Source organism: Oryctolagus cuniculus, chromosome 13 (assembly GCF_051225735.1).
Source record: "Oryctolagus cuniculus isolate XC-2025 breed Fujian yellow rabbit chromosome 13, ASM5122573v1, whole genome shotgun sequence".
Taxonomy (NCBI): domain Eukaryota; kingdom Metazoa; phylum Chordata; class Mammalia; order Lagomorpha; family Leporidae; genus Oryctolagus; species Oryctolagus cuniculus.
This window is the reverse complement of record NC_142879.1, coordinates 74,750,374-74,822,462: the sequence shown is the minus strand read 5'-3', so window position 1 is coordinate 74,822,462 and position 72,089 is coordinate 74,750,374.

The window sequence follows — 72,089 nt, the reverse complement described above, 5'->3', positions numbered from 1 at the left end:
AAAAAGTATACAAAATGTTCTTAATTTTAAATCATAAAAAAGAGAAATTTATGTCATTCCCTTTATAAAGCATTGTAGTAATGTCCTCTGAAATGAAATGTGCGTTATTTGTTAATGACTTTATATAGTTGCCTAATGGTCACAGATTTGTACTGGGCTGTAGGTTTTAGTTCTTCCTTGATAAATTTGAGATGAACTAGGATCATGTCTACATCAGCAAGCCAGAGTTATCTAATAAATTAGGTACAAATTGTGGCTGCTGGGTTGTCTAAATTGACTTCCTAGACTGTCCAGATGATTGCTCAAGCCTCTGAATTATTGACAGTTTAGATTTGAGTTTATGATAATAGATATTTTATTACCTATTTCTGAGAGATTAGAGTCTTAACTTTATTTCCTAGATATGCATCAGATATTATCTTACTCAATGGCCTTAGTCAAATTCTGACCAACTTGAACTGATCACAAGTTAAAGAAATGATGAAAATATTAGGAAAAGGGACTATTTTTATTATCTCCTAAAGTAGTACAGAAATATGAACACAGTTTTCTCATGGATGCTTTTCAAAGTATTCAGCCAATGTAGTATCGACCTCTTTTATACTGTGAACTATTGGGAAACTACTATTTACATTATACATCAATAAAAATACCTTCTCATATTGATGAGTCATTCTCATTCAATAATCATTGTTTCTAGGCTCAATATCTCATTACACTAAATTTTAAAAAATCTGGGAGAAACAGAGTACTCAAAAAAACTGGAAAGGCATTGTGTTTTATTCATGTGTATAATATTTAATTCACATTAACACTCTTTACATTTGTCTAGATACAGCCTTGTAACTTTCACAAGTGCAGAAATGTATGAGCTTTTCCTTTCTCCTCCATCTTTCTACAAGTCTTTCTGTGCTTTAGACTTCTAGGTGACCAATTAATACTAGTCACCATATCAGTCATTTGCTGCCAAAATTTAGTATTGCAAGTTGCTGCAAAATGACTCCCACCCATCTCTCTTAATATAAGGCTAAAGCATGATGTTTAAATGCTCCAAGGTTTTGATTGCTAAAAGACTTTTTGCCAAAATAAAATCTGTTTTGATCTTCAATCAATTAGTGGAGGAGCCAGCCTCCACCTACAGTTCATCACCTTCAGTTGGAAGCCAGCTCTCACCAGAAGTCCCCATGGAGGCTCTGGAAGAAAATCTGCCTCTTCCTGTTTGTATACCAGATGCAGAATGCCAAGTAAAAAGACAGGAATTGCCATCTGAGCCTTCCTCCCAAAGAAATCAATGAGCTTTATTTCTGATTTAAAAGTTGCTTCCCTGAAGACTGTTCAGAATGTGTAGTTAATTATCACAATTCTCAAGGCAGTTCTTTCTTGACTGATTTCTAACAGACAGGTTTGGTTGAACTTAGGCAAGGTAAAGAAAATAATATAAACAAATGCTCCTTTCTTTTATTTCCAAACACCATAAGAAACCCATTCTGCTAATTTTAGCTATGCAAATGCTTCAGCTTGTTTTCTGAGAAGCTGAAGTAAATATTCTTCCTGTAAGATTTTTCTTTCTTCATTTGATTTTGGGAAGCAATCATTTATATTTTGGCTAATTACACATGGAACATCCAAACATCATGCTTTAGAATTCCTTGCATAGTTCAAAAGGATTTCTTTTACCAGACAGTTCCAGAAGAAGCTAATTGTTTCTCTTAAGTCTTAGGGGTTTTGTAAGAATTGAGGATACTTTATATTTTTTCCTGTTTTTGAGATATTCACTATTTTATTGGTGTGCTTATTATCCACTGTGATTCTATTCCCTGGAGAGACCAGCACCAAACTGGTTTGGTTTGGGAATATTATCAGTTGTTAATAATGTGTTTAAGTTTTCTCACATGATTTAAGAAGGTAATTATAACATATCATTTCAGGGTAATAAAAACGTACAATACACATTAAGTCGGGTTTTATTCAAGCCTTTAGCAGCCTTGAATTTCTTCCAGGTCTTTTTAGGGGAAATTTTCACCCCCAGGGATTGGAGAACTTGGCATAGAACACCCATTAAGTGTGACGAGGGCTTGATTCCCAGTACACAGCCCTTCAAATGAGACCTTGCCCTTCAAAAATTCTCTTTGATTTTACTTTAGTTGATTGAAAAAAAAAGTCTTAGCTTTTCATCTTTGTCCTTAATTTATGGTTGGAAAAGACATGGAAAATTTGTGCCTCATAGATATTTGATATTAATCAATTATGTTAGCCTTATACCATGTTACTAAGTTTTCCTACAACTTGTGTTGAGATACAGCAAAACTTATTGGTGTATAAAGATCCATTATGAGTTAAACAGTATTATGATGCACTTTTGTTTTAGCAACTTAACAAATTATCCTGGGTCTTCCACTTAGGAATTCTCCCAGGTCTTCCATGTCTCCTGCCTCATGAGAGGTGAAGTTCATTTCCCTTCTCAGAGGTTAAAGGTGATACAACGTGCTAAAATTCTCTGAAACATGAGAACTAAAGTTTGTTGGGACTAAAAAGGAAAAATGACAAACCTAAGGGCCGGAATTATTACTCTGGCCTGAGAGAGAAACCTGAGTAGCCAGAGGCATTTTAATTTGTCACCTAAAAAAGAACCGTAAAGGAAGGTCAGCATATAGGAGATTAGGATCCCGGTGACAAAATGGACTTAATCCACAATTTTGCCTATAGTTGGCTTTAGGAATTATTTTACATTCTGATTCAAGAATGTGTTTTGTGCCTGCTACCATGCTAGGTACCTTAACTTATTATATACTTTGTATACACACACACACACACACACACACACCCCAATAATAATATTGGCATGGGTATTCTCATTTTAGAGTTTAGAAATCAATCACTGTTGTGTGCTGTTGGACACCCACATGTTAAGCTACTTGGCCTAGTATTCCACCTGACTTTCAACTGTCAGAAGTCTCTTACTTTTTATCTGTCCTGTGGTTTACCAGATTTGAAGGTAGTTCAAGGACTGGCTAGTTCATCTGAGTAAGGAACTACTCAAGCCCAGGATTCATGGCAAGCTGCTCTCCCAGGTTTATGGAAACTTTCAAGGGTGGATAAAGTCTTATCCGAGCATGCTCCATATTGCATCACCATTAATGGACCTCTGAAACACGTTCCACCTTGGATTTTGCTCCTGAGGGCAATCAGACTCACTGGGCTAAAGGATTGCAGGGTATCCAGTTCGAGGAAGAATGAGAACAGAGCCAGAGTTGTTCTGACCAGTTTCTTCCTATTTGGGGATGTTGCATTCTTAGCACATTTACAGTTATACTGAGAACTACAAGGAGAATGGGATTAAGGGGCTGGATTGCCAGTCATCCAAGGTCTTGCACTGCATTTACCAGTCCAGGAATTGAGCCTCTGGCCCTAAAACAGTCCTTTAAAATCTGGGTACCATCTCTGAGGTGGCTGACATGAGCTCTCAGCTTGCAGTGCCATACTTCTATATATGACAGAGTAACTGGTTTTTTGAGCAGATATAAACAGAAAGGTAATGAAGAAATGAGGCATAGATCCAATCTGATATAATGATTGTCATATCTTGAAAAATGGTCATATATCCACGAAGCCTAGGTACAAACCCCTGTACAGTTGCCTTGTACCTCCCTGTCTCCCTGAATGTTCCAAAATATTGTGGGATCTGTTGACCAAAGTGCTACTAGGAGCCAGTGCAACCAATACAGGTTTCTGTTGTAAATTCAGAAAGCACTTTTCAAACAGAGGTCTCTCTAGGGTCCCTCAATATTTTCCCTGAAGATCTCTACTTATTTTTTCCAGTTTTATTGGGGGATCATAGACAAATAAAAATTATATGTATTTATGATATTCAATGTGATGTTCTGATATATACGTGTATTATATTATCTAGCAAATTCAGATATCCGTTACCTCACTCAGTTATTTTTGTGTGTATATTAGAGGGGGTACATTTAAGATCCACTCTCAGAAAATTGCAGGTATATGGTAGAATCTTAATTAACTGTGTTCACTGTGCAGTATATTAGATTTTCAGAACACACTCATTCTGAATAACTGAAATTTGTATTCTTTGGCCAATATCTCCCCACTTCCTCTATGCCCCATAACTGCCCATTCTATTTCTTATAAAGCTGTCTGTGAAAGGAATGTAAAAAACAATGGTGCACTTAATATCTTTTATAGGAGACCCTGGAAGCAACATCATCATTGGAATATCTACTCTTCTCTATGTTGTGAGAACAAAACAAATCTGCTTTTGTTTAAGTTGCTTAAAAAATATGTGCATTTATGTTATTTGTTTCCGTCTAGTTTGGGAGAATTTCATTCAACATACGCATCATTTATGGTGACTGATGGATCTACGGCAAAGGCCCGTATTGGAGAGATTAGAAGCAAAGAAGCACTGAATATCCCTGTAGGTCTGTAAATGCCCCCAAGTCATACTTACTGGCCCTGAAAATCAGTTACCTAAACATTCTGAAGCTGTTTCCTCATTTCCAAAGTGGAAAATTGTACTCAGGTTCTTAACAGAGCCATCACAAGGGACAAAGAAGGTGATAATGAAAGTGTCTTGTAAAGGGTAAAACTGAACACAAAAGTAGGGGAAAGTGTTCATTGGCTGTGCAGCACAGAGTCCATAAATCACTAAAATTTTTAATTCACTTACATTTTTAAAGATTTATTTATTTATTTGAAAGGCAGAGTTAAAGAGAGGCAGAGAGAGAGAGAGAGAGAGAGAGAGAGAGAGAGAGAGATATCCTCCATCCGATGATTCACTCCCCAGATGCCTGCAATGCTGGAGCTGAGCCAATGCAAAGCCAGGAGCCAGGAGCCTCCTTTGGTTCTCCCACAATGGTACAGGGGCCCAAGCACTTGGGCTACCTTCCACTGCTTTCCCAGGCCATAACAGAGAGCTGGGTTGGAAGTGGAGTAGCTTGGACTCAAACCAGAGCTATATGGGATGCCAGAATTGCAGGCGGCGGCTTTATCCCCTATGCCACAGCACTGGCCCCACTGCAATTAAATTAGACATGACAACAGAGGCACCATAGATGAATGTGTTGCCCTGATTCATACAACTATATAGAGATATGTAAACCCTATTCTATAATTCAGTCATGTCATGTTTATTTCTATGACATGCTGAGGTAAATTACGTAACCCCCTGCAAAATTTTTTAGAGAGTGAAGATTTTTCTCATTAGAACATTAGAACTTTGGATAATCTGGATCCAAACTACTTCCTATTCCTTTAACAATGTCCCTATTCCAGTCCCTGTTAGTGGCTAAATAGGAAATATCAGAAGGGTGCGAGGTCCAAAGAGCATCACAGGTGGAAGAAATAACTCAAATGAAGAAATGCGAGTGAAGTTTATGCAATGTGCTCAGTTATTTGTGTGTCATGTGAAAGGGATTGTCATCCCATTAAGCCAGAGAGGAAGGCAAGGTTGAATGGCGTGCTGAAGGGACTAGGAGGCTTGAGAAGATTTTAAGCCTGGAGTCACGCAGTGCATCGGGTTCCCTTGGCAACACCAAGGTGAAGGATTTTGAGAGTGACCAAAGATAGGAAGATCAGTGAGGAATCCCTCATCAGAATTCAGACAGGAGTTTGAGGCCCTGAGTGGTGTCCTCAGTTGCCTGAGTGGAAGATGAGATGGAGTCGAGGACTATTTATCAAGTCGGCGAAGATAGAAATGTGACTGATGTGATGTAGGTGGTAAGGGAAAAAGACGCCGAGATTTTTGGATTTTTGGATGTCATAAAAAGGAATACAGGAGGAAGAAAAGATTCGGGAGGACTCTTTACTTTGGAATTGTGTTCTGTGGAGTTCTGGTAGGCTATCTCAGTGAAGTTCCACGCGTATATGATTCTGGTATTGAGAAAGAGGTCAAGAGGTTGAGAATGGAAAATCAATTTGGAAATCACTGATTCATGGATGAGCATCTAAAGAATGACAGCGGGTGGCACTGTCCCTTGAGAACCTAGAAGGTTGGAACTCTGAAAACTGATGCTGGTTTTAAAAGAAGTCTGAGAGAGACAATCAGGAGAGGTCCAAGGCAAAGTCTGGGGTCTTTGCTAGCCTATCAAAGAGCCTAAATTGGGCGAATACTGTTTTGAAAGGCAAACTTGAAACCCAGACTCAGGTTTAGTAAGTCAAAGTCTCTTAGAAAATGGCTTAGTTCGCTGAATTTCAAGCAGTTATAAACCAAGGTTTCATTTGTTCTTACAACATTCCAGCTGGTTGCAGGCAAGAACTTCTAGCTTTTGATACGAGAAGAGATTTCTAAAAAGTTGCAAACGTGGAGAGATTCTTTTGGACGATTTCATGGTCCCAGCCGACTCAAGGATAGCTGCAGGAGTAAGCTTGCTCTTTGCTTCCCCCACATGCCAAGGGCTGCCACCCTTACTCTGAGCTCATTCGAGGTGACAGATTTCTCCTCCCGTCAGCAGAAGATGGGAATCATTTGGACAAAGCATGCAAAAGTATGGAGCCTGTAGCTCTGCCAATAAAAGGCATAAAGAGACAGAGTACCCATGAGTGTGTTGTAGAGTCAGCGTCACTTACTTGCACTGTGATCTGGGGCAGTCATGTAATCTCTCTGAGCCTCAATTTCCACATCCATAAAAGGGGAGAATAGTAATTCTCTCATTGTTTTCTTGAGAGGACTGAATGACATCAAATATGTACAGTGTCTAGCTTCTGGAAAGCCCGTAATAATATGATTAACTACTAATAATGCTTGTACTAAGAAACTTAGAGGAACCAGAGACTCATAAATGCCCAACAAGTAGCTCACTGAGATAGCTGAAGGCTCTGAAATCTTTTTACATCCTCAGATTCCCAGTGGAGGGTCTGATCTGGGCTAAAATGATTACGATATTTTTCATCCTGAAACTTATTTTCCTGCAAAATATTTCTCTAGGAAGATGAGAGCCTTTGTAATGTTCAACCTCTAAAAATCAATTATTCCTGAGTTATTTTTTTTCATTCATGAAAAGCATCAAATTAATTCCTGCTGAATTTTCTTTTCTATGATCAACAAGGAGGGCAGCTGGTAGAGGAAACGATATTCTAACAACACTGTGAATTGCCGTCTGAGTTCTAATTGTCTTAATTCTCTATAATTCCATTCTGAGAACCAGCATCTTTTTCTACATTCTTAAAGATCTCAGCTTCTTAATATATGCATGAATGATAATACACTAATATGCAATTCAAGTTGCAGCATTTACATGTTATAATTCTACATGGGAAAAAGCCTTAAAATCCAGAAGCCCTGGTCCCAAGTATTTTTCATTTCTACAATACATAAAGATACAAAACCTCCTAACAGAGCTGGGATCATGACAGCCTGCTTCATTCATTATATGCAATATCTCCACCCTAGCCTTTAGATTTCCTGTGCACCTTAGGAAATTGTGTGGAGATAGATGTGAACCAGCGTCTGGAAGTAAATACTGCCATAGTCCATTACCTGAGTTGCTATCTCCCCAGTAGCTTCCCCTACCTTCTTTCTTTCTTTCCTTCTTTTTATTTTTTTTTCTAAAACAGTACATCTTTGGAAATTGAGAATATGCAGTGAACAGAACTCATAAATCAAATCATTATCATTAATAATCAAAGTGAGACGTTGTAAGAAATAGCAAATTAATCACCAATGGCAGGTGAAGCTACTTCCAGTTTGTGCTTCTGCATACTAAAGAGAGCAGAATTTTCTCCAGTGGGTTTTGGGTTTTTTTATTTATATTTTTAGTAATCACTGCGTGTTTTGGTTTACTGAGAACTACACACAAATTCAACTTTTCATACCACTAATAGGCTGACATTACTTTATGAATATTAATTTTCAGAACCACTTTTTTCCACAAACAAGATATATTATGATTTAATGTACTTCAGTAATACTAATTTTGTATATGTTAAATTGAAGGTGTTTTTTTCTAGAGTTAAAAATAATAGAGTATTATAAATTTAGATTTATTTATTTATGTCTTGGTTCTTGCTTATTTGAAAGTCTATAACCTTAGTTTTAAATGCCCTTTTGTGTGTGAAAATAGGAGGAAAGCCTAAATACAATGTCTTCTACTATTATCGATTTCATAAACATAATAATTCATGAATTTTGAGAACTCATTATTTTTCTGGGAAAAAAATTATCCCCCAGTGTCATGTTTGCCTTCATAGCTTTCCTGTGAAGTAAGAACTGCTTTAATACAGAGAAAGTACATCAAAAACAATTCAATTTCTGCCCGTGTCACATAGGAATTCTGAGTTCAAAATTAATATAGACTAATATTTCCTGACCCTGAATTAGACATATTGTTGGAATTTTCAATTCTTACTCACTTTTAGAAGACCATGTAATGAATACAAAATTAGAGAAAACAAATACTAACTTTGGAATTATATTATCATTTCTGTATTAAAATAAAATTCACTGCATGATATAAAAGGTGCAGAAATATTCAGGGTAAGCTCCATATTTAAAGGGAAAGGCAAGTAAAATATGTGTGGATTAGGAAGAAATAAAAAGCAAAGTGTACTTAAGAATTGGAAAGTACAATGTGGTAGTAAACTCTGTATTTTCTTGGTCTGGGTTTTCTTTGGCATAACTAGGGGATTGAGGTTGTCATGGTCTTGTAATGGAATCATTTTTCCTTTCTATGACCATTATCAATTACCTTAAACTCAATTCAGTAATTCCCATTGATATTCTAGGAGTTTAAATAGAAAGAAAGCAGCATTAAGGTCCAAAGGGGATTTTTGACATGTAGAATTCTCAAAATCTTTTCAGTAGATTTCTGAATTATTCAGGAGTGTCAATGTCTATTTATTTCATATCCTTTCTATATGGCAGCATCTCTGCTATAAAAGCAAAATTAAAGTGAGTCTATGATGTCTATTACATTGAAGACAGACTAGGAAAGTGGTTTAAAAATAGGTAAATGCATTTTCTTTCTTTAATATTACACATGTTGGCTACTCTTTCTTGTCTGTTATTTGATTTTTTTTTTCCGTTTCTGTCTGTTGTATGAGTTGTCATTCTCCTCGAATTTCTTTCTCTACTCATCTTCCGGAGGGAGAGCTGTAATTTGACGTGATGAGATGGTTTCCTGGGCCTGATGAGCTATCCCCTGGGGCACCCAGTCCAGCTTTTGAGCACACTGACACCCTTAAAGTCTGAAGGGAGGAAATCCCAAACCTCTGAGGAGGTAGAGAACAGGTATGTCAGATGATGTGAAAGCTTTCTATTTGAATGGCTTATCATATAGCTTCACTGTGAGAACGTCGTTTACTCCTTTTGGGAAGTGCAAGTAAATAACTATGAACTTTAGAAAAAAGAAAGTAAAGTAGAAAGCATGGCATGAATTTATCTTTTGTTTTGATTTTGAAATATTTGAAACAACATATTAGAAGGTGCAATATACCCCTTTTTTATTGTGTCCAGAATGTTCCATAGGTGAGACAGGGCTACCCTCTGTTCCATAATGTCTCTCTTATTGATACTCAAAGCGTCACATTTATACTGACTTAAACATGAAGAGTTTGTCATACAACTTGAAATCCAAAGAAAATCATGTTCTCATTGTTGATACAGGATCCAAAAAGTTCTAACACCTAAGAATCACATAGGTGTTTTTTTTTTTTTTTTTGTAATTCCTGATTTGTGAACAAGTAAACAAGTCACTAAGAAATTACTAAATAACATTGCAAACCACAGGGAAGCAAGAAACCAAACAGATTTCCCAGCACAATCCTTTGACTAAGACAAATTTTCTTTTCCTTTTCTATTCCTTTCTTTTTTTCTCTGCTCCTTTTCCTGTTCCTGTTTCATGCATTTCCTTGAGTTTTGTTTTCTGTAACTCGCACAGTGCCGCTGGAGAAAGTTAGCCTTTTGTGGTTTAATTCTTGTAATTTAACTGCATGAATGTAAAAAGTGCCTGAGTAATAATGCACGTAGGGTTATTCAATAACACCAGGAATGTAAAGCGATTTCATATCTCCTTGAATCAGGAACATTAATTAATCATATGATGAGAATGCAACGTTTTATTTACCAGTGCAAGAGGCTGCCAAGATCTTTCTGACTTTAATAATTGCACATGCTGTTGAGGGAGGAAAAATTAATTTAGTTATTAAATTGGAGGGTGCTTTTTTTCTATCATGGTGAAGCTGGAAAGTAGCCAACCCATAATGTTAATGTTACGAGTTAGGATGTGGATTACTTTTGTTAAAAGCTTTTCTCACCTTTATTTAAAGGAAAGAAAGAGGAAAAGTGTTGGGAATGGTACTCCAAGCTTGTTTCTCATGAATGCAGATATTGAAATCAAGTTTCTGTTGTTTTTCTGTCCTGAGATACCAACAGATGACCATGGAATAGCCCATGCAAGGATGGAGGATGGCACATGCTCAAGGTGCAAGCACTGAGTTGAGGAAGTACCTTTTGCTGTGCATTAGCTGCACCAGTTGGAAAGGAACAGAACAAGTGCAACGTTGCAGGGACTGAAGGTCTCATTGTGGGGAGGGGCACGTGGCAAAGGGAAATGGGGGTGATTCTCTGTGAGTTTCTTGACTCGTCTTTGACTCAGTTGGATTTGTAGCACTTTTCTAAACATAAACACTACACCATGTATGCTCTCTGTATCATCTTTTATCTCCTGCTCCACTTCTTGAGGGTGGACATAGGTCCTTACCAATCTTTGCATTCGGAGTGTTAAATAATGTCACCTGACACATTGGTTATCAATTACGCATTGTCTTTATTCAGCAGGGAAACAACATAGATGCAGAGGTGTGGCTACCAGTCCCAAGAATTTATTGACTGCAGTTTATCCTTTATCAAGCCAAAGCCAATCAATGCTTTCATGTGTCAAGTGTATTATGTCTCTGATATTGCATGTTCCAATATTATATGCTTATTTTCTGTGGTCCATTTAAAGTACAAGGTCTTTCCAGGTACTTAAAAGTTTGAAGAATTTTATAGAAAGAGAAGATTAGAGATGACATTGGAACAGAAGGGAGAACTATGTATCCCTCGGTATATAATTTCTTATAAAAATTTTGAATTTTACTATTACATGCAATTTCCAAATTTTCTTTATATTTAGCAATTGCTGAATTAGCCAAATTTGAGGTGACTGTTAAACGTATATGCTAATAATCCATATTGAGCTAATAGATATGTGATGAGTTGAATAAATATTCTTAATAATTTGTAAACATTTTGCATGGAGTCTTGCATGTCTTCAGAGCATCTGTGGGGATGATTTTCCGAAGTCAACACATCTTATTTTGCGAGATCTCTGCATTTAGCCATGTTGCCTTATTTTGCTACATGTGTAACACCATGTCATTCCAGATTTCTTTCCAGCTCCCCAATCCATCAGAATCTCTATCTTCACCTCCTGATGAACTATGAAAGAATTAAAAGAACATAAGCATCTACCAGCAGTCGAAATACTTACAGGTTCCATCTCTAGGCATGTACTTGTGTTTTAAGAGAGAGAGAAAATGAAGCTCATTGTCTTTTTGAAGGGGAGCCCTGGGTGTTGGCAATATTAAGCACTTAATATATAAATAACTTTTAAAATTTCAGTCCCTGGGGGCAATAATTAAAGGCAGTGCTTCAAAACAAGTTTATTGGACTTACTTGTGTGAGAAAAGAATAACTGCTTTGAGCTTGCTGGGTACTATTATATTCATTAAAAAACTGACGGCCACAGTTCTGCTATACTGACCAACTGCTAGATCCTGAAATAGAAAAGAAAACCCAAAAATCCTTTAGGGGCAACTGATTATTGCAATTGTGTGAGTCTCTCAATAAGTGACACTAGAACCATTGGATATTTATATGCAAAAAAGTAAATTTCATTCTATCCCTTATACCATTTATGAAAAGTGGTTCAAAAATTTTGTGGAAAATGTAAAAGATAAGCTTATTCTAATGCAAAAAATGTAGAAATCCATGCATAGTTTTCATAACATGTATTTCCATGAATGTTTGAGGACCTCTCAGGTATTTCCTATGAATTTATAAACTCTATAGAAAAAGAGGCTCAAAAAAGGCCATATTTCATTAGCCCTTTATCAACCAATGGTATTATGGTGGAGTTAAAGAAATATTTAAGTGTATAGCAGCAGCAGCATCGATTTTTGGCAAAACCAGAAGATAGGGATTATTGTGTGAAGGATATCTGGAAGTTGGAGAGTTTAGGAGGGGTGAACAAAAGTGTTAACTGAAATTTAACAGCACTGATGAACCATTTTGCAAATGTGGTAACTATTTTGGTTGTTGTGGTGGCATCATTATTTGCTGTCGGTCAAGACCCAAAAGGACATAATCACGCTTGGGAAGGGGGCAGATCAATATTAGGCATTTTAAGTAATTTAGCAACATCAGAATATATCACACAAAATGACCTTTATAATATTTGAAACAAATACTTTATCAAGCAAGTTGAATTTGCTCAAGCTAAATACTTGGAATCAAATAGTTTTAAACTTCAGTTATTCCCAAAGTTGACTGTATCTGGAACATTGGGAATAATGATCAATTTGCTATGATTAATCACCCAGAAGCCAAGCCAATTACAAGGTACAGGAACTGAAGCTTCCTCTACTACTTAAATGGAAGACTTCAGTCTTTGGAGGTTATTTATGTGTAGGTTACACACCATTCTGGCAAATTAAGTGCATCTTAGAAGCGAGAAATTAGGGAGGAAATCTGTTGCTCAGGTTAGTTGTACTGACAGCAGTAACAAGTGATTCAAGGAAAAAGAAATAATTACTAAAGCAAACAACCACTAAAAAATGAAGTCTTCCGGACCTTATAAAAAATGCTAAATTCTGTGCAATATGTGTGTTGTTAGAAGATCAAAAGGGAGTGTAGCTGGCACTGTGGCATAGCCAGTTAAGTCACTGCCTGGGATGACAACATCTCAGAGGAAGAAGAGGAAGTTTTCATAATTGGCTTGGCTCCTGGGCGATCAGCTATAACTAATTTATCTTTATTACCAATGTTCCAGATATCAATGAGATGCCAGCATTTGGGTGCTGTTTGAGTCCCCACTTGGGAAGATGACATGGGAGACTCCAACAGAGTTCCTGGCTCCTGGCTTCAGCCTGGTCAGCACCTGGCTGTTGTGGTCGTTTGGGGAGTGAACCAACTGATGGAAGATCTCTCGTTCTGAGTCTATCCCCCTCTCTCTGGGTTTATCCCTCTCTCTCTCTCTCTCTCTCTCTCTCTCTCTCTCTCTGTAAGTCTGATTTTTAAATAAATAAATAAATAAATAAAAGATGAAGGGGCCAGAGCTATGGTGTAGCAGGTAAAGCCCCTGCTGGCATTCCATATGGGAGCTGGTTAAAGTCCCCGCTTCTCTACTTCTGTTCTAACTCCTGCTAATGTGACTGGGAAGGCAGCGGATGATGGTCTGAATGCTTGGGCCCCTGCCACCCACGTGGGAGACCTGGAAGAAGCTCCTGGCTCCTAGTTTCCATCTGATTCAGCTGCAGCAGTTGTGGCTATTTGAGGAGTGAGCCAGCAGACAGAAAAATCTTTCTCTCTGTCTCTCCTCTCTGTGTAACTCTGTCTTTCAAGTAAAGTAAATAAACTTATTTTTTTTTCTTTTTCTTTTATTTAATGAATATAAATTTCCAAAGTACGATTTATGGGTTACAATGGCTTCCCCCCCATACCGTCCCTCCCACCCACAGCCCTCCCCTTTCCCACTCCCTCTCCCCTTCCATTCACATCAAGATTCATTTTCGATTATCTTAATATACAGAAGATCAGCTTAGTATACATTAAGTAAGGATTTCAACAGAATAAACTTATTTTTTAACAAAAAAAGATCAAACAATGTATAATATATTTTTAAATATATAATTTAAATGCTTTTCTTAAATATTGTCTAAAGGAAAAAACTATCGATTAAAAATTGTTGTCCTGTAAGATTATTTTCTGATAGTTTTAGATAGCCAGTATTTTTTACTTAATACCATTTAAGTTTTCATACAGTCCATTGTTTCCTAAGGTAAAGATATATTCTATTTAAAAATACTTAGTTATTTACTTAGGTAAATAACTTCAAATATAATGTGAATTCTTTTGCAAGTAACTTTGTTAAAATCACTTTTGATTTTATATTTTTATAATTATTTTAGTATTTTTATGGAATGTTTAAATTCTGAAAGCATTGAGTCAATTATTCTAAATTTAATATATGTAATGACTTAATCAATGTAATCAATAAACCTATTAAGTGTCTTTTCAAAAGTTTTTTTTTTTAATTTATTTGAAAGGCAGAGACAGAAACAGAGAAAAACAGAGACAGAATTAGACAGATGGACAGAGATCTTCCATTTGCTGGATCACTCTTGAAATGCTTACAACATCTGGGACTAGACCAGGCTGAAGCCTGGAGCTCGAAATTCTATCCACGTCTCCCATATGAGGGACAGGAACCCTAGGACTTGAGCCATCACTCCTGCCTTCCAAAGTACAGAAAAAGCTGAAATCAGTCAGGACTCTAACCCAGCCATTTTAACATGGGAATGCAGGTGCTCCAAGCCTGTCTCTATCATTGAACCAATTGCTACTCCTTAAACAACTTAAAGGTACAAAGCAATATATCAGGCACTGGGACTAAGTTGAGTTGATGTAATATCCCATCTTCTGATAAAATATTCATTATCCTGATTTAAATTCAGGACTCATACATGAAATGAAATTGAGGAGAAATGAGTGGTTCAAGCATGTAGCAGGTAGTATCTGATGGAGTCCCCAATAGACTCAGTGATGAGCTCAACACGGAACCTCTCACTTCAGTCCATGTTGCTGCCATTTCTGTGTAAGTTCCATTTAAAATTTATGAATAAAGAGAAAAGCACACAACTGGAAATCAAGAGACTTCATAGGTTTTTTGACCTGCAATCTGAAATACAGGAATCTAAGTCGACATTGTGGTGGTGTGGCAAGTAAAGCAGCTGCCTGTTACACTGACACTGGCATCCCACAGGGGGAGCCGGTTGGTACCCTGGCTGCTCCACTTCCAATCCAGCTGCCTGCTAATAGCTAGGAAAAGCAACAGAAAATGGCCCAAATGTATGGACTCCTGCTGCCCACATGGGAGACTTGATGAAGCTCCTGGTTCCTGGCTTTGGCCTGGCCTCAGGCTGGCTGTTGTGGCCATCTGGGGAGTGAACCAGCAGACAGAAGGTCTCCCTCCCTCTCTCTCTCTCTTTCTCTCTCTATCTCCCTCTCTCTCTGTTAACTCTGACTTTCAAATAAATAAGTAAATCTTTGAAAATAAAATACAAGAATCTGATTTTGTACATCAAGAGATTTAAGTCAGATGAGCCCTTGTATGCTGAATATGTATATTCTATTGACTTTGTTTCAAACACATTTATAAACCAAGTCCAAGTTGGAAGAGAGTATTTGGAGACCTTCTTTCCTAGCTTATGCATACTATCTTTAACAAGGATATGCTACTACTTTGTATGACTAAAGTCAGGAGCTCTGAGTGCATTCAGAGTTTTCCTTTTGGTCAGGACCTGTGGACATGGAAGTCATTATATTTATCATCATGCACAAGATCTTTGTTCCAATATATGACATGGATAAATGCGTACTCTAAAAATGTTTGCAAAGTTGCTACTCCTATGCTTGTAATACCTGCTTCTTTAAGATGGAAATGAAGCACTTAAAATAATGGCAAATTTCTTGAAAGAAATTTAGCATATAACCTATACTACTATACTTGAAGGCAAAGCCTCATGATCTCAACATTTTCCCCTTCCTTCCCCTCCTGGCCTTTTTTCCTCTTCCCTTCTCCTCCTTTCTCCTTTCTTTTTGTGTTTCTTCTTTCACTGTAGGTGTTCAATAAATATCTCCTCAATTGCAAGAAAAGGATCTAGGTGTCAATAGAGAGAATGTAATGGAATATCAACCTATATGTGTAGTCATAGACAAAGAAAAAATTTTTAAAAATTAAATTGATTTTTGTCAAGAAAGTTATACACAAAATGAATAGTGATCAAATTCCATTTCATAATTGCTAGTGATCTGGCAAAATAAATAAGTCCTGTTGGAAGCACCTTTTATAAATTGCTAAGCATTAAGAAATTGCTTCCCAGATATTGGGGTGCAGATCAAAATTACTAACCCATTAGAAGTGTCTTCTGATAGGCAGATTACTATCTCTGGCTCTGCTGCCAGTATTAGTCTGGCCCAGTATCCAATCAATGCCAGGCTATCCTCTGAGGAGAGCACCGGGGTGCGGCTAGAACAGTGTAGGTTCACTCATAACCCCTTTGTGCTATTTTCCCAAGATCCAACTGTGCAGTTTCTCACCAGTGATTCCAGGTTCTGAATACTTTATGAGAGTTCAGTTTCTACACTATGTCATGTGTGAGAATTTAAATATCACATTCTCTGTTCAGCTGTTAATGCTGGGGTTCATATTTAGATTTATATAATAGTGGAATGCTTAGTTCTGCAATGTCAAGAATTTAAGAATTTTAAAAATAGATTGTTGAAAATTGGATTGGTTAATAAAAATTGGTTTAAAATATCTACCTGCTTCATATTTCAGGAAAATTTGGATATGAAGAATTTCCAAAATTATATCCAGTTATTTCTTCCAAATATCAAATCTCAAAATTCTGGAAACTTTGGTTTAGTAAACAGGCCTCAAGCAAAATATCAGAACTGGAAAAAGTTCTAAACTACACACAATTTATGTGAACATAGGACTATAGGGTTGCCTTCCTCTGACTGGATATTCTAATATAAATTCATAGGATAAATGCTATTCAAATGATGTGAGAGACAAAGGGAAATAAGAAGTTTCCAAGCAGCATTTTATCACCGGTCAGAGTAGTATTATAAATTTCTAAATTTATTACAGAAATATAGTTAATACAAAATTATTCAAAATAATATATTTGTAAAACAAACTCAAAAGATACTGTCAGAGGGGGATCTTATGTGGATAAATACTGATTTAGTAAGTAGGATGAACTATTTTGCAATTAGACAAGAAGCACTCCCTGCAGTTAGCTACCCTGTACATGTCACTTAAACTTTCTGATTCACCTCCCTCATCTGTAAAACAGGATGAGTGTATTACACAGGATTCTTGGGAGTATTAGTTTTTATGGGCCATGAAAAACAGATCTTCCTTGAACTCTCTTTGCAACTTGACCAAAACACTTCCACTTCTGTGAAGTCATCGAGTCTTTGTCTAAATTGTTTAATCTTAGAAATAGTGACGGGAAAAGTGTCCTTTGTAATTCTCTGAATAAATTTTACTTCTGTCTCTTCTAAAATGGTTTATTTTGTTTATTTGAAGGGCAAAGTGACAGAGAAAGAGAGAGGAAGAGTTACAGATACAGAGATCTTCCATCCCCTTGTTCACTCCACAAATGACCATAGTTGTTGAGGCTAGGCCATGCAGAAGCCAGAACCATGGACTCCATTTAGGTCTTCCACATGGGCGGCAGGGGCCCAGAGATTTGAACCATTCTCTGCTGGCACGCCTGGCACATTAACAGAGAATTGGATTGGTGGTGGAGCAACTGGGACTTGAACCGGCATAGCCATAAGGGTTCTTAACCAGCTGCACTACAATGACATTCCTCTAAATTTTATTTTTCTGTTCATAACTGGTGGATTGTGGAAAGTTTCAATACACTCTGTCTCTCAATGTTTTACTTGGTTTCTATTTTTTATATTAATCATTAAATTTATTTTTAAAATCCTGATTTTACTCTAGAATGATTTGCTTAAATATTTTTTTCTACAAGACAATATTAACCTTCTTCGGGGGCTTTTATTCCTGGCTTTGTGGCTTTTTCTCATTGGCCTTTTTAAACAATTTTTTTAATATATAGGTAACAGATTTCATGTGTTTCATAGACACAATGCTAAGAACGTAGCCATACTTGTCTCCCTACCTCCTTCCCTCAAATCCCACACTTTCTATTTTCTTTTTTCTTGGTGATTCAGTGTCTGGAGGGACTATTCAAGTCTTAACATTGCAGATAGAAATTTGTATTCTAGTGATAGCTTTTTTTGTTGTTTTTATTTATTTTGTAATAGTTACTTGACTAGTCATTACATTTTTCTGGGTTCTATGAACATATTACATCAACAGGATGGCTTGACAAACAACCTTAAGTTTATAACTTAGAAATATGTGTCAAATTACTAAGTAATAAAGCCATTTTATTGGGAATGAGAGAGTTTGGTTCTTTCTCACTTCTGTCACTAACATCTGTAAGATCCTGGGCGCATATATATATATATATATATATATAGTGATTCTGGCTATCATTTCCTTAGCATAAAATTTTACTTGTTCTGGTAACTGAACAGTTTTTAAAAAATGATCTCTAGTTTTAAAAGTCTCACATTATATAAGAAATAACATAGGGAGGAACTTCTTTAGAAAATTCAAACAACCTAAAAATGAAGTTTATGGGGTATAATAGCTTGTAAATTACTTGCATGAATTCTGAACTTTCCATTTTGCTTCTAAACAGATAAATTATGATTAGAACTATGATTTCCTCACGTTCATCTTTGTTTATGGTAACACACAGTAAATGGATCCCTTTTGGAATTTCAATACTTTTCAGATGTGTTGAAGTTAACATTATCATTAATTTCTCTGTGTCCCTATAATTCTTGTGTTAGCACTCAATCAGACAATGTTAAAGTAGGTCAGTTGAATCAAGTGAAATATTATTTTCTTTTTTTTTTTTTAATTTTATTTGACAGGTAGAGTTATAGACAGTGAGAGAGAAAGAGAGAGAAAGTTTTCCTTCCGTTGGTTCAGTCCCCAAATGGCTGCCACAGCCGGCGCTGCGCCGATCCAAAGCCAGAAGCCAGGTGCTTCTCCTGGTCTCCCACGCAGGTGCAGGGCCCAAGGACTTGGGCCATCCTCCACTGCCCTCCCGGGCCACAGCAGAGAGCTGGACTGGAAGAGGAGCAACCGGGACTAGAACCTTGCGCCCATACAGGATGCCAGCGCTGCAGGTGGAGGATTAACCAAGTGAGCCATGGCGCCGGCCCCAGTAAAATATTATTTGCTATTAGGAAATAATCATTCAAGTAATCATAGCTTTTTGCTTGTAGCCAACTAGGTACTGTGTGCCACTTTCCCCAGCTTTTAATCCATTGGTTATTTTGAAGGTAAGAGAATGGCATCCCTTCTCTTTCAGGCTGAAATATCGGAAATGGTCACTTCTCAACTACATTTAGAGATCCTGAGCAGTTACCGCAGGACCCACTGGATTGGCTTGATGTTTTTGTATCAATTCAATGAGATTGACACTAGGATTGACAGAAAGATGGAGATTTCCATGCGGTTAATATTTCTATGGTAACAAACAAATATGCTTGCAGAGAACAACTCTGCATGTTATTATTGCTCTTGACTGGTCTCACATAATAAACTTTGTAGATTCTTAAGAGGGTGAATAAGAACATTGTCACAGTCCAAGAGGGACACTGAAGGCATATCTATTCTCTCTCTTTTTTTTTTTTTTTTTTTTGACAGGCAGATTAGACAGTGAGAGAGAGAGAGACAGAGAGAAAGGTCTTCCTTTTGCCGTTGGTTCACCCTCCAATGGCCACTGCAGCCGGCGTGCTGCGGCCGGCACACCGCGCTGATCCGATGGCAGGAGCCAGGTGCTTCTCCTGGTCTCCCATGGGGTGCAGGGCCCAAGCACTTGGGCCATCCTCCACTGCACTCCCGGGCATATCTATTCTTAAAGAAAGGCTCTTGGCATCCATGTTCTTCCGTTGGGTCATCCTGAAATGGCATTGCTGTAAGGACATTGATTATGAGTTACTCCTCGCCCTCACTATGAGGTTCATTGAACATAAACTCAGCCAAATGTTTCTTTAAAAGAAAACCAAGTGTTTAGAAATATTATTATCTAGAATCATGATTTTCTTCTCTTTTCATGATCCATTAGAAATAGGAATAAGAATTCCATTCAGTTCCTGCCCTTTCTAATAACTCTATAATCCTATGCAAGAGTTAACTTCTAATTTTCAGTTATAAAATTTGTAAAATGTAAGTAATAGCTAGAACATAATATCCATTTGAGAATTAAATGTCATAATGGAAATAGGAAGATATTGTAGCCACTCTGAAGGCAATATAAGCTATTATTATCATCTTGGGCTAGTTTCATCTCTTAGTTAAGTGAAGACACTAGTGTAAATCATTGCCTGGCTTCTGTTTGCTCATTTAATATTTTGTGAATATCATACATAGGTAGATAAGTTATAACATGCACATTACTCTGAAATAATCTGAGCTTTGTATCATAGAGATACAAAGCTTCATGCCGTTAACACAAGATAGGAGAAATGATCACATTTCGACATAAGAATCTAAGAAGGATATAGGGCTAATGATAAGGTAAGTGTATTTCTTTATCTTACCATCATTTTTCATTGAAAAAAAAAAGACAGACAAAAATGAGTTGAGAGCGAGGGAAGGCACAGAAGGAGGCACTGTTTCATAAACCGAAGAGGAGAACTCGGCAATATAGCCTGTGGTTTTAAATTTTCACCACGAGATAGGAGAGCTCAGTATTTTACAAGGCTGACAGAATCATTGGATAAGTTGTACCTAGAAGTTCAGTTTAGGGGTGAGAAGTCCAATGTTTTTCTGTTTGACTGGCCAAGAGCCACACTGCCAAGTCTCAATGATTCTCAGGAAAAAGGACCTCAGACCTTTCCCATGGGGTGCGTTAACAGGGCTTGTTTACCGTCATTAACAATAATCAACAGTCAACACATATCACTGATGCTGGGGAAATGGGGGCTGAAAGACCCCACTGAAGTGTGACTTGGAAAGACACTTTTCATAATGTCAACACTATTCAAAATAACTTTTGGAAGGTGGTTTTGGCTTTTTTTATTTTTTTTTCTCCCGAGGCTGTTTGTTTTTCACACAGGAAAACACGTTGCTCCTTTTGGTTTGTCCTGAGAACAAATTACTCTAAAATAGCTTAGAGAATATGGGAGATTGCTTATCTTGCTATATTTAATAGAATAATATAAACCTGAAGCTTTGACTACTTAATAAGGAAAAGATATTCTGCCATCATGTGGAATGTTGGAGAATCTTCCCTTGTTTGATGTTTTTGTTCCTTTGCTGGCTTCTATATGAAGTAAATTGAATTTCCCAACAGAGGAATAATTATTATTACCACACACAAAATGCTTATAATTATGAAGTAAACAAAGTCCTGGCATGTAAAAAAGTTAAATCTGGATAATTTAGAGTTTACCTTTTTATGAGAGAGATTTAAGGGAAAAGAGAGGAAAGAAGATAACCACCCAGTTCAGAAAAAATAAGCCACACAATTAGAGACTGAAAATATTTTTCATCAAGTCTGTTCTGTTTTTCCTGTGGAATTTTTAATGGGGAAATACTTTCAAGTATGTCTCAAATTGATTCAACGACTACACTTATTTATTTTTGCTACATTCTTTGGATATTATATGAATTTTTTTATTCAATGTTACCATGACTCATTTTTCTCTAAACATTCCTCAGCATAATTATTTCTATTTTCCTGGCCCTCCTAAATCTCTTTTCATCTCATTAATATATTTAAAGGGGTGTCAAAATGATTCACTTTCTCTGAAGGTTGGAGACATCGGCCAGGTTGGAAACAAGCAACTTCTGCCGATAAAGTGAGAATGCCCGATTCTACCTGTTTCAATGGAAATTTGTGACCCAGCTGTCATTCATGCTGAATTTAAATATTAGAAAGAATGTTAACCAGACGCCTTGTATTTTGTTGTTGTTGAAGTGATTTATCAAATTCTGCAAGCAATACAATGATCTCTCATATGGGGAGAAAAGTGGGAGAAATGCTATAAGAAATGGACAGTATTAAATTAAGAGAAGAATGGGTCCAAATTATCCCTTTATTATTGGGGTTAAAAAATATGATGTCAGTGGCAGGAAAGACATTGTTAAGAATGGCTGCTGAGTGTGCAAGAGCCATTTTTTAAATGAAGCTTCTATTTCTTCATGGAGGCATATAACTGCATGTAGTCAGACTCAGGGGAAGATGCGATTTTCCACTCCTTCACCTAATTTTCCACATAGATTCATCTCCCTTTCCCCCTTTAACTACTTTATGGAAAACCCGCTTTTCCCCCTGAGTTATAGAATTCTAGGAACGAAGGGGTTAAATCTATTTCTTTTGGTGAGGGAAAGTTGTTTCCTGTAAATACATCTCAGTAGCCTAGGAGAAATGTTCTGCTAGATTAGGTTGATTGAAAAACTCTACTGATAAGGAAGGAAATGAAGAAGAAGTACCTGGAACGGTGTCTCTCATCCTATCTAGGAGACTGTGGTCACTCCATCATTTTAAACTATTGCTCACAACTCACAGGTTTACCGAGCCCTCCTCTAACAGTTACATATGATCCACATTAAACACTCAATTGCTTCCCTTTCTTTAAATATAGATAATTTATTTTAAATATATTTGTGGACATAGTAGGGATGTGTGTGTGTGTGTGTGTCTGTGTGTGTGTGTGAGTGTGTGTGTGTGTTTTGCATGGATGATTGTGCCAAATTTACAGCAAGTGGGAAGGCTGGAATAGGGCACAATGATTCCACTTTTATTTAGGATAGCAAATTCTCTCCTGCTGTCTCCTTTAGTATGCATCTCCTCTGGGCCCATCTACGATTAGCCACCGGCCCATAGGAAGACTTGCCATGAGACCTAATCACCCAGGATTTCTCAGGCAGCAGGCAATTTAGGACAAACAGACGTGAAATGCGTGGTTGGAAAGTTTGTGAAGGGCTTTTCTCTTGGCATACTTTGCAGAATCTAGGTTGCTGTTGTATAATGAAGGCAGGAGGCTAACTATGTATGAAGTGGTAGGAGGACTTTGTCTTCCCACCACAGAGTCCCTACAATTATTTGTCTGTCACGGTGCTTTGAACACCAGGCTGCTGCTAGCATGAAGCTGATCTGGGTTTGGGATATATCCTGTTTCTTCAGCTTTTATTAATGATTTTTATCTGGAATCTTTAGTTATAAGCTAAGTTCCTAGGAGTCAAGGGTGAAATCTGCTCTATTTTGAGTTATGTATTTGTAGCCTTCAGTGAAGTATTACGTCCACTGGAGATACTCGGTATGTGTTTATCACAATGACTGTGTGATAGAGCTAAGAAAAAGTGCACATGCATTGCAGAATTGCTTGGGCAAAGGGGAAAAAGACCAAAGCAGCAAAATAGAAAAAAGAAAAAAGAAATGATATAGGAATGGGGAAACTGTTGATATTTGTTGTCATTGCTATCACAGTGGGACCTATTTAAATAGAAGGTTACAGATAGGAATTCAGTATCTAGTCAATTTAGTCTGTACTCCAAAGTCATTCTTTGATAGTGAAATACTTAAAGGCACCCTGGCCTTTTGATAGAGAGCATTCTGGCTTGAACTTCTAAAGGCAGAGGACAGAGGTTTTGCCGTGCTTTCTTTAGTTCATTGATGAACGGAATGCTCTTCTTTCACTAATAATCAGTGCTCATTAAAACAATCGTCACTTGCCCTAGATAATTGGCTAGCTGGTTGTCTCGTACCTGGATAGACTTCAGTTTACTCAATTTAACCATTAATAAGGAGTCAATTTACATCTTTCAAAATAAAAAGAGATTTTTACATTTCTGCTTCATGATTGAAATGATACATGTGGGGATCCTTGGGATGCACAATTATCCTACTGGATAAGTATCAGGCAGTACACAGGAGGACTGGGATTTGATCTTTCATAACATCATCAAACATTAAACTGTAGATTTCTCTGAATCATGTCCTCATGTCAACAAACATAAAACCCCACTGTTATAAAATTAATCTGAGTTATTTGTAGACTTTCATAGATGAAAAGTAAATAAAGCTTAGAAAGCAGATGAGTCTCTATAGAAAAACTGTCATTACTCTGGCAGGAATAAGTGAAAAAGATGGCATTTGCTAACTGTGTGTTAGGCCATCTTTTAAAGACCAGTAAAATATTTTGAGAGACCCCAGAGCAAAACGTTATTATAAAATGTAACACATTGGTGTGGAAGTGTTTTTGAAATACTCAGTACTTGCTGGTCTTGGGATATTTTTACTCTTAAGAGCTGTTAAGGCAATTACAGTAATGTAGAGATTGTGATATGTGACACTGATGACAAAGAGAGATTCGACCAACTTTTCATAGATAAGCCCTGTAAAAAATAACTCTGCTGGATTTTTACTTTTCGATAGACAACGTAGAAAATTCCTATTGATTTTCATGTGGCTATCTCCTTACCTCAGAGAATTTGTGAAAGTGTCTAAATCCAGTAACTACAGCAAAAACACACACGGAGGAAGACTTGAATCCGAGTAAAAGATAAGTGCAAATAAAACGTTTACATTGATACTGCTTTGTTTTTCCATATCGTGTAGATCATGCAGTGAGAACGTGGAGTTTTCTCGTACAGACGCACAGAAACACAAATTCCTTCCAAGTAAAATTTCCCTCCAAGTATTCTCTAAATTTAATTGACAAGGGGATTCTATGCCTTGTGTCAAAGGTATTCTAGTGTAAATCAATAAGCAAACTGGAATATTTCAACTGTGATTAGACAGAAGGGCACAAACATTCACTGATTAACAGTCACAGTGCCAGCAGCTGAAGGGGTTTTATAGCTCATATGTTGTATTCTGCTGTGTCTTATTTGACATCTACAGAAGGTTAAATAGAAAGTCCAATAAGAAGCATGTTTACTTGGTGGTACAAAATGCCTCTGGGCTATTCCCAGTTTTCACAACTGCTGTTTAAATGTTTTTGAAAATTTCAGATGCGTTGCTGTGGCAAAGTTCAAAGGCAAAGTTTACCAGTAGCAAGGTAGAAATTGCATAGTGACCTGGAATCAGTACAGGAATGTTCCAGAATTTATGTTGCAGCAAGTCCTTGGCAATGTGTTGCGTTGTGTGAGTTTTTGGACTGAATATTAGTCCAGGTGTTTTGAGACTGCTGTGTACTTTAATTCTGAATCATAAAGTAACTGTAGCCTGGTAGTGTATGTACTTTGAATTTTGAGTGGTCTTTTAAATTTTATATTATGATATTCACAAGTAGAAAAGAATAATAGTCTTGGAGCTTCCACCCAAAGATAATTGTTGACATAATAGTAAAAGCCAAATCCCATAAAAGAGAGAAGGTGTTGGACAAATGTGTTGAGTTGATTCTTTAATACATACATTGGTGTTAACTTACCAATATATTTTCAGCAAGGAATTATTAGGTGCTGGGAGGACAAGGACAAATGATATTTAAAAGTTCACAATCAGGAGTGGGTTTTTGGTGTAGCTGTTAATGCGCACCTTAGGACATCCACATCTCATATCGGAGTACCTGGCTTGAGTCCTAGCCCTTCTGCTTCTGATCCAGCTTCCTGCTAATGCGCATCCTGGGATGCAGCAGGTGATGGTTCAGGTAATTGGGTCCCTGTCATCCATCCAGACTGAGATCTGATAACCTGGCTTTGGCCTGGACAAGCCCATGCTGTTGGGGCATTTGAGTAGTGAACCAGCAGATGGAAGATTTCTCTTTTTCTCCCCACCCTCTATGTCTTCCCCTCTTTCTCTGGTTCTGTATGAAGTAAGTAAACATAAACAAAGAAGGGATTTTTGAAAGTTCACAATCCAATAGGGAAGAGAAATGTACAAACCAACACCCGCTGTAATGTTCCAGCTGTTTAGGGAACATGAAGAAACATAGAAGAGGGTTTCTGATTCTGCTTAGAGAGAGTGGTATGAATTGATAAGTAAGGGAAAATTGTGCATTGGATAAATTAGTTTATCCATGGGTGTTTGATATATAACAGCTAGGGTTCAAAGAGATAAGCAGAACAAGTAGGTGATACTTATTAAAGAGATTTGTTGCAAGTCGGTGGCTTGTCCAATTGTGGGTATGGTGGCAAGTTCAAAACCAGTAGGGCAGGCTGTCCAGACACACAGGTCGGAACTCCCAATATGGTCAAAACCACTGTCCATAGGTGGAATCTATACATCTGAGAAGCCTCAGTGCAGCTGGTATACCTTCAACAAGTGCAATTGGTTCCATGCAAATTATCTAGGATAATCTTCTTCACTTAAAGTAAATTTATCATGGGATTTAATTGCATTTTTAAGTTTTATAGCAACAACCAGATTAGTGTTTGACTCAGTAACTAAAGTGCAGTAGAATTAAGTTGAAAAATCAAAACATCACACCTACTTCTAAGAATATATAAATGTCACCTAGGGGAAAGGGTATATAGAGGCGTAAGCTAGTGCTCTTTTTATCCTTGTCTCTTCATTGGAGATGTACAGCACTCAAAATAAAGAAAAAAATTATACGTTTTGTCCAAATCATGCTAAACATGTTTTCATATGGCCATCTGATCTGGTTGATAGCATCTTCCTCTAAGCTGTGCTTGTCTCTGTGTATGTATGTTATCTTTCTCTTAATTATGGAATCATTGAAACCTCTGGTCGCTATTTTTTTTATAAACATATTCACTGTATGAAAATAGTCTTCATGTGGTATTTATAAAAAAATTCAGTGATAGCATAATTTTCCCTCAACAAAATTCCTAAGAGAATTAATTATTCTCAATGCAGTATCAAGCTTAGATATACTTTTCCTTAAAAAATCGTATAGTTGTTATTTCTTTTTTTTTATTTTAAGGTTTACCTATTTTTCTGAGAGGCAGAGCCACAGGCAGAGAGAGGGAGAGACAGAGAGAGAGGCCTTCTATCTGTTGGTTGACTCTCCAGACAGTTGCAATGGCCAGAGCTGGACTGATCTAAAGCCAGGAGCCAGGAGATTTCTCTGGGTCTCTCACATGGGTGCAGGGGCCCAAGAAGTTGGGCCTTCCTCTGCTGCTTTCCCAGGCTACAGCAGAGAGCTAGATCAAATGTGGAGCAGCCGGGACTTGACCCAGCACCCATAATGGGATGCCAGCACCACAAGTGGAGACTTAACCTACTACTCCACAGTTCAATCCCAAATTTGTTATTTCTTAACACATTCCAGAAAATTAGCAGATTTGTCTATAGATACTTAGCATAAAATAATCTTCATGTCTTTAAAATTCAGTTCACTAAGTTTTATCATACAAATGTCCCTGACCCTACAGAAAATGCTCATCCTTTGTAAGTCCCACTCATCCCTTTCTTCTTATCATATGGCAACTACTATTCTAATCTCTGTCATAACAGATCAATATGCATTTTCTAAAACATTGTATAAATGGAATAATATACTCTGTATGCATTTTTGTATGATTTCCTTTAATCAGTAAATTTATTTAATAGTTATCTATGCTGTTTGTTGTGTGCATCAGTAGGTTATTCTTAATTATTTATCTCTTTGGTTTTATATGATTTATTTTATTTATTTGAAAATAGAGTGATAAGGAGAGAAGGCCAGACACAGAGAATAAGAGATCTTCCAATCTGTTGTTCAGTCCCCAAATGGCCACTGTAGCAGTTTGACCAAATTGTAGCCACTATACATAAGCCAGGAGTTAGGAACTTCATCTCTTCCCCGACGTGAGTGGCAGGGGTCCAAATACTGGTGTGACCTTCCACTGCTTTCCCAAGCACATTAGCAAGGAGGTGGACTGGAGGCAGAGCAGTGTTACTGTGTGGGATGGCAGCCTCACAAGTGGAAGCCTAATCCATTGCACCAGAACACTGATCCCTATTCTTTACTGCTTCACATTTTTCTATTACACTGAAAAGCACAGTAGTCATTCATTTCCTAGTTGATATACATTGAGTTGCTTCCTGTTTAGGAATTTTATAAAAAGAAAAAAACAGAAAAAACAAAAACTGTTATGAATGTTTTCATACAAGTATTTGTATGGGTTGCTTGTTGTGGGCATCTTAGGAGAACGATGTCTGGATTATATGATATGTATGATTTTTTAAAGAAAAATTCAAACTGTTTCCCATAGTATGTGAACCATATATTTTCCTCCCTTAGAGAGTTCCAATGATCCATGAGATTGCTCAACTTTACTATGTTCAGGTAGTTAATAGTATGTGGAAGTAATATTATATATATACTTTACTTTAAACTTTAACTTTCCTAAAGGCTGATAACATTGAACGTATTTTCATATACTATCTGGACATTGATACATTTTCTTTGGAGAATTGTCCATTCAAGTTTTTGGCTTATTATTTACTAGGATGTTTGTATTCTATCTTTGACAATCCTTTACATATACTGCATGCAAGTCCTTTATTAAATATAAGATTTTCAAATATAATCTCCTAGTTGTTTCTGTATGTATGGGTCTATATCTGGATTCTGTTCTGTGATCTCTCAGTCTGTCTTGAAACTAATGCCCCAATATGCACCCTACTGTAGCTTTAAAAAATTTTTAGACAGTTTATTACTTTATTTGTACATTGATTGCAATTTTTTATATTATAAACAAAGCTGTGGCAAATAGACTTATACATAGAATTTTGGATTCATATTGTCTCCTTAAAATACTCTTAGAAATTAAATTACTGAATCAAAGTATTTACATAGTAGCTTTAAATAATTCTTAGAATTAAGCAGTGTTATTCTTCTGACTTCTTTAATTTCAAAGTTGTTTGGACAGATCTATATCATTTGCATTTTCCTATGATTTTAGGATTAGCTTATCAATTTCTATCACAAAAAAAGAAAGAAAACATCTACTGGAGTTGCATTGAATTTATAGGCAGTTTGTGAAGAGGTGAAATCTAAACAACATTGAGTCTCCTGGCAAGTGAATATGGTATATCTCTGAATATTTGTGCATTTAATTTTTAATAGCAACGTTCTGACATTTTCGGTGTAAAGGTGTTATACTTCTTTGGCCAAATTTAACTGCAAGAATTTCACATTTTTGGATTGTTTTGTAAAGTGTATTATTATAAGGTCAATTTCTTATTTCAGCTCAGATAATTAACGAGCTTGGATGCTGTCACTCCATCCTTGCAACAAAGACAAACCAAAAAAAAAAAAAAAAACTGAAAGTCCAGAACCTTTCTTGGACCCATAAGAAAACTGAGGTCTCAGAGAACTCAGATTATGAATTCTGGGATGACAGGTGAATCCAGGGGATCACTGCCAAAATCTCAAACGAAGCAGCTGCAGGGGTGCACTGTAGGAACAGCCAAATGATGCATTTTACAAATTGCTAGATTGCATGTGAATGGCCTTGAGAAGGAGAAACTGCTTAGAGCTGCAATGTGTGTCTTTTACCTGTAGGAACCCAGGAACTTCACCAGATTTTCATGGAGATGATGCATGATCCATGCTAGGATACTGAAAGGAGATAAAAGGTTCCCACAGTGAATGTACTGTACGTATTCTCTATAGTTTAAGGAGAGTACCAGGCTCCACCAGGGTCTCCTGATCAGTGAGGAAACCAAATCAGGACCATACCAGGGCAACCATTGCGCTTTAGTTGACATGTTTCCAGTCTCATCTGGGTCAGTATCATCACCTGAGGTCATTGTCTTGGAAGCCATTCATATATTTGTCCCACTTTTGGGTTGTTTAGGGTAAAGGATAAATCTAATTCTAGTTATTCCACGTTAGTCAAATGCAGAAATCCCAAATGTGCGTTTGAGGACAGTAACATTTGAGGACAGGAATTATCTTCAATTACAATCTTATACTAGAGTACTTTTTAAAATTCATAAAAATGCATATATGGAAAAATTACATACATTTCAATTTTGTTTTGCCCCCAAATAAACTTATCCTTCATTTCACTTCCATGAATTTTTTGAAATACCATCATATGTGTCTAGCAATTTATAAGAGTTTGTCCTAACATAAGAGAAAACAACGGATGAGATTTGTTATGTATTCCTTTTTAAAGTTGTGTCAATGGTTAGTAATTGGTTAAATTTAATTTGTGGGTTTTTTGTTTGTATTTTCTTTTTTCTTTAAAGATTTATTGATTTGAAAGTCTGAGTTACACACAGAGAGAATGAGAGGCAGAGAGAGAGAGGTCTTCGTCCACTGGTTCAGTCCCAATTGGCCGCAATGGCCAGAGTTGTGCCACAAAGATTTGTTGAAAGAAAATACAGGGGGCCAGTGTTGTGGCATAGCAGGTAAAACCTGCCGCCTGCAGTGCCAGCATTCCATATGGGAGCCAGTTCAAGTCTCGGCTGCTCCACTTCTGATCAGCTCTCTGCTGTGGCCTGGGAAAGCAGTGGAGGCCCCTGCACCCACGTGGGAGACCTGGAGGAAGCTCCTGGCTCCTGGCTTCAGATCAGCACACCTGAAAATGTTAAGGAGTTGTATTTGATCCAGCTGAGTCAACCTTACTTTTGTCACCACTGTTTGCCCTTCTTTATACCCTCTTCTGCACTCTGATGTTGCTTTCATGTGTAATTTACATAATACAATAATGTATTGAGATTATCTGTTAGTTTCCTTCAATAGACTATAAAGTCATCAGGGATAGTGGCCACATTTTATTCATCTTTTACGCCTCTCCTCCTGCCCCCATAAGCCCTTAAAGTATGTGTAATGAATTAAGTTGAATCATTATGGTTTGAGTGAGTATATAAAGTTATTGCTCTCCCCTTTCAACTAGGGATGTTTCACTTTTTACGTCAAGTATAAAATCTGTTTCCAAATTTGTCTATTGTGTTATACATAAGTAGTGAAATTTATCCAAAATATGAGTCTTTAGTTACATTCTTTGACAAAGAAAAATTCTACTTTTCTGTGGTTCTTGCTTTCTATTTTGGCGTCTAATTGGTATTCACTTGATTTATAAATCCCCTTGGCATTATTCTTCTTATAAAGGCACTTTGTCTATCTAAATTAAATCTCATTCACTTGATTTTCTTTTACATCTTAAACTCTCAAGATCCATCTGCAATTTCACTGTTTTTAACTTTCTGGTCTTGAGTATGTAATCTCCTCATTTGCAATCATCTCTAGGGCTTACTCAAGTTATTTTTTTTTTGCTTCTTTTAGAGTTAGCATATTAGAAGGATATTGACCATAGGATTAGTTACTTTTAGAAATATCTCAGTTTTGGAGTTATTCTTGACTGTTATCATCAGTGTTCACTATTTTCAACTCTGAAGCATCACTGATATGTGTCACGGTTGTTAACATAGTAAAAACTCTCGTTTGTATTTCAGAATGAAAGTGATTAGTTCAGCTTGAACTCAGCTGGATCAAGGATATACCCAAGACGATCCTGTCATCCAGATAACCACAATCTTCAACCTGGAGCTTGGGATTTACAATTACCACTGTGTTGCTAAATTTAAAAACCAAGTTCACAAGTGTCTTTAGAACAGACTGCTGACTTTGAGAATATAACTTTACATTTTTAAAAGATTGATTTATTTGTCTGAAAGGCAGAGTTACACACAGAGAGAAAGAAAAAGAGGGAGAGAGAGAGAGAGAGAGAGAGAGAGAGAGAGATCTTCCATCCAATGGGTCACTTCCCAAATGGCCATAATGACTGGGAGTAGGCCAGGCTGAAGCCAGGAAACTGGGACTCCATCCAGGTCTCCTATGTGTGTGATAGGGCACCAAGTATTTGACCATCATATTCTGCTCTCCCAGATTTATTAGCAGAGTTAGATCAGAAGTGGATTGGCTGGAGTATGCCATAATACTGGCTCCATATGACATGACTTCTTGAATAACCAAAGGGAGCTTATTATTTCAGGTAGTTATGTATAAATTGCCAAAAATATACCTGAATACTACCTTTGGAGACATCTATTTGTCATGTATCATTCATTAAACGTGCTCTTTTATTCCCAAGGGAACCAAGATACATACATACATACATACATACACACACACACACACATATATATACCCCTTATATATATACACACACACACATATATATACCCCTTATATATATACACACACACACACATATATATACCCCTTATATATATACCCCTTATATATGTGTGTATATATATATACACACACATATATATACATATATATACATGTATATATGTATATATATGTATATATATGTGTATATGTGTATATATGTATATATATACATATATATGTATATATATGTATATATATACATATATATACCCCTTATATATATACCCCTTATATATGTGTGTGTGTGTGTATATATATATATATGTATATATTCCCAACAGGGAATATCAAATTCCACATAAAAATTCCACTGAAAAGAACACAATTTTTAATCAAAATTCTGTAATTTGCTTGTGATGCTGCATTGAAATACATTAAAATTATATAGCAATTATGCACATCATCTCTAACGACTGGAATGATAGTTTACATAGAAATATGTAAACAATATAATATTCCTATACAGATTTTTAGCAAAACTGGCATTTTGGTGGCATTCAATAATTATTTTCTGTTGTAACAAGAATTCCTTGGTTACTTTGAAATTGCAAGACCCTATGCAGGCTTAATTTGCTTTATTCCTTCTTATTCATGTAGCAATAGAGGCCACAACATGCAGAGGAAATGAAGTGTATCAGCTAATAAAATGTGCTTACGATAGAAAATGGCTCCCGTGGCTCCTTAGTGGGATAACGTGTATCAAACTATTGACAAATTGCTATGAAAATGTAGGAAGTTATTGTGAGCCATACTCACTTCTGGTTCTTACTCCAAGCTCTAGGCATACTGTGTCTTTATTCCCATGAGAACAACTCTGCAATTTATAAAAATAATAATAATATGTTATAATAATAAGGCTTTAAGTAGTACAGGCTATAAAGAAAGCTGTTTGAAATGTACAGCTGATAATATTTCTATTATAACATCAATCAGTTCAACAGATATTTAAAAAATTGTATCAGACACTACTGATATTGCGACTCAATCATGTCTGACATTGTGCTTGACAATGTAAATATATATAGCCTTCATATTTGTGGAGATTATAGTCTCCACATAAAGATAGTTGAAATGGATAACAACATGGTATAGCAATGTGGTTTTTTTTTCATTTAACGAATTCACTTATGAAACAGAAAATAATTATTGAATGCCACCAAAATGCCAGTTTTGCTAAAAATCTGTATAGGAATATTATATTGATTACAAAGCTTGAGATCTCTTATCTCAGAGAATTTTGTGTTGAAGGCAATCACAGCAATGCAATTAGTTTTAGTATTTCAGGAAACTATTTAAGGATATTAGGCAGGTAGATGCCAATATTTTATAGGCATCACCTGAAGAAGGAGATAAGAGAAACACAGTACAAGAACATATGGATCAACTTGATTCAATAGAGGTGATTTTATTAATTAGGGTTCTCCAGAAGAAAAAAAGCAATAACACACACACACGTAAGGGTCTTCAAAAGTTCATGGGAAAGGTACATTATGAAATGCATGCATGGGGCCGACGCTGTGGCTCACTAGGCTAATCCTCCACCTGAGGCACCGGCACCCCAGGTTCTAGTCCCGGTTGGGGCGCTGGATTCTGTCCCAGTTGCTCCTCTTCAAGTCCAGCTCTCTGCTGTGGCCTGGGAAGGCAGTGGAGGATGGCCCAAGTGCTTGGGCCCTGCACCCCATGGGAGACCAGGAGAAGCACCTGGCTCGTGGCTTCAGATCGTCGCAGAGCAGCGGCCGTAGCAGCCATTTGAGAGGGGAACCAACTGAAGGAAGACCTTTCTCTCTGTCTGTTTCTCTCTCTCTCTAACTCTGCCTGTCAAAAAATAATAAAATAAATAAATAAAAAGAAAAGCATGCATGGGTTTCAAAGTCATTTTGCCCTAAAATAAACTTAACTTTCAATCCCATTTTTCACAAACTTTTTGAAGCATTTTTAAATGTTAGAGGAATTGGCTCATGCACTTTGGATGCTGAGAAGTCCTATGATCTGACATGGGCAAGTTGGAAAACCAAGAAATCTGGTAGTTTAATTCAGGCAAACAAGGAGCAACTGATACCCAATAACAAGAGAAGAGTGTCTCTGATTAAGAAGAGGGGAAATTTGCCTTTCCTTTGCCTTTTTGATCTATCAGGCCCTCAATAGATTGAAGGATGCCTACCTATATAAGTAAGGGTGATCTTCTCTATTCAGTTTACTAATAGAAGTGCTTATCACTTCTGGAAACTCACCTACGTAGATACCAAGAAATAATATTTTGTCAGTTATCTCAGCATCCCTTTGCACAGTCAAGATGACATATAAAGTAACCTACCATGGTGATCAAAGCATGAACCGTTGCATTAAGAAAAAAAAAATAATAACTGAGAAGACGATTAAGGACTTCCCACTTGTAACTTCTCTCTAAGTGTTTTAGATTTCTCTCATTTACACTTCACAACTACTTCAATATTTATCTTTACATTCAAAGAAGAAAACCAGTAAGGCCAAAAGGCAAAGAAGTTTTACAGTTAACATTTAAACTTTTGCTCATAAAACACAATCTGGTGATTGATAAAATACACATATTCATTTAATAAATATGCATTTGAATTAGTAAAAAGGAAGATGCACCAGGTATACACAGTGAAAAATGCAGGTTTGTGAATTTAGGAGAGAAAAAAATGCTTATGATTACTTTTAAGGGTCTTGCTTTAAGAAGCAAATTGAGATGGAGATAATAAGAAGCAAGCAAAAACAGGAAGGTAGAAAGTAGTGTTGCACATGAAAATTGCGATAAGCCGCTGAAACATTCAGGAGGTATGTCTAACACTGAGTTAGAAATGAATTTGAGGTGAGAAAAACCATGTTAAAAATAAAGACTTGCTAATTACTGCTTAATTCAAGTAATGGAGGCATATAAAATTTCTGAGTTGTTAACATAGTATGAAAGGAGAAAACAACAAGCAAAAATAAAATGGAACAAAAAATCTGGACAGTTCAAAGTTTAAAGAGCAAGGCTCTCAGGGCAGCGCTGTGGCATAGCGGGTGGAGCTGCCACTTGCAGTGCCGGCATCTCATCTGGGTGCTGGTTCGGGTCCTGGCTGCTCCACTTCCAATCTGGCTCTCTGCTGTGGCCTGGGAAAACAGTGGAAGATGGCCCAGGTCCTTGGGCCCCTGCACCCGCATGGGAGACCAGAAAGAAACTCCTGGCTCCTGGCTTTGGATCAGCACAGCTCCGGCAGTTGCGGCCATCTGAGGAGTGAACCAGTAGATGGAAGACCTTTCTCTCCCTCTCCCTCTCTCTGTCTCTCCTTCTCACTCTGTGTAACTCTGTCTTTCAAATAAATAAATAAATCTTAAAAGAAAAAGAGCAAGGCTCAGAAACTATCACAGAAGTAGGAAAAGAATAGCAGAATAAAATACCAATGAAATCAAGCAAGGGGGGGAGTCAATGATTAAACATCACTTATGAAAGAGATTATCAGGAAGATAATAATGCAAAATACAACCTGTATTTGACAAAACAGAGGTTATTGATGGCTTAACTAGAAGCCACTGTACTAAGGTGATGGAGAGTAAATCTTGCAGAGTAAATGGAGGATTAACTCAAAGCAAGATGAGACAAATCTTCTAGAAATTTGAGAGAAGGAAGAGAAACATAATACTTGTGAATGATTGAGGGTCTTTGGAGTTGCAAAATTTCATATGCTACGATAAAGGATCAAGAAGTAATACTTAGGAAGAGACTTTTGGTATTAGTTCTGATAAGAAAAAAGCTTAAAAGTAATCATTCTAATTCTATAAGCAAAAAATAAGGACAATCTAAAAGCAATGTATTTTCTTGTACCTACTAGAAAATCCAGGTTTCAGGGCACATCATCACTCAGAAATCTGGAGAGGCAGACTAATAAAGAGAAATGAGGCTGAGACCTGCTTACCTGGAGAAAGTTTCCAGAGCTCTACAGTGCTAGAAATCCTTAGACAGTCATTTTGACAAATTGTTGGAGGCTGAGTATGGATTAGTGTGACAGTGAGACTTACAGATGTAGGTGATTATCTCTAGTTATCATGCTGGAAACTAAGGAAGATCCCCTCATGGCTGTCAAGAGGACAGTTATTTTTGGGGTTCTCCCAAAGCCTCCTCTGAAGCATAGAAGACTTTTCCAGAACTTTATTGAAGTAGTGAGAAGGGTCTACTTCTGAATCCACGTACTTCCAGCCCTCCTGGTCCACCCCAGGGAACATAAAAGTGGTCAGTAGGGGGTTGACTTCATGAAAATAGTTCGGGATGTTGCAACCAGGGAATTGGCAGAGGGAAAGAAAATGTCTGTCCCATTGAAAATGCACTTAGGAAGGCTACAGTACTAAGCACAGGTCCAGGAAAACACTGAGATATAATCAGAAGGATTATGAAACTCCTCTTTCTCTTCATCTACCCCTATATCCAGAGGGCTCCAAAATAATGACAATGAACTGCAGTTGAAAAATCTGCAAGACACATGGTGTCTGAGGAAGAATCCTTCAAGAAGCCAAAGTCGTGAGAGGAACAGAAATAAAAATACTACTTGATTCTGAGGCATCTGGCATTGATAGCTAAAATGAGTATTAAATGAAACTCCCAGTCACATTACCACAAATCTTCACAATAATGGGCAATTTACCTTGGTTTTTTACTACTCAGTCAAGATTTCTGGCTTTCAATCAAAAATTGTAAGCCACCCAAAAAGACAACAAGCCAACCATTAAAACAAACAAATCTAGTCTGAAGTAACAAAGTAATCATCAGAAACAGACTCACATATGACTCAAATGTTGGAATCAGGCTGTGGAATTAAAATACTTATGATTAATATATTAAAGCCTCTAATGAAAAATGTAAACAAAATGCAATAATACTTGGGTAATGTAAGCAGAAAGATGGAAATGCTAAAAAATAATAAAAAGGAATTGGTAGAAATAAAGAAGTATTAAACAGAAGTAAAGAGAATTTGTGATAGGTTCTCAGTAGATAGGATACAGCCAAGAAAAGAGTCAGTGATTTTTTGAAGATATATGAATCGAAACTTGGCATGCTGAAATGTAAAGGGAAAAGAAAAAAGAATGAAAAAAGCAAATTACTTAAATAATAGCCACAAGGTATTGTACAATTAAAGCATATAAACAAATTAAATGAATGGGAATTCATGTATGAAATAATCAGATACAAGAGGCCTGACCTACTTATGAAACAGTATAGGGTTATTTGAGGGTGAATTTCACATAAAAAAAACATATATTGTAAAATAACAACCAATAAACATTATAAAGTATGTGAGTATTTGATATCATAAGCTATCTCTCTCTCTCCCTTTAATATACAAATAAAAATAAATAAATTTAAAAATCAATAACCTTAACTTCCACTTAGGAAACTAATGAAAGAAGAGCAATTTAGATTTAAAGCAATCAGAAGGAAATATACAATAAAATTAGAGCAGAAATAAATTATATTGAAAAGCAATAGAGAACATTAATTAAATCAGAAGTTAGTTCCTTGAAAGGTTTTTTTTGTTTTTGTTTTTTTTTTTTTTTTTTTTTTTGGACAGGCAGAGTGGACAGTGAGAGAGAGAGACAGAGAGAAAGGTCTTCCTTTGCCGTTGGTTCACCCTACAATGGCCGCCTCGGCCGGTGCACTGCGGCCGGCGCACCGCGCTGATCTGATGGCAGGAGCCAGGTACTTCTCCTGGTCTCCCATGGAGTGCAGGGCCCAAGGACTTGGGCCATCCTTCACTGCACTCCCGGGCCACAGCAGAGAGCTGGCCTGGAAGAGGGGCAACCGGGACAGAACCCGGCACCCTGACCGGGACTAGAACCCGGTGTGCCGGCGCCGCTAGGCGGAGGACTAGCCTAGTGAGCCGCGGCACCGACCCCTTGAAAGGGTTTTAAGACAACTTTAATAATTATTCAGCCAATTTAATGAAGAAAATTGAGCAATAGTTCTCATAAGCATAAACACAAAAAATATTCAACAAACTATTAGTAAACTGAATGTAATACTGTAAAAGAAGAATTATATACTATGCCCAATTAAAATTTATTCCAGTAAACTAGATTGGTTCAACATTTGAAAATCAATGTAGTAAACCCTATCAGAAAAGACATCATATGCTTATATCAAATACTGCTGAAAAACATTTGACAAAACCCAACACACATTAATGGGAAAAAAAATGTAAGTGAAATCAAAATTGAGTAGAATTTTCTCATCTTGAAAAAGTTTTCTAGGATAACCTACAGCTAAACAATATTGCACTGGAAGTCCAAGTTGTTCAATGAGACAAGGAAGAATTGTACAAAATATATAAAAAATAAAATAAAAAGAAAAAGAACTGTCTTATTTCCAATGATGTGATTATATCTGTAGAGAAGAATCCCAAAGAACATAAGAAAAGTATTCCGGAACTGCTAAGTGAATATGGTAAGATTGTAGGATAAAATATTAAAATATATAGTTAATTGAGTTCCTATATGTCAGCAATGCATAATTGGAATTTAAAACATATTAATATGTGAATTATGATAGCACCAAAAGAAATATTTTGATATAAAACTAATTCTAGAATAAAATAACTACCTATGTGACTTTAGGTTTGACATTTAGTTTTTAGCTGCAACATGGGAAGCACAATCCACGAAAGAAAAAAAAACCAACAAATTGGACATTACTAGAATTAAAATCCTGTGCACTGCAAGAGTAATATGAAAAGTGTTTTTAAAGCTTGTATCTGATGACTTGTATGCAAAATAAGAAAAGAAACAATCCTATTTTAGAAGTGAGCAAAAATCTGAATAGATATATCATGACAAAAGATACACAGATGGTAAATGGGCATATTAAATGCTCCTCAACATCATTTGCCACTAGAATACTGCACGGTATCACAACAATGATGCCCAGCTCCACGCCCATTGGAGGCACTAACTGATTCACAATTCCTGACGCCTGACGATTTCTGACAAGGATGCAGAGCAGCATAAGTTTCATTGAGTGCTAGCAGGAATGCCTAAAGATAGCAATGAAGATGGCCTTGAATATGTGAATGGATTAAAAAAACTGATGTGTATCCGCATGATAGAATAATATTTAGTGATAAAAAGAAATTAGCTATGAAGCCATGCAGAAACATGGATGAATTGTAAATACATATTGCTAAGCGGAAAAAGTCAATCTGAAAAGGGCTTGTGTTTCCAATTATATAGAATTTCATAACAGGGCAATGGAGATAGCAAGCAGATCAATGGTTACCAGGGCTTTCAGTGAGGTTGGTTGAAAAAGATACATAGAGGGTATTTTAAGGTGAGGAAATTATTTTGTGTGATTCTATAATGAATAATATATGACACTATATATTTTTCAAAACCCATTGAACTTTCTATTAAAGAGTGAACCTTCACATATTGAACTTTATATTAAAAAGAGTGAACCTTCACATATATGAATCCAAAAAAACAATTAGGAGGTTCAGGAATTCTAGGATAAAATGCAGAATATCACAAAAGATGTTATCATAAATATAAAGTAACCTCACTGCAAGGCAAGGGGGTAGGTGCAACCTAAGTAATGTCAGAGATAAGTGGAAAGTCTATAAAACTGATGACAAAAGGAGCTGTACAAATGTAATGTATTTTAGTTGATTACATTATTTCCCAATAGGGCATAGGTTAGTAATTCTGAAATCATTAGACTCAAACATGCAAAATGCAACTGAACAATTATGTAAATGATGTGGAGTGATGGGAGCCAAGTGTCTTGCCATTGGAAGTGGAAGTTACAAATATGAAGGGTAGAATGTTTCATGTGGTGATGGATTGAAGTTCAGGGCATCAATTATAAACCTAGGCTTTGCTTAACACATACTGAGATAGTTACATCCAGAAAAATTTGCATATGAGATATAAGTATATACACAGGCACACATATAGATATCCTTGCTCCATCAGCTTAGAAATTCAGAGGTCCTAGAAGCAATGACATCCCAGTAGGGCCTAATTTTTTGTAATGTCATTCTCAAATGAGAGGAACCAGGGCTGGTTGGAGAAACGACTGACTTTAAGTCTAGGATGAGAAATATACAATAGGAGCCTAGAGTATCCTGTGGTTTCACAGAGTAAGAAACCACTCACAAGAACCTCACAATGATGGACTTGTTTAAAAGGGACTCTGTGATCAATTGGAAGAACTCCGAAAGGCCAAAATGCAAACAATGAGACTAACAAAACAAAGTATTTTTGGATTATGACCCAGAGTATAAAAGGAAAATTTCTCAGTTCATACCATTACAAGAAATTATTTTAGCAGATAATAAATGGGGGGAGAACAGACAAATCTCCTGTGTAGAGGTGTTTATGTAGATAATTTACTCTCAAAGAAATGGTGCATAATATTGTCTATTTCTCATCCTAGACTTCTTGAGTGCGGGATGTTCACAGTGACTTCATCCAAAGAGTAAAGTATGGAAGGAGAGCAACCTCATGGGAGATAAACCCGACTACAGTACTTTAACCATGTGATTGTGTTTGTTAGCAGATTGGCACTGTGCCTCTAGTTTTATCCCCCAAAAGCTATCACTCTGATTTAATCATTAAAAAAATCGCCAAATCCCTGTTGAGGGACATTCTACAAAACATTTTACCAAAGGGTAGCCATTCAGTCCAGTGGCTGAGATGCTGGTTAAAACAGCCACATCCCACATCAAAATATCTGTTTGATTCCCAACTCTTTCTCTTGACTGTCTTCCTCCAAATGTACAACTTGGGAGGCAGCTGGTGATAGCTTAAGTGATTGGGTTCCTGCCGCCTGGATGGAGTTCCTAGCTCCAGCGTCTCACGTTTGGCTTGGCCTCAACCCAGTTATTGTGGATATTTGGGGAGTGAACCAGCAAATGAGGCCTCTCTCTCTCTCAGCTTATGTAAAGATAATGAACAGAATATTAATTAGTATGTTAGATGAGATCATAGAAGGAAGAAAAATGTTTAGGTAAAAACTGTTACAATTTCTGGAGATTAACTTATGCCATTTTCTTTTTCTTACCTCATGTACTTTTGTTTGGTGATCCCATATGCCCTTAATAATTTTCCAAAAAATAGGCAATTTATACCTGTAAACCCTGAGATCCATATGTCACACTGCTCATGAGATGTGTCCATTTGGAAGTTCCAAATGTGTTAGATTAAAATGTACCAAAAATTTCCCATGTGATACATCCCACAAGACATGTTTTCCCCATTTTTTTCTATTTTAATGAATAGTACAACTGTTTTCTCAGTTGGAAATATATCATTATTGTACCTTTTCTTGATTCATTTGCACACTTACCTAATCCTGCTCAGTCTACCTTCTAATGGTACAGGGAATCCAGTCTTTCATAATTCATCCAAGTTACTAAAATTGTTCTGTAGTTAGTTTTTCTGCTGTTTAACTTGTACTAATTTATCAATGATTGGTGGCTGGATGCTAAAAATGAGAGCATTTCCTAGTTTGGGTTAACATTTCTTTTTTTGTAGCCACCACCTATACTGTAAGTTTTGCTCAGTTTTCTTTGTGCTCTTTTGATGTGCAAACTCCATGATAAGAAAAATGGCATGTTTCTTATTCACAATTCTGTTCCTATACAGGCTTGTACAACACATTGAATGCTTGAAAAAAATTGGTTGGATAAATATGTGGAAGTATTGAATACAGCATAGATGTTAGTGTGATGTAAAATTTTTTGATTGTACTTCAGAAGAATGTTTAAATATTTTTGGTTCCAGAAATGTTTTGTGAAGATATAGTAACAAAAACCATAACCACTCTCCAGTATAAAGATTTGTAGATGTGGGGGCTGGCGCCATGGCACAGTAGGTTAATACTCCACCTGTGGCATTGGCATCCCATATGGGTGTCGGTTCTAGTCCTGGCTGTCCCTCTTCCAATCTAGCTCTCTGCTATGGCCTGGGAAAGCAGTAGAAGATGGCCCAAGTGCTTGGGCCCCTGCACCCGCGTGGGAGACCAGGAAGAAACTCTTGGGTCTTGGCTTCGGATTGGTGTAGCTCTGGCAGTTGTGGCCATTTGGGGAGTGAACCAATGGAAGGAAGACCTTTCTCTCTGTCTCTGTCTCTCAACTGTCTGTAACTCTCCCACTCAAATAAATAAATAAAATCTTAAAAAAAAAAAAAAGATTTGTAGATGTGTATTTACCAAAGGAAAAACTGAATGGAATTTTGTGAAGAATTAATGTATTAGTGTATTATACATAGGGAAGTGGGAGATTGGGTTCATTTTCTGTATCACAATTAGTAATGACAGTATCTCTAATAAACTATGTGATTGCATTAATCCACCCAATATTTATGTGTTCTAAATACTGGGTATTGAACTTGGTGGGTATCCTCCATGGGTTCATAGTGTCGTCATAGCTGCATATGGTAACACAATTACTTCATTTCAACACACAATGGAATTTATTAAGATAACCAAGACTACCTTACGATTTGACTTTTGCTGTTATGCATTAATTCACTCAGTAATTCCAATCAGACCCACTGGTACCTTCAAAAAGTTTACAGCCAAATACAAAAATGTAGAAAGTAATTACTGAACATTGTGATTAATCGTATTGCTGAAGGTAAACTTGTGGCTGATCAAAGAACTTCTCCTTGAGAACATACTTGGGGAAAATATTCAAGTACTCATAGGAGTTAATCATATAGAGGAAAAGACAATAACAGGTACAACAACAGAAGAGACAGTGGCGTATACTTGGAAGCTTCAGTATAATGCTTAGAGAAGGACTGAAACAGAGTGGGCATGAGAATGAAAAAAAGAAGACATAGGTAGGGATACAGGCAGAGTCAGGCCTCTGTACTTATCAGTCCTCTTCCACAGTGTTGAATAATAAAAATTCAAGGCAATGGTGCAATTTGGTGTCAAAGAACTAATTATCCACTGTAATCATTATGTATGAGAGTCATAACTGATCACAGGTTCCAGGGAGACGCATACAGTCATCAAAAGCGGTCAGCCGAATCTGGCAAAATGAAAGTGATTATTGTAATATTTTTGGATTCCGTTCAGAGTTTGAATCTTTTGCATCTGTGCCTCCGACCGATTCATTTTAGAATTGGTTCTGAGAATAAATTGACGGGCTTATAGAATTTCCATAGTTCAAGGACTTGTTGCTAAAGTGGAAACGTGTCAAGTTTGAAAAGTGACCTATCAAATTTGGTGTGTTGATGACTTCCTCTAACTACAAATAATATTGGAAAATATCACAACTGCACATTTCCGATCTGCAAAAATGCATCTGGAAATAAGGCATTCATCATTTCCTTTGAATATCAAAAGATTTACATGTGCACTGTCTTTGTCCCACACAGACTGAAACATCTGGTATTTGCAAGTTCATCAACCCCACATCTTTGTTTTGTAGGAAGTTATTTTTATTTCAATTTTATGAAATGGGTAAGTAAATATTTTAGAATTCTGAAGCTCTGCATGTAGAAAGCAAGATGAATGATTCTATCCAATACACAGTCCTAAGAAAATTTTTTTGTCATTGTTTCACTTTCCGTATAATGTGATAGTATTAATAGTGTTAATTAATGGCCCCAATTCAGGGATATGCTGTTCTAACTCAAGGCTTGTTTGAATTTCTTTCATTTTTTAAACCACTTTCAGCATTGTGCTGGCAATGTTATTTGGAGCCCAGACGTTATAGGAGGAATTCACTTTCCTTTTCCTGGAGTGCCCTGTCCTTTGAGAGCTGCCCTCTATTCCTGACTGATGTTCCATGGTAGGGAGAGACTCCATGAGGGCTGTCTATAGAACCCAGCGTCACCTGGACTGCCCCATGCACGGATCACCCACCACTGAGGTGTTTTTTTGTTTTGTTTTGTTTTTTTTTGACAGGCAGAGTGGATAGTGAGAGAGAGACAGAGAGAAAGGTCTTCCTTTTGCTGTTGATTCACCCTCCAATGGCCGCTGCGGCCGGCGTGCTGCGGCTGGTGCATCGCGCTGATCCGAAGCCAGGACAACCGGGACAGAATCCGGCGCCTCGACTGGGACTAGAACCCGGTGTGCCAGCACCGCTGGTGGAGGATTAGCCTATGGAGCTGCGGCTCAGGCCCCACTGAGGTTTTATTATTCCTGGAATGTCACAATGTCAACAACTCTGTATCCAACAGTAACTACACATAGCATTTCTTTCTGTTCAGAGGATGAATGCTGAGACAAGGTTGGAACAGGGTCATCCACATTCATCTTTTCACTGAAGAGGTGCCTACCAAATGCATAGAACTAAAATGTGTGGACATTTCCCTGCAGATACTTCCTTCCTCCTTTCCTTATAGTCTTAACATTGGAAAGTCAAAAGGGAGGAATCGAGGAGATAGCTAGAGGTTGGAAATGCTTTTGATGTCTTTAAGTCAGTGTTTTTATGTTGCCCACGACCTTTCCTGTTCTGTGACCACTGACTGGAAAGCTCAAACTGAGTATGTCTCCCATCATCTTCTTCCCTGAACTCTATAGAGTATCTATCCCTGATCTGCTTAAATTGCTTTGAAAGTCCTACTGTTATTTGATTGGTAAAACCATTTCCTCCTAAAGAAAATACAATTCCCTCTCAAATTTTTGTAGAGTTACTCCATCTCTCATTTCCTGTTCCCTTCCAGAAGAACAAAGCAGCTTCCTTTGGAGCTCAAAATCTCAGCTCCTTCACTTTGCTGGCTTCCAAAGGCACTATGTTCGTCCATACCAGATGCCTGAAGTGGAAGAAAATGGAGAGTTAGGGAAATGTTCATGGGGCTGGAAGTGGCTCTAAGCACCTCTGCCTGTATTTAGGACTCAATTACCGATCCAACATGTAAGCACCAGGGGGGCTGGCAATGTAGTCCAGTCTGTGTCTGGGGAAAAGATGGGTACTCACCCTGTCTCTGCTACACCTCGCTGACTTGCAATCAGCAACAACCTGAGAGTGGCCTGAGGAGCAAGGCCCTGGGGTCTGGTGAGGACACACAGCCTGTCAGCATTTCTGAATGTGGTTGGTGTCACCTCCTTTGAGGGCAGGGAGTGCACATCTCATAAAGGGTGCATGCTGTCATGAAGATATTCACTCTCATTGTAGTGAACCAACTCTTTTCTCTGGGCCAGAAAGAACTGAGATAGAAGCACAGATAGCTAATCCAAGCCCAAATGATAAAACCTTCATTTCTGGGGATTCATGATTTTATTTGGGGCAGAAAATAGGCTTGTATCACTTAGTTAATATACCGCTGCCTTTGTAACTCCAGATGAAGAGAATAGCAGAAGGAAAGCAGTGTTTAAGTATTCACCATACATGAGGAGCTTTTTTTTTTTTTTCACCCTGTGGTTTTTGTGCATTATTTCATTTAACTCTCACAACAATCTTATACTTAAGTACTAGCCTAGCATTTTAGATGTCACCACTAATCCTTAGAAGCTTTAAATAAGTAGCTTAAAGTTATGTAGATAGTAAATAGAAAAGGAAAAATTTTAATCCAGATTGTTCTGATTTCCAAGTTTCTGGTTTATCTAACTGTCTTTTTACCTCTCATATCATACCGCCTTGTTCAGGGAGGCTCTGTGAATGACACCATTTGATGCATACGTTTCAATAGCAGACATTTGACATACAAGGGGAGACAGGCGAAGACTTCTTTCATTAAGCATTTCTACTGGTCAAATATGGTAAATGTTTTACTAATTGTTTTGGACATTGAGAAGGGACATACTATGCACATCAATATGCTTTATCCCTTTCTATTCTCTTTTCTTTTTCCTTCTTCTTTCTTTTCCTTATCAGTTTTCATTTGCAATCACTGGGAAGTGATCAAATTTCAAGTAATGCTTGGAGTTGAATCACTCTTGTCTATTCATTGCTTCATTTCTTAGGCAAATATTTTTAAGAGCCTCCCATGTGTAGGTATTTTTTTTTATTATAGGAGAAGGGAGTAAATATTAAGATGATTAGGAGCTGATTATTAATTCATGGGAGAATTGTCTGCTTCTTAGGAGAAATGCCAAAAAGTTACAAGAAAAAGAATGACGTCTTTGTTGTCCAATCACAGTCATAAAAGTACTGATTTTGTATTTTGCCCATACTGCAAACATGAGTTGCTTAGGAATGTGTGTTAATAATCAGAGAACTTGGAGCATTTCTATTAAAGATCAGTTTACTCGATGCCTAAGGCATGTTGGATATTTTTTTTTCCACTTCCTTACTCTTTGGTGGATTTATAACTTATTCACATTTAACCACTATATTTACATTTTGAACATTTGAAATCTCAACAGTGTAATTTCATTACTACTAGCGGATATTTTGGGGCATGGTATTCACTTCTTCACAAGATCTCTTTACTTGGAAATTCTAGCCAAGTTTTACTATTCCCCTTGTTTGAACCACCATGGAATTATCAATACATTGCTTTTCTGTATGTTTTGTGTCTAAAGAGACCACACTGCAGAGTTGATTAATTTATGTGCTAGTTCTGACTGTACTACTGACTAGTTGCGCTAGTTCTGACTGACTAGTTGTGCTAGTTCCTACTGATTAGTTGTGCTAGTTCTGACTAATTGCTAGTTCTGATTCTACTACTGACTAGTTGTGCTAGTTCCGACTGTACTAGTCTGTACTACTGACTAGTTGTGCTAGTTCTGACTATACTGCTGACTAGCTGTGCTAGTTCTGACTGTACTACTGACTAGTTGTATGAATTTGTCTACTTGACTCTTTGGACCTCAATTTCCTGAGCAATCAATGCAAATTGGAAACTCCGTGCTTTGTTCTGGATTGTTCCACCTAGGAATTTTCATTAGTTTCTCTTTAAGTTTCATAAAAACTTAAGTATATGGATATGAACATTGAAACTCACCAAAGCATAAGAACTTTAGTGGATTTGTCATTGTTAGTGGAGGAAAATGCTGTAGTGAAATAGATAATCAGGAAACCATGGCAAGGATTTGCTTTGTTGAAGTCCTTGGATGTGTCATTCATCTTCTCTGGCTAAGTTTTCACCTCTTTTAAATGAAAAGAATAAAGTGGAGCCCCTCCCCCACCCCAACCTTCAGAACTCAAATTGTTTGAGATATTACATATATATTAATTAGTTGAAATTGATATGACTATATATATATATATATAGAGAGAGAGAGAGAGAGGGAATGAAGTGAGAATTTAACCAGAGCATGGTTGTTTTCTCAATTAATTCTCATGATTTTTCTATATAAAATGTACCTATATTAGTACATTAGAGCAAATATAAACTGTAAAAAATACAAATTAAGTGGAGATGATTATGGAATTGATTTTTATTATTTAAAAATCATTTTCTTTAAGTTTTGTATTTATAAATATTTTCTTGTTCTGTCAGAGAGTTTTTGGAGGTAGATTTGTAATCTAAATCTGAAAAGTTACTCTAATTGTCTTTAAAGATCATGTTAGGGTCCATGCAGTGTTTTATATGTTTTATTGTCTTGTCTAGGAAAGGATAAATTCCTTTTCAAAAGTATGTGACTTGGAAGCACTGGAGAATGTGTTCATGACTTCTATTGCATGAACAGTCTATACAAGTTACATAGAGCAACCTTCAATAGTTAAGTGATTATGGCATTAATGCTCATGTTCATATTGTTTGAACTAGTGGTGTTGTTGCTGAAATTGGTGAAGAGAAATCTGATGAATACAGTATAAGAAAATTATCTATAATGCTCTTGACAGAGAAATGTCTGGTCTTTTTCAATGAGTTATTAGACATGCACAACTATTTTAAAACAGATAAACTATAAATCAACCAAGAAATTAGAGAGTCGATTAGGGTAAACCCCAAACTGGTAAAGATGTATCACAATTAGTCATCCTTATTGGTTAAGAGAGTGATTACCCTCCCTCAGTTACAAAATGGCATAGATGTATCTTCCTTGACTTTAGCAACTCCTGAAAAAGGAGAAACACATAGTAAGGGAACTAGTAAGGGAAACACATTTCCAGCTGATAATATCAACTCTAAGATGCAGGAAAGATAGTTTTTTTTTCTTACTCCCTGGTGCATTTAACATTCTTCTGATCCTTTCTGGGCCCAGTTTTTACCACCACTCCCGTTACTATCCATTATGGTAGGACTTTCACCCCTTCCCAGGGCCTAAAGGCCTCATTCTCTCTCCTTTTCCAGATCTGCTTCAGAGTACATTTTTGGAAATATTATTTTTTTTGGCATAGACCAACAACTTAGAGTACTGTCAGACCCAGTAGAAATGCATTTTAACAGAAATTTTAGCTTCGGGCTAAGAAATGCAACTTTTCCTATGTAATTTCAGGCATTGGTAAGCAGAGGGGGCATTTATTTGGGTGGTTTCAGGGCCTTTCCTGAGCATCTGGAACCATACAATTGGATTTGGACTTCTCCAATCCAATTCATGCAGAAACTTTATTCCAGACATTGCTAATATTGCAAATTCACTCTCTGGTATCATTTATAGAGACCAAGTGTTCTGAACAATCAGCCATTCTACATGTCTCTTCACCAGAGTTAGACATTTCAGTGCTGACAAATATAATTACAAGGAACATGGAACTATGTTGGGCAGAGAGAAACATGAAATTGAAAAGGAGAGGACAAAAAACAGAGGCAAACTGTAAAAAGCAGGACAAGCAATTTGGGGTATGGAGAATGTTGGTTCAGTTGATTTACAGTTGTGCTTAGGATGTATCGGTTATGATAGTGGATTCTTCAAATCAGATAATAGTCTCAGTCTGTCATTTTGCTGTTCCTTGAACAGATATTCCTCTGATTCATTCTACCTAGAGCGTAGTTCATTGATAATGTTGAGAATGATATTGGGAGATCTTGCACCACACGCCCAGCTAAAGAGTACTAAAGATTACAGGGCAGAAAAAAGAAAAAGAAATCGAAGCAAATAATAGAAAGAAGAAACTTGCTGTGTGATGGTGATATTGGTATGATCACTAAGACCATCACTGTGACTTCTGTAACCATAATTAGTTTTACTTTGCATTGATCACAGGTAACATGATTATAATTGCAGATTTGAATGTATGTTGTATATAGGATAGATGGCTTGCTTTAATCTACCTAATTAGACAGACATTCTGACCATAATTTTTGTTAGTGTGTTTATTTTTGCAGTTACAGCCATCACTCTTAAAATTTTTTGTTCAGTGGTAGATTCTAGACTGCATTCTTTTTTTTTTTTTTTTTTTTGACAGGCAGAGTAGACAGTGAGAGAGAGAAAGGTCTTCCTTTTGCCATTGGTTCACCCTACAATGGCCACCACGGCTGGCGCGCTGCGGCCAGCACACCGCGCTGATCCGATGGCAGGAGCCAGGTGCTTCTCCTGCTCTCCCATGGGGTGCAGGGCCCAAGCACTTGGGCCATCCTCCACTGCACTCCCTGGCCACAGCAGAGAGCTGGCCTGGAAGAGGGGCAACTGGGACAGAATCCGGCGCCCCGACTGGGACTAGAACCCGGTGTGCCGGCACCACAAGGCGGAGGATTAGTCTAGTGAGCCGTGGCGCCGGCCTAGACTACATTCTTACCTGGTTTTTTGTCTCGGATGCTTCTGCACTAAAACAATGTTCTACAGAACAGTTTCTGGTTTAGTCTTCTGACAAGATATAGTCACTGTGTCACATTGCTCCCCCAAAGTCTTACAGAAATCTGATTCCTAAAAGATAGAAACAACTTTAATTCATCACTCAACACTTTATAGTCTAACTCTATTTACTTTTCCAACCTCATTTTTCATGAATTTTATACACTAATACTCCACTTTACACTGTTTCTTCTCATTCTTTTATAAATGGCCCCAGAATCTTTTCACTTTTTATTTGTTTACTAAATCTCTATTCTTGAGATTTCTTCTCACCCATATATTTTAATTGTTCAGTAGGAATTTAAATCACACATCTTCCAAAGACTATCCAGCTCTCAAATATGTTCTCTTCTTTGGAATTAACAATCATTGTGTTTATTACTCACATGATAATTAATCAAATATTACATTGGGGTAGCACATTATTGTGTATAACACCATTCCTTTATTTCTAATTATGTTAATGATTTATGCATCTTTTCCCTAGAGGTGGAATGAGGATACATACATAAGAATTGTTTAACAAATAATTTTTGGCGAGCAGATGATTCAGTCAGACTGAATCTATTTAGCTCTGGGAGGTAGGGATAACTTATTTATTAGAATATACTAAATTTCTTACATGCATATTTTCACACATACACAGTTGGTTTCTCCACTTTAATGCAAAGGAACTCTATGATCTGCATAACTGACTTCAAAAATCCTATGTTGTAGAGAAAATTGGCAAGAGACTCAATCTGCACATAAATTTAACTTGAAATTTTTTCTTTAGTTCCATTAGTATACAGTCATTTAATTGGTGCTACAGATATAGTTGGGCATCTGTATTGGCAAATTGAATTTCTAATTCTTTTAATCTAAATTTGTAAAATGAGGAATAAATAGAAGTTTGCCCATTTTAATATAAATCAGTGGCTCTTAATCAGGATGGAGATTTAGTTCCTAAGGAGACTTTCTGGCATTGTATGGAGATATTCTGTTAGTCATACTTCAGGGAAAAAGGATTGAAGAAGGAGAGGTCAGAATGCCCACATCTCACAGAGCATTTTACAATTATTATATCATCTTACTTTATGGTGGCATATTTGATCTCTCCAATAAAATCATAAAATACCAGAGTTTGGCAATTACATCTTCGATCACTGCTATGTTCAATTTCTGTCTATTCCCAGTACAGACACTCTGTATATTACAAGTCCCATAAATTTTGTTCTTCAATGATAATAAAAATACTTTAAAATGGAAAAATTATAAAAGGCACCCATCAATTTCTTAAACATTGAAAACACTTTGGTCACTAGGATATGGTTCATATCTAGGGATTGTTTTGAACTCAATTTATGGTCCACTGTTCAAGTTCCCAATGAGTGCCATGAATTCTGTTTTGTACTTCATACCAGATTTACTGAAAAGTGTCTTTCACGTAATCCAGTTGAGGCAGAAAATTCATGAAGACATCATGCAACGTCTCTACTAAATCATTTTGTCTTCAATTTTTTTCCTACCATCTAAATAGGAGTTTTCTTTTGTTTCTGTTTGGTTCTGCCACCCCATTTCTGTGCTCCTGTATAGGCCATCTGGATTCATAGTCTCCAACTCTTCTCCTATTTTTACATTCAGGGGCTTCAAGTTGGCATTTGCCCACACTGTTTCACAGGAACTGTCCAAGTTAAGGCCGTAAATGATGTCCATGTCCCCCAGTCCAGTGGTCATCTCAGCTTCTATCTTTCCTGTTCTTTGAACAGAATACTGCACAGTTCATGATTCCTTCTTCTTCCAGGTGCTTTTTTTTCACTTGATTTATACAATGCTACAGTTTTCTAGTTTTCCTCTACCTCATTAGTAGTTCCATTTCAGTTCCATTTGCTGGTGACCCCTCTTCTTCCTGACTGTAGTATTGGCAGCTTCAGGCTTCTACACACCTTTCCTTGATGAACCCATCCTGTCTCATGGTTTCATCTATCTGTTTTATGAAGGTTCTCATGTACAAATCTATAGTTCAAACCTCTAGAACTTTCCATTTTTTAAAGCCAACTACCTGTTTGGCATTGGGTTTGCTATAGTCCCCAGCTTCTGTCTATTTTGCATTTGGTCATTATTTCACATCTGTGATTTTCTTTAGAGAACTGTCTTTGAGCTACTGAAGAATTTTTGCCCGGAAACACAGAGAGCTGGGTGTACCTGAGTCTTTACACACCTACTAGATCTACCTCCAAAATCTTGAATCTAAATATTTCCACCTGCCTCTACTGCTGTCACTTGAGTTTACAAAAACAGCATCCCTCACCTCTAAACTGTAATAGTTTTTAAATGGTTGCCCTGCCTCTGCTTACTATCTTTTGCCTTCTCTACTTATTCTAAAAAACAGTAAGCAGAGAAAGGTTGCTAAAACTTAAGTTAGACCAAGTCGTCATATGTCAAAACTTTGCAAAGGCTGTGCATACCCCTCAGAGTGAAAATGAAAGTCCTTTTAGAGTCTGCATGGATATGTGTTCTCTCTCTTCCTCCCTTCCCCCCATCATATCCTTGACTTCATCCCCCTATTTCTCTGCTCCTCTTTCATTATGCATTGGCCATAATGACACTCTAACTATTTCTGAAGTAGGCTGGGCATACACTCATTTCTGTGTCTTTACACTAATTCTACCCTCTGCTCAGCCCACCCTTACTGCAGATATCCTAAGGATAAGTAACACAACCTGCATCCTCTTCAAAGCTCCATGAGACATATTCTAACTAACTTATTTAAAAATTGTATCCTCTTTCCCTTTTCTGCTGCTACCAGTCATTATCACTCTTCTGTATTTCCTTCAACCGATTTTATAATTTTCAAAATACTACATAATTTTTTTTGTATCAGTTCATTCTCTACCCTGTAACATTCCTTTTTAGAATATAAAATACAAGAGGCTAGCACTGTGGCTCAGTGGGTTAAAGCTCTGGCCTGAAGCGCTGTCATTCTATATGGGCACCGGTTCTAGTCCAGGCTGTTCCTCTTCCCATCCAGCTCTCTGTTATGTCCTGGGAAAGCAGTAGAAGATGGTCCAAGTACTTGGGCCCCTGCACCTATGTAGGAGACCTGGAAGAAGCTCCTGGCTCCTGGCTTCAGATCAGCACAGCTCCAGCTGTTGAGGTCAATTGGAGTGTGAACCAGCAGATGGGTAGAAAACCTCACTCTGTTTCTACCTCTCTCTCTAACTCTTTCAAATAAATTTTAAAAATCTTAAAAAAGAATATAAAATACAAGAATTGAATAAAATATTATTTGAGTTTATGAAGTAAATCAAATTGTGGCCTACTTTCTTTTTCTATCCTTAATTTCATTCAAACCAACTGTCTCTTGAGAGCTACAATTTCATGTCATCCAGTTAAGGTTGGTCTCCTTGGTTTATCTGTCTTACATACAGTGAGAAACAGATAATTAATGGAGAAAGGCTGGATGGATTTGACTTAATAAACCCTTCATTATTTTGTTTTTTACATATAAAATTTATTATACAAACATTAAGCAATAATGTATGAGTCTACCTTAACTATTATTATTAAGATAAGAATTTCAATAGATGTAGATTCCAATAATTAACAAGTACCTAGAATATTCTTTTTTCTGAAGGTGTCCAGTCCTGACTGTTATGAGAAAGCCAATTATCAAGAATGAGATGATGGAAGAGTAGCTCATTCCAGTCAGAAATAATAAATTGTGAACAAATATTTATCCAATTAATATTATCAATAATGTTCGGTAGATACTATTTAAAAATAAGCATTCATCAAATAGTAAACATACAATAAACATGATTTAAAATTAAAATTTGTTTTCATCTTACTTGAAAGGCAGAAGGAGAGAGAGAGAAAGAGAGAGAGAGAGGTAGAGAGAGAATGATCTCATCTACTGGGTCACTTGCTAAATGCCTGCAACATCCGCAGTTCAGCCAGGCTGAAGCCATTGCCAGAACTCAGTATGGGTCTCCCACGTGAGGTGCAAGGATCAAAGCACTTAAGTCATCACTGCTGCCTCTTTAGCATGGGCATCAACAGGAAAGTGGAATAGGAAACAGAGCCAGGACTCAACGTCAGGCACTATGACATGAGACACCCAGTGGTGTGCCAAATGTTCTCCCTTGAGTTTTAAATTGATTTGGTGAGCAATTAGATGTTACCCTCCATCTTTCCACTCTTACTCACTTTATGAGATCCCACTCTTTCCTTGTGTTTGCTGGATTTACCCCTCCATAGAGTCTCCTAGGACACCTCTCCACCATTTCTGGATCTTGACATAATTAAGAGCCTCTTCTTCTATTCCATAATATTTTGTAATTTCACTCTTATACATTTAAATTTAATTGCGTTGTTCCTGCTTCTTGTCTGGTGTCTTCCTCCCTTTAGACTACTTCCTTCCTCCTCTGAGCAAGACCAAGAAGGTCTCTAGGAAGGGCCTTAGTATTGTTGTTGATTATAACTCTACCATCTTGTCAAAAATGAGTGTATCAGTGCAAAAGTTATTGTATAACTGAATCAATATATATGACTCACAGAATTCATATTTCTAGGAAGCAATGCTAAGCCCCAATATAGTTGCATTAACTTCAGGGAATTTGGTAGAGAGACGTATATATTTCAGAACTCAGTGAGTATTTGGCATCTGGGTATTACTCAGATTTGCTAAGCAAACAGATCTCTGTTATTGAATCCTAAGATGAAACCTGCAAAGCCCTGATTTCTCCAGATTTCCCTGGTTGTTTTTGTCATTCTCTGCATTGCCAGTTCTGGACTGGCCTTTAAGTTGGGATGACAGTCTAGGATTCCTCAGTGATTTCCTACTGATGGGTATGACAGTGCACCTGGAGGCAAAGAGAGAAGGATTACATGAATCTCTGAATCTTCTCCTTTTTTTAATTGAAGTAGACAAAACTGACTGGTTATAACCTAGCCGAGAATAAAACTGCCACACACTGATAAGAAACGGTGATGAAATCCCCTTCTATCTGTAATAATTATGGGATATGTTGGATGGACAGTATGTATGTGGTTGGTATATATGTGTTTTAGGGGATGTAGATGCTCAGCTTATAGATTCAGGGACAAAACTGCTGGGGTTCTGATTTCTATTCTCCCACTTACTAATTGGAACCTTGTGCAAATCATTTTACCTCTTTGTGCCTGAGATTTCTCATCTATCAAATGAACAGTGATCATACTTAACCTGCTATTGTGAAGATTTAATGATTATGAAGTGCCACTTCACTATCATAATTACTCAATTGAATGTTTCTTACTATAATCTAGTTCAAAATACGAAAAACTTTACAGAGTTAAACAATTTGATTTCATTTCTGAACAATGATAAATATTTTATATCCTATCATAGCCAAGTAGTTATAGCTTCTCATGTTTTTCCCCCAAATAATCTCTATGTAGAGAAAATTCATTCTATTTATCTCTCCTACCTGCAGAATTAGAGGATCTGACAATCCAATTATCAGAAATGTTTTTATCTTCCTTTAAGTTTCATGAAATATCTTGTGCCCTCAATGTTTTGATGTCTGTGTAATATTTCAGAAGTTGAAAGTCAAATGATGGGCCTCATGGATTAAGTCAGATCCTCAGATATGAGGATAAGAAAAAGAGGAGGCAGGTGTACTTTCTCTAACTAAACAATTTATTTCGTTGATAAATATTTCCTTTGTACAAGATTTTCCTCCTTTTCCTCTTCCTATCATCTGGTGAACAAACTCAAAACTTTATGTTGTTGCAAAGCTTTTATTTTTTTGTTCTTACTTTGATTCTACTTTTTCTATTTTTGTCTCTTAGAGCACTACTCTCTACCTTTGGAATTGAGAGTTCAATTAAGTTCTTTCTGAAATTAAGGAGTGAAGGCAGTTACTTTTATACAACTTGTCTGTTATTATCACCTCTGAAAGCATATTGCTATCCATTAAAAAATAGGGAAAAAAAGCAAAATCTAAAAAATGGATAGAAACAGAAAGCAATGGTAGAGAGACTGAGAGAGGAACAGGAAAGAGAGAGAGAGGTAGAGAGAGAGAGAGAGTAAAAAGAAAGAGAAACTATCTGTGATGAGAATCTGAAACAAGTATCAAGTAAGATTGATTACCTGATTTAGTGGTGAGTCGGCATAAGTAAAATTCTACTGGGAGCTCGGTGTTTCATTTGAGAGGATAGTTAACTCTCATGTTAGCAGGATAATAGCCACACTTACACTTTCTAGGAAGAATTCAGAAAATAAGATTCTATTTGGACCCATAATCTAAAGGTTCAGCAGTCTGTGTGATTTTTTAAATTAACTAATGCTTAAATTCTGATGAACTGTAATGCCATCATACGCATTTGAGAGACAGAAAAATGTATAGGGCAATTATAACTAATCAAAAGCACAGTGCTCAACTAACATTGCCATTAAACCAGAGAATGAAAACTATGAAGGATGCCATGTGGGGCGTTTATGTGGATGCTATATGTGCCTGTGCCACACATAAGGAAGGCTTTTGAAGGCAACTCAAAAACTGGAGGTTGGAGCTGGAGTTGTGGTACGGTGGGTTAAACCACTACCTGGAATAATTCCAGCATCCCATATGGGCACTGGTTCAAGTCCTGGATGCTACACTTCCGATCCAGCCTGCCACTAATTCACCCAGAAAATCAGAAGAAGATAGTCCAAGTGCTTGGGCCCCTGCTGCCCCTGTGGTAGATCTGGATGGGTCTAGGTTGCTGGCTTTGGTCTGGTTCAATCCTGGTCTTTGCAGCCATTTGGGGAATAAACCAGCAGCTGGCAGATCTATGGCACATCCACATTTACATCTGTACATGCCCAGAAATAGTTAAATGGCTATCAAATAATTAACTGATAATTTAATAATGAGAAGATCAAATTCAGATATTTGGTTATTACAAGTTAATTAAAATTGTGCGTTTATGTCTTAGAACAAATGATCATTGATCTCATGAAACAATTTCAAAATTGGGACTTTAAATGAAGATCACTGACAGCAACTCTAGAGTATGAACTTTAGAGGCAATAGTGCTTATGTTATGACTTTTATTTGTGGTAAGAAATGACATTTTTCATTTTATGAATTATCCCCAATCACCACTGTTCTTATTTCCAAATGTGTAAAGAGTTCAGCTTATGAAGGGAGAGACATAAGATCTTACATGACATATGATCTTGCATGACAGTCATATGTTTTATATGACAGACTCATGATCTTACATGTCAGACATGAATTTACCTGACAGACACATGACATTACATGAAATGTATGAACTTACATGTCATATGGACTTACATAACAGACATGTGAACTAACATGACAGACATATGATTTTACGTGACTATGAACTTATATGGCAGATACATGAATTTACATGATTCTTACCTTCTCTTGAGTACAGCCTATCTCCAAAGATCAAGGACATGGTAGGAACTATGGCCAAATAGCACTTAAAATCTCTAACAATTCAACTAATGCTTCTTAGCCAGAAGAGAAAAAAATTGCCAACTGCCACTTGACAGAGAAAGCCTGGACTACAAGATGAACAGGCCACAAAATATAGACATTTGTGTGTTCTCTTGATTCAGTTATTTTACTTTACTCTTGGTATTTGAGACATAGGCTATTGGCCTCAAGAAATAAGTGTCTGATGTTTGTGCCCCACCATATTTTAATTCAAATGGAGAACTCTACATTAAGGATCTCCTTTGGAAAATAAGAAAATATCTGTTGTCTCCCAAGAGTATTTGTTTTGCTCACCAATGCTAAGGGCAGTTCCTGAGGGGCCTGTGCTGTGGCACAGTACAGTGAGCTAAGCCTTGCCTACATCACAGGCATCCAATTTGGACTCTGGTTCAAGTATTGGCTGCTCCATTTCTGGTCCAACTGAAGATGGCCCAAGTACTTGGGCACCATAAGGCAGATCTGGATGAAGCTCTTGGATCCTGGCTTTGACTTGGCCCAGCCCTGGCACTGGCCACAATTTGGAAAGTGAACCAATGGATAAATCTGAATAACCCTCTCTCTTCTCATCTCTCTCTCTCTTTCTCCTTCTCTCTCTCTCCTCTTCCTCTGTCTTTCAGATAAATAAAATAAATCTCTAGAAAAACAAACAAGAAACAGTTCTTGACATGTAGTAAAGACTTGGTAATAATTTGTTGAGTAACTCACATCTTATGAACATTTTAGAGTTACGATATTCCACAAAGAAATCAACAGACTGACTAATGATTTATACTTTGCCCCATCTGCCTGAGCACCCTATTCATCTTTTTTAATTTATATGGACCAGTTAACAGTAAGATGAAAGAGCATGGTGACCTTCCACTCCAAAAAACTTGAATATATTGTTAAAATTCAGAATGTCTTCTATTATAACTACTGCATGATTATTAAAATCAGAAGATTTAATATGAATTTATTATATAATCTACACTCTATATTGAAATTCTTCAACTATCCCATATTCTTGTGATCCAGTGTAGGATAGTACATTGCTATTAGTTCCATGAGACTAGTCTCACTTAATCTAATTCCTCAGTCTGTATGTATTTTTCAAAGACTTCAAATTTTTGAAAAATGAAGGGCAGTTACTTTGTATTATACGCCATGATTTGGGTTTATCTGATGTTTCTTCATAACATGATTCAAGTTATTCATTTTTGGTAGGGAAGGCAGGAATGTCATTGTTACGATAAGGTGTCTGTCTTAGGGCAATATGTCAGGGGGCATTTATAGTAGATTGTTCCATTACTAATGAGTTTAATTTTAGCGACTTGATTAAGGTGGTATCCATAGAATTGCTAATTATATAGTCACTATTTTTTCTGTGTAGTTGATACATAATTTGTGAAGAGATACTCTGAGACAATAGAAATGCCTTCTTTCAACAAATTTAACTTACTGTTTTTAGCAGCCTGATGATTTCTTAACTCCATCAAATTTCCCCAAATTATTAGATGATTATATGCAGAATTTTAAAAAAATATCCTCAAGTGGAAGGTATAGCTATGTATAATAAAAATTTCACATGAGCAATAAGTAGATGAATAGATTACAGCTACAGAGATTAAGAAAAAAGATGTAATTTTAACTTTGTGGTTTTTCTTCTTCCCTCTGAGCTGGGTCTGATTAATCTTTCATTCATTGTGTAAGCATCAGTAAATTACTAAATTATTTTTGGAGTGGATTTCCCTGTAAAGCCGGTATAGTAATATTAGCCCTTCTTCCACAAAATGTAATGAGTTAAAAGGAGATCATTATTGTGATAAATATTTGGACTTCTATGAAAGGTAATTTATAAGGGACAGATCAAGATATGAGTTCTTGTTACACCTGTAGATAATCTTCCTGTTCCTGACGGCAGCATATCCCCCACGTAGTCCACATTAGACACCAATGCCAATGCCCATGACCTGATTTTTGGGACGTTTAACAGCTCTTGCCAAAGGAGTCTGACACAAATGAAGCATCCGCCAGCCTTAAGTCTTCCTTATTCACACTTTCTCTTTTAAGACATTTCTGATTGCTGCTCAAGGCATCGATTTCACAATCTTAATTTCAATTTGCCTCACCCTTAGGTGTGAGTCTCTCCTGCTGATTTTACAAAAGTCCGACTTTTCCCATTTGCAAGTAGATTGGAAAGGACATGGAGACGGAGACAGTCAAACTGGCGAAGTGACTCCCCACTGGGAGAATAACTCAGCACAGTCTTCAAGTACCACACAAGGAATGCTCACCACCGTCCCAGGCAGCAAAGACGTGGTCTGCACATGGGGATTTTTCTCAGTTGATTTCTCTGCAGAGAAGACACATAGAGTACAGAATACTGCACAACAGTCCTCAAATTCCCTGTCATTTAAGAGCACAAGGACCCATGTTACAAATACCTTGATAAACAGTTCTTTAGCCCTGCACATTTAATACTTTAGATTAACTTGGTATTTAATCACCATTTGTAAAATACACAAGAACAACACATTGTCATTCTCTCACCTGGATATAGACCCACATCCTTTTTCCAAGTGTGATTAATCCTCTTTAACACCTTTGTAATGGGGATTGTACACTCCTAATTGCAGGACACTTCTTGAAATTGGTTCTTGTCTTAAGAAGATAGAAGCTTCATGTGTGAGCCAGAAATTGTCTCAAACACTCCAGCAGCTCCTTGGTGAGATTGTAACTAAATGACTTGGTTTGATTCTAGCTTATCTCAATTGACCTGGGTTCTCTGACTTTCTTTCAAGTCTATGCATCATTGATTTTGCCCTAGATATAAACACACTTAATCTAAATGAACTTTATTTGCTCAATTTTCCCTTGAAATCTGGGTTTCAGCTTTTTATGTCCCTTTTTGTGCCCAATAGCCTCAGTGCAGCAAATGTAGTAAAGCTCTTTATGTTGAAAAAAATGGGGGGCTGGCACTGTGGTGTAGTGGGCTAAGTCTCTGCCTGCAATGCCAGCATCCTATATGGGCGCCGGTTCTAGTCCCAGCTGTTCCTCTTCCACTCCAGCTCTCTGCTATGGCCTGGGAAAGCAGTGGAAGATGGCCCAAATCCTTGTGCCTCTGCACCCAAGGAGACCCAGAAGAGGCTCCTGGCTCCTGGCTTCGGATTGGCTCAGCTCCGGCCGTTGCAGCCAATTGGGGAGTGAACCAGTGGATGGAAGACCTTTCTCTCTGTCTTTTCTTCTCTCCCTCTCCCTGTAACTCTTCCTCTCAAATAAATAAGTAAAATCTTAAGAAAGAAAGAGAGAGAGAGAGAGAGAGAGAGAGAGAGAGAGAAAGAAAGAAAGAAAGAAAGAAAGAAAGAAAGAAAGAAAGAAAGAAAGAGAAATGGGAAATGGAAGCCTTAAAAACACTCCAGGAGAAGGAGTTGTAGCTCACTGGTTGTGTGTCTGCTGTCTCATATTTGAGGACCTGAAACAGAATACTGCATCTACTCCACATCCAGCTTCCTGCTAATGAGCATCCTGGGACACAGCAGGTGATGTCTCAAATACTTAAAGTCCTGCCACCCACATGAGAGACCTGCCTGAGTTCCTGTCTCCTGCTTCAGCCTGGCTCAGTCCCAGCTCTTATTGGCATTTGGGAGTGAACCAGTAGATGAATGTGGGCTCATCCTATGAGGCCTGCACACTGTCAACATGGGTGGGGTGACAGAGCTATTTGGCAAGAAGCACCAGAGACAAGTTTCAGTGAACATGTCCATTTTGTGGAAGAGCAAGCACACCTTTTAAAAAGTAGGTAGAGGGGGCAAAGGGCAGGCAGAAGGGGCGTGGCTAATTCAGGGCAGTACTAATTCTATAGGATAGAGCCCATATGGGTGCCACTATGCTTGACAGTCACATAGGTACGGTAGCTTTCCTGAGGGGCCTGGGCCACATCAGGCAGCAGTTTACCTGACTGGCAGAAGGGTGGAGGAAATGTGCCTGGGGCTCCTTGCTGCTTGCCAGTAGTCAGGCTAATAGCTTGGGCTAGGCAGGCAGCCTCATGGGATCAAGCAGAGATGAAAGGTCTCTCTGTCTCTCTGTCTCTCTCTCTCTTCCTCCTTCCCTCTTTCAAGTATATGAACATAAATAAATAGGGCCAGCATTGTGGTGCAGTGTGTTAGGTTGCTGCCTGGGGCGTTGGCATCCCATATGGGCACTAGTTTGTACCCCATTGCTTCACTTCTGGTCCATCTTCGTGTTTGATGGCCTGGGAGAAGCATCAGAAGGATGGCCCAAGTCCTAGGGCCCCTGCATCTGCATGCGAGACCCAGATGGAGTTCCAGACTCCTGGCTTTGGCCTGGTTCACTCTGGTCATTGACAACCACAGATGGAAGATCTCTCTCTTTTTTCCCCTCTCCTCCTCTCTGTAACTCTGCATTTAAAATAAATAAGCAATTTTTAAAAAAAATCAAAAATAAATAAACTTCAAAAACTATCACTTCAGGTCCCACTCAAGTAATTGCCATCAGGCCTTTCCATCAGAGAGTTCTTTATGCATCTCTGGGCTCTTCCGCCAATTCTATAAAAACAGGCATAATGCTCTTGTGATGAGCATTTTATTAGTATTTTTTGAAAGATTCATTTATTTATTGAAAGTCAGTGTTACACAGAGAGAGGGGAGGCAGAGAGAGACAGAGAGAGGTCTTCTATCTGATGGTTCACTCCGCAAATGGCCACAACGGCCAGAGCTGTGCCAATTTGAAGCCAGGAACCAGGAGCTTCTTCTGGGTCTTCCACACGGGTGCAGGGGCTCAAGGACTTGGACCATCTTCTACTGTTCTCCCAGGCCATAGCAGAGAGCTGGATCGGAAGTAGAGCAGCCGGGTCTCAAACTGGCCCCCATATGGGATGCTGGTGCTTCAGCTCAGGGCATTAACCCACTGTACCACAACCCAACCCCCATTTTATTAATATTATGCACATCACACACCATTTTTACTTCTTTTCCATTTTGGCATGGCCAGGACCAATGGTCTACAGGAAGGGTTGAACCCTTCACTGAAAAAGGCCCTTCAATTTCTGATGAAATCATGTGTAAGCCCTGAACATAAGGCGGTGTTCTTAGCCTAAGAAGGAATTTTTAATAATAAAAAACCACGCATAAGGTTTGCATAATTCAGATGAAAATGCAACTGACCAAGATGGCTCTGTGGCACAGCAAGTTAAGCTGCTGCCTGAAATGCAGCATCACTTGGGATCATGAGTTTGAGTCCTGCTGCTCCAGCTCTGTTCCAGCTCCCGGCTAATGCTTCTGGGAAGGCAACAGAAGATGATCCAAATGCATTTTATTCACATGGGAGATCTGGATGGAGTTTCAGGCTCCTGGCTTCAGCCTGGCCCAGCCCTGGACATTGCTGTCCCCCCTTCCCTCCCTTCCTCCCTCCCTCTACAAATAAAGGTTAATGGCATTGTCCATGGCAATAAATGCATTGTTAACTGCCATAGCTGAAACACATTAATGCAATATAAAGTTCTGCAGAATTTCAGAAGATTTATGCCTTATGAGTTGAAAATAAACTGCCGAATTTGAACCGCCTTTTACTTTAGACGGTTGTGCAACAAGGGCTACTCTTCAGGAAGAGATGGACTTTGAACTTTTACTGTGATCTCCTTGTTATCTCCCTGTTTACCAGGCTGTGTACAGAAACACATACAACCACACACATTCCAATAAGTATTCAAGGAAAGGTTATACTTCCAAAATGTGACCATTTTAAACATTTTGGAAAACTTTCTTAGCCAAACACAATGCAGTTGAATGCTTGAACTGTTCAGAGAGATTCAAAGAAGTGTCTTTTTGTGATACATGCACATTTTAATGATGTGAAGGATCACTTAAATATTATTTGTGATCCAGGTACAAAACAGATGAAGAAGAAAAACAAAGTCAAACAAAATTTTAGGGCTTCTATGTGATAGACATTTTGCATGTTAGTGATTGGCATAACATGTAGTTATTTAGGAAAGAATAAAGGGTAGCATATTTACCTGTACTATCTGTGTATCTATACCTATACAAATATAAAGATGATCTGCCTGTTCTAGCTGAGTATGCAATCATTTCATTCTAATTGGGGATCTCATTACACAATCTCCCCACATTCAATTAGTTTGAAAAATATATACTATATGCATTCTCCAGAAGGCAATGTCTTCTCCCCAAAACGTGTTCTACTTCTTTTAAAGCCTCTGGTAAAATTTTTATCTAAGCCATCAGATTTAGCAATTTGTAACTGATCTAATCTCCCCACAAATCCTTGCTTACTGAAATTGCACCCAAGAGTTCCTCACTATAAACCTTCCAGTTCACATGGAACTGAATGACAACCTATGTCTCCTTTTTTGCTTTCATCATCTCCTGCTGTTTACCTTTTAATGCAAAAGAAAAAAAAAAGGATAAACTTAATCACAAGTCTTGAATCATTTTAGCAATTCTGTTATTGTATTAGGAAATAGATAATCATTTAGAGTTAACATAATAAAAATAAAGAACTAGAATATCAACCATCATCAGTGGGAGTTTATGTAATCACAGTGTTCCCACTCATATGTCCTCCAATAAAATATTAGAGCTTAAGCAGGTTTATAGCTACAGGACATTATCTGAAGGCTTTTCTTTTACTCATCCACTCTTTAGTTCAGACCCATTCACCAAGTACTCATGGAGTTTCTCCTGTGCTTTGTGTAAGGATGTAGTAGCACACAGAAACAGACACATAATAAATAATCCTTTAATTTAAACATGAAATTGTCTCAATAGTAACTTACTATGAGGTAGAATGACACAAACATCTATTATATAAATTTTGAATAGGAAAGTACATTTGGAGAATTCTTTTCCTGGTCCTCTGTAATAATTACTTCTTTGTTTAGTGATGTGTTTGACCCAGGGTAGATGCTCAACTAACATCTATTAATATTAAGATGAACTCTTTAATCACTTAGATTTCTGTTGTTCCTTGAGTTCTAATAAAGTTTTTAATGAAGTTCTTTATTAAACTATAAGCTGAAATACTGGAAAATGCTTAATATCCTACTTCTTGGAGCCAGCACTGTGATGTAACAGGTAAAGCCACCGCCTGCAATGCTGGCATTCCATTTGGGTGTCGGTTAGAGCCCAGGGTGCTCCACTTCAGATCCAGCTCTCTGCTATGGCCTGGGAAAGCAGTAGAAGATGCCTAAATCCTTGGGCCCTTGCACCCATGTGGGAAACCCGGAGGAAGCTCCTGGTCCTGGCTTCGGATAGGCCCAGCTTGGCCATTGCGGCCAACTGGGGAGTGAACCAGCAGATGGAAGAACTCTGTCTCTCTGCCTCTCCTTCTCTCTCTGTATAACTCTGATTTTCAAATAAATTTATAAATAATTTTTTTAAAAACAATCCTGCTTCTTGATAGAAAATATGTTTGGGTGATTAATCATTTCTTGGGTCACTTGAGTCCTATGAATTTTATTATTGTTATCTAGATTCTCCATCAATCCCCGTAGATGCCTAACCTTGAAGACTAAAAATAACCATGTAATTATGGTGTAAGAACTCAGTTTATTATTAAGACAAATCTTATTAAACTAGGCAAAGTAACTCAATTTAGAAATTATTTGGAGTCATGGCATGATCCAGGAAAAATTAAACAAATTTGAAAAATGAGAGATATTCATTAGAAGAGTAGATTTTGCTGTGCTTTTTTGTTTCCCATAACAATTTGCACAGAAAAGGCTACATATGGCCAAAAAGCAAGTGTTGATTGATTAATTTATTATTTTTCCTGTGAGAGTAAATTGAAGTATTGTACTCTATGAAATTAGTCTGACATTAAGATTTTCAAATATGATTTTTTTAAAAGATTTATTTATTTTATTTGAAAGGCAGAGTTACAGAGAGGCAGAGGCAGAGGCAGAGAGAGAGGTCTCCCATCTGCTGGTTTACGCCCTAAATGGCCATAATGGCCAGAGCTGTGCTGATCCAGAGCCAGGAGCCTGGAGCTTCTTCCAGGTCCCCCACATGGGTACAGGAATCCAAGTACTGGGCCATCTTCTGTTGCTTTCCCAGGCGCATTAGGAGGGAGTTGGATCCAAAGTGGAGCGGGGACTCAAACCACCATCCATATGGGATGCCAGTGCCACAGGTAGCAGTTTAGCCCACTACGTCATGGTGCCAGCTTCTCGAATATGGTTTTTATTGCCACACCTTTAGCACATCTTGTGCTAAAAAGAGGCTCCATTGCATTTAGAATTGATATACCATGACCCTCCCCTTTCTCCTGGTCAGCTCAGTTTCAAGAAAACTTGTAGTTTCACAAGTATGAGAATGGGGGCTTACTTTTGCTTTTCATTTGATTTTCCTTGAGGGTGTAGCTCCTCAAGGACCCAGCTTAGGGAATGGATACTTCCTAATAGACTCTAAGTTTGGACCGGTGCAGAGATTTAGTTTTGATCCCTGCTGTGCAGTAGTTCACATTTTCCTGAACTAAGTATACCCTTAGTATGCCATTTAATCTATCAGGTTATTGCTGTAAGATTCATCTTGTAATTTAATTTCATGGCTCTCGGATATTTCTAAGGAAAAAATTCTGAAGTTATTTGGCTTTTTCCCTGTTATCCACAGGAAGATTGTTGTGGAAACCTAACCTGACCTATTCCCAGAAACAAAATTTGGACATCATAGTTTTTTTCTTGATGGATTTCATCTGAATTGCTCCTTCCTAGACAGACAGCAAACCACAGAAACCAAACTGGAGAAATTGTACCTTAGAGCTGGCTCATGTCCTAAAATTCCTATATCCCCACCTGCTGCAAAATGCACAAAAACTATGAATTGGCTAATTTTCCTTAAATATTTACACTTTATTGCCATATATAGAATATGCTGCAATAACATGACAAACTTTTGATTATTTTATTTGGTGCCCTATCTCTTCTGTGATAAAGAATTTTTAACAAATTCATCTCCCTGACATCAGGTAATGCAAAATCTTCTTTAAATAGTTCCTCATCATTCTTTTAATAATGCTTTATGGTACCTTTTCCCATTAATGGTACCATTTTTCACAGCACTAACCTTGAAATATTTGCATCCCTCAAAATGGTTATATTATAATTAAACCTTTACTAGATAAATTACAATGTCATTTAATCAACCCTTATCTGGATAAATTTCATCTTACTCATCATACTCAATGATTCAGTTAATATTTATTAAATGTTTATTTTGTCTTAGGTAAAATTCTAGACATTGGGAAGTAGACTTAATATAGAAAAATTTCATTGTACAACTATACTACTAGAATTGTCTTTATGTGAAAGTATATTTTTATTACTTTTGAGAAAACTCTATGGTGGAATAGATAACGTGTTATTTTCAATATGGTTTCCCTTTCATATGACACTCCCTAATAATTTCCCAATGTTGGTAGAATGAGGACAGGTGAGTCAATTGGCTGTGAATTCAGTTTTTCAATGATTCATATAGATAATCATCTAAATAGGAAAATATGGATAGCTTATGCTTTATTACTTCATTTTAAAGGTCTCTTCAGAATATCTCTACTTAAATGAAAGGCACTTGTGTTAATGTTTTTAAAACAGATTTAATCATTTAATAGTTGTGTTATCGCTTACCTCCATAAAATCTAATGTATTTTCTCTATTCTCTAGCCTGAAAATTTTTTATTTTAATGTAATTTGTCAGATGTATCAGCTGAGATACAAGTAGAGATACTGTTATTCACACTGTTTAAAAAGCATTTTTTCTATGTATGTTGAAAGCATTGAGTTGAAAAAACCATAGTTTGGGTTGAGCAAATTTGGATATAGTAGGAACTTGAATATAGTTGCAGCCCTTTGCCCTATACCTATTGTTTTAAAATTACACATACAAATAATATATTAGGCATGGAATATTTATATGAGATCACATTAACTATGTGAAATCACATTTGTGACTTCAAATCTACTTTTAATATTTCTCTCTATATTGAAATTTCAGCTTTATTTATTGAATCAAAAACACATAACTAGCAACATTGCACTTCTTTTTTTCTAGTTAGAAGGTTTCCTCATTTTTCAAATAATAAAAAAATTGAAGTATTATAGAAGTGGAATGAATGAGATTTGAGTATTATCCTCACCCTTAAGACTTCCCGTGTTAATCCAAATTTAGAACAAAGAAACATACCCTTTTATAAGTTATCTTCATAGTAAAATCTTCTGCCAGTGTGGTTTGTGTCTCATCTAGTCACAGCATTAAGTTTGAAACTGAACAATTTTGTATGGTTCTTCATATTTGAAATACTTTGCAAAAGCAATAACTAATTAATCAAATTAGATAACATTTCTGTTGTGAACTGATTTGCTTCAGAATATCAAGATGGTATATGTATATGTCACTTTTGAGGTAATGATTATAGCTATGTGCAGTAAAGTATTTATTGCCTTATCTAATTAATACACATTTTGGCATGTCAGGGTTTGTGGGTAATTATAGTTTTCTATTGCGGTAATAATTTGTATGATTTATGAAGCCTATGAAACAACACTGTGAGCCAAAAAGCTGTCTGGAATAATTACAGTTAAGCAGCTTGATCAACAGGTATGCCCAGCCAAGAGAACACAGCCCTGGGGATAAGAGCCTCAAACAAACAGAAGCAATCTGAGGTGTTCACTTCTTAGCCGGATTTTTCTCACCTGAAAAAAAAAAAAAAAAGCCCACCCACTGTTTTCAGCTGTATTAACAAAGAACTGATTGCTTAAGTGTCTGTGGGTATTTTCCAAAGGTTGTGACATGATGTGGAGGACTTCACGAAAAAATAGAAGTATCATGAAGCATATAAATTTGCAATTATTTCAAGGAAGAATTGAATGTAGACATATTTAATCTGTTTTAAGAATGCCTATGCATTCCATGGATCTTGAAAACTAAACTCTTCTCTCTAGACAGTGAACTCATCTCCCTCCAGTTAGCAATAGGACAGTCCTCACATTCATTCCTGCTCCAATAGACTCTGACCCCACTTTCCTATTGGGACCAAAGAAACTAAATCAATTGTCTATTAAGAGTAGAGAATATAGTTTGTTTCCCAAGAAACCTTGCTGATATTCAGGGACTGACTGTCATAGTGACTTAAAAGAGAGTTGGAAAAGAGCCCAACTATCATTACCCATATTTATACAGTCATTTTTAGGAAGTTGGTGGTTTGTTGTAAAAGATAATGCAGCTTATTCTTTATTGGACACTACTTTTCGTTTGCCAAGTCTATTTTGACCTTCCCATCAGTCATTTTCTTTTCCTTCATATTAATATCCTCAAGGTATTTAATGTTTTAATTGGCATTCTGCACATACGCTGAAGCAGGAGATGCTATCTTGCATCAAGAAGCAGCTGGCAAATTTCTGCGAACTGCTCTCAATATGTGGGAAGTTCTTAAATTAGTTTGAGCTTTCTCAGAGAGACTACAACATTTATATCTTGTAGGCATTTACTCAGTTTTTAGTTATTAACTACAGGTAGAACCAAATTCTTACTATTTTTTAGATGTAGATAATGTCAGATAATACTATTGAAAAGTATACTGTGAAATATTCTACTTCAAAATTAGTGCTAATCTGTAGAGTCAATAACCCATAGAATAATAGACTTTTGCATAAATCAGAAAGTTATACTGCAAGAGAATAAGAAGAGAATAAGAATAACCTGGAATGGAAATCAGGGGTTTCTCTTGACACACTCAGCAAAACATCCATCTCTATTTACTCAAACAATAGTAAGGATTTATTTTTATGGTGATTCAAGGCAAAGAAAGGAATTAGAGGAAATATGGCATGGATGCTCACTTGGGCCTGAGGAACACGTACCTTGTGCCACCATTAGTTCCAGACCAAGTTTGAACTGGCAACTCTTCTCTCACAGTGGGTTGAAGGTCTGCCTTTTGATTTTCAACATATTTGGTAGAGGGAAAACAACTGAACTGCACAAAAGAAAAATGATAGAAAAGACAATTTCTTCACAACAAGCAGTGGTCATTTTTGGATACAAAGAGTGACTTTTAAGAAATGTAATACATTAAAGAAGAATCCCCTTGGTTTTTGAATTCTAAAACTACTGGTAGACCCATTCTGTTTTATCAGGTACAACAGAGAGTTCAGGTCACATGGTAACTCTAGAAAAAGATCTGTGCTTTAAAGCATTCTTGAGCAGAATTTTACAGGCAATAATTAACTAATTATGTCCATTAGCATGCAGTCAACATCCAAAGTTTTAGGTCCCTTCCCTCCCCTCCTCTCTTCTAAGAGTCCTGCTTGTACCCACATCTCATACCACAAATACATGTACAAGCATGCTTCCTGTGAAAGACATTGGCTTGAAGTAGGTTAAAACTCTTCAGAAAAAACAACACAAAGGATAAAACAAAGTTCAGAAATCCAAAGGTCAAAGAACAGGGTGAACCATAAACTATATTGGAGCATGAGGGGAGGTAAATACAGAGTTAAATATAATCCCCATAATTTTATCTTAAGTTTGCTGCTTATCATAGATTATGGCAAATCAGGTAAGAAAACTGAGCTAGGAAATGTGAGGTCTGGATGGATAAATGCACACAAATAAATAAACTGTTAGATGTATTTCATTCTGTATGAGCTATTATATATAAAATTCTTAACTGAAATTATGCATTAAAAATAGATGTACATCTTCAAAGGATTTTGCCATCACTGCTGGACATTCATCTCACACTTTTGTCAATATCAGCTTATTGGTTAGTTTCTGTTTCTTTAATATTCAGAACTTACCAACCCTTGATGCTATTATTCAAACATTGTATTTTGGCCCGCGCCACAGCTCACTTGGCTAATCCTCTACCTGCGGTGTCAGCACCCTGGGTTCGTGTCCCAGTTGGAGTGCCAGATTCTGTCCCGGTTTCTCCTCTTCCAGTCTAGCTCTCTGCTGTGGCCCGGGAAGGCAGTGGAGGATGGCCCAACTGCTTGAGCCCTGCTCCCGCATGGGAGGCCAGGAGCAAGCACCTGGCTTCTGGTTTCGGGTTGGCACAGCGCGCTGGCTGCAGTAGCCATTTGGGGGGTGAACCAACAGAAAAGGAAGACCTTTCTCTATGTCTCTCTCTCTCTCTCTCTCACTGTCTAACTCTGTCTGTCAAAAAAAATGTATTTTATGATAATTTCAATTAGGACTGTGAATGGTATTTTTCTTCATAAAATTCTGGTGTGATTGCAAAACTGATTATTAACTGTGGCACTTTGAAAACATAAAGATGACTGCTATTAAAAATATTGGAGTTGTTGGCCGGCGCCGCGGCTCACTAGGCTAATCCTCCGCCTAGCGGCGCCGGCACACCGGGTTCTAGTCCCGGTTGGGGCGCCGGATTCTGTCCCGGTTGCCCCTCTTCTAGGCCAGCTCTCTGCTGTGGCCAGGGAGTGCAGTGGAGGATGGCCCAGATGCTTGGGCCCTGCACCCCATGAGAGACCAGGAAAAGCACCTGGCTCCTGGCTCCTGCCACCGGATCAGTGCGGTGTGCCGGCCGCGGTGGCCATTGGAGGGTGAACCAACGGCAAAGGAAGACCTTTCTCTCTCTCTCTCTCTCTCACTGTCCACTCTGCCTGTCAAAAAAAAAAAAAAAAAATTGGAGTTGTTGATGTTATCAACCAGAACTACTTACATGTGGACTAGTCTGATTCAGCTTGTCCACTTGTTTTGTTTTTATTTTTGTTCTTGCTTAAATCCACCATTAGTTTCCTGTTTGATTGCATTCTGTATTAATGTCATTATATGCATTTGCTCTTGCCAAAGGGAATAACAGAGCTGAGTATGAGAATAGCTGGTCTCTAGTGTCTATAGTCAACAGGAATCTCATCACACTGAGACCAAAGCAGAGGTATTGCTGGGAATTGTTCTGCCTATTTTTCTAGGAACTGTCTTGTTTCACCTCAGGAGTCAAAGGCTCTATTTCACTTTGTTTTGCTTTTAATAGCTTCTTTCACTGGGAGTAGAAACAGCAACAAAAATCTTGATGTATTCTTCAGAATTTTTCTTCACTTTGTTAAGGAATTATTCTCTGCAGAGCAATTTCCTTGCTTTGAAGATGCAGCATCTTTTGGCATTAATTGCTATCGTTGCTCATTCCTGGCAGCGACCTCCCCCAAAACAAGAAAAAGATGAAGATGAACAACCTAAACTGGACCCCTGCCAAATCAACAAGCTGATCCTGCAAGCGAGATGACTCATGACCACAAGTGTTGTGGGCCAATTCACCTTCGTTTCTTAGCTTTATATTTTCTATCAATTGCTTAGAGGTTGGGGTTTGTGATAGGGTTGGATTTGAGTCTTCTGAACTTCTGTAGACTTATCACCATCTGCCATCTGTCATCATACCATGTTTTAGAGATTTATTTTGAAATTCTTCCTGAGATATGATCTTTATCTCCTGACCATAGAGGTGAAACATCTAAATTACAAGGCATTAAATAAAACCAATAACTTTGGTTGTTTAAAACTCTTACTCAATATACCTCAATGTGCTACAGTTAAACTCATCTGATAATCCTCATGTATTGTTAATTTACCAAATTAAATAATTCAACTGTGATGTATGTTTATTTGCTGCCAAAATTCACTCACAGAATGCGTTCATGTTATTTAATGTTGGAGGGTGCCTAAACATGCATAACTAAGTGGATAATTATGATGATTGGATAATTCAAATATATTAAAACATCTATACTCCAAACATTTGAATGTGCCCCATCAAATTTCTATTTAGGGATTTAAGACACTGTGTGGTTAATTGAAATGCATTTTTATCTTTCTTTGGTATGTGACACTACTAAGGAACATAAAAAGATGAACACAGTAAACCTTGGAGAAACACCTTTTAAAGTAAAATATTATGATAATTAAAAATGGTAAGAGTTAAAAATGGTAAAATTGCTCTAGCAATAGTTTTTGCATTTTGTTAAACATACACTTACAATATATCT